The sequence below is a fragment of the Caloenas nicobarica genome, chromosome 3 (genome assembly GCF_036013445.1).
Source record: "Caloenas nicobarica isolate bCalNic1 chromosome 3, bCalNic1.hap1, whole genome shotgun sequence".
Taxonomy (NCBI): Eukaryota; Metazoa; Chordata; class Aves; order Columbiformes; family Columbidae; genus Caloenas; species Caloenas nicobarica.
This window is the reverse complement of record NC_088247.1, coordinates 35373962-35446050: the sequence shown is the minus strand read 5'-3', so window position 1 is coordinate 35446050 and position 72089 is coordinate 35373962. Positions and strand designations below refer to the sequence as shown.

The 72089-nt window shown below is 40.1% G+C and overlaps 2 protein-coding genes across 2 annotated transcripts; both read right to left on the bottom strand.

The window, feature by feature from the left end:
• Positions 1 to 7576: 7576 nt before the first annotated feature.
• On the bottom strand, positions 7577 to 12327 carry LOC135986429 (nuclear receptor subfamily 0 group B member 2-like). Its single transcript, XM_065630352.1, has 2 exons — positions 11754 to 12327; positions 7577 to 7830 (listed from the first exon to the last, which is right to left on the bottom strand). The coding sequence occupies exons 1-2, from the start codon at positions 12325 to 12327 to the stop codon at positions 7577 to 7579; spliced, it is 828 nt and encodes a 275-aa protein (XP_065486424.1).
• A 29580-nt stretch (positions 12328 to 41907) lies between these two features.
• Positions 41908 to 70498, bottom strand: TTK (TTK protein kinase). The gene is made up of 21 exons (XM_065632084.1): positions 70354 to 70498; positions 69848 to 70073; positions 64228 to 64334; positions 59589 to 59732; positions 58619 to 58727; positions 58438 to 58513; positions 58258 to 58355; positions 57143 to 57242; positions 56331 to 56454; positions 53204 to 53385; positions 52960 to 53096; positions 51360 to 51486; positions 50390 to 50482; positions 48377 to 48534; positions 48135 to 48286; positions 46798 to 46922; positions 46317 to 46397; positions 44376 to 44552; positions 43578 to 43668; positions 43226 to 43323; positions 41908 to 41997 (listed from the first exon to the last, which is right to left on the bottom strand). The coding sequence occupies exons 1-21, from the start codon at positions 70496 to 70498 to the stop codon at positions 41908 to 41910; spliced, it is 2640 nt and encodes an 879-aa protein (XP_065488156.1).
• Between the last annotated feature and the right edge of the window lie 1591 nt (positions 70499 to 72089).

Sequence of the window (72089 nt, the reverse complement as noted above, 5' to 3'; positions counted from 1 at the left end):
AAATTAAAACACATTTCAGAATGCAAAGAAGGGATGTTTCACTGTAAGATAAGAGGAAAACCCTTGGTCTGAACTAACTCAAATTAATGAACTAAAGAGTTTCTTTTGAAAGAGGGATCTCAGGGAGGACAGTGGAAGCAGGTTACCTGGAGAGGTCAAAAAAATCAGGAGAGCAGCAGGAGAAAGTCTCTCTCCTAGGCATATAATTACTCTGTGAAGACTCATGCTCTGTACCATCTTGTTCTATCTTCTCCGCTAGGCTTCTCACGTCACACAGAAATGAGATTAGTGAAAAGAAAGTCATATGCTTTCTTAGTATGCTTTTCTTAGCATGCTGAGAAAATGATAGCAAAAGGTAAGATGAGACACAAAACAGGAGTGGTTTTGTTCAGGTCTGCAAGATACAGGATGATGATTTACACTGCAGTACATTAATGCCTAGGGTTGTTTTCCTTCAGATGTGCCAGGAAGTGGTACAAGACCTACAGATGTTTTCATAGGTGCTGTCGAAGCTACTGCCTACAACTGCATACATTCAAGTTCTTGTGAAAGACTGTTACAGGCAAGACTAATGGAAAAAATACTCCTGCAAGCAATGCTCTACCTGTCCAAAACAAACAACAGCAAGGGTGGTTTGTGTAACAATTTCTGGGAGGAGGTCTGAGCATTTTCATCCTTTCTTTAAGGCTGGGATCTAGTAGAAGAACCTGAAAAGTAAGACAGGAGGAAGGATGCAGTTGCAAAACAAACAAAAAGTCTAACTGATAGAGAAAAATAAGTTGAGAAATGAATTTGCAGTAATGCAAAGGGATGTGAAAAAGCAGGCAGATCGTGGAATGGCAAAAGAGAAAATCAGGGAAGCTAGTTGCAACAGAGGAGAGGAAGATACGATTGAGATAGCTAAAAGGTGGAGCCTATGACAGAGCAATGAGGCCGTACATGAGACTATGACACAGAACAGGAAACAAAATGACCTCCAGGTGAAGAAGAGAACAGATTGGAGCAAATCTGAGATTCACCTCTGTACCAGAGAGATTTGTCCTCTGACTCAAGCAGATCAAGTGAATGTAGTGTTGGGCCATTGGGCAAAAACAAGAGAATGAGATATGAACCAGAACTTGAAAACTCTCAGAGTAGGGGTGGCAGGAGGCCCTAACAGAGGCAGATGGATAGGTGACACAACTGTTGTCTATAAATGTCTTGGATGAACACCTTGGCCTTGGAGTGAGAAAAGCTATTTGAACTGAATTGCAAAATTGGTACAGGAAAGAATGTGCATATATTAGTCATTAATCATATAGAATAATAAAGTTCCTAACCATCAGATCAGGAGAGTTTGAGTGCCCTCCCACTAGGAATGGAGCATGCAAACACATTCGAGATTATTTTCAAGTGGAACTTGGTAAGTTTGGGGATGTAATCAGGTTCAAGAATGATATCCATGATGAGACAGACCAGACTGCATGTTGTAGGACCTTCCTAGTCCTTGTCCTAATCTTACTTTCCCAATAATGCTGCTGTTGACTCATATATATTGACCAGGACAGGTGCAGACAGACACATGTTTGCCTCACTCGCTTTGCAAGCCAACTACTTGCCACCCACCTCTGGAATGTATGTAGCTGTGGTCCAGGGCTGTGCCCAAGTTGTTAAATCAGTGCGAATACATGACTTACAGATTTTAACTGGCTTGCTTTTGCCTAACTTGGAGTGTGAGTGAGGGAGTCCACACCTAGCCATACACCCTCTGCAGGGCTCACATGTTGCGTGCCTTAGAGGAGTGTGAAAACTACTTAGATTAGGGGTGCAGGGACTTTACAAGCTGATGTAGCAGGGCTGAGGGGACTCAAGATCCTGGAAGAAATGTAGTAAAAACATCTACTAATCCAGGGTACCACAGCAGCACTCTCCAGAGCCACATACAACACCTCTCTCCTCACTTCTGTATGACAGCATGATGTTTGGTGGCAGACTAGAAGTCTGATTCACCAACATTGTGTATGACATGTCACCAGTAACAATGACTTACATCTTTGATTGACTTCCCAGTTGTGCTGAGTTCCTAGACAACACTGCACAGTAGAAATGATGCTGCCGTTCCTCCTAGTTAGAGCATCCCTTCCTTGTCTGTCATCATACTTCATGTCATGCTCCCAGAAGTTGCGCTGCTCCTCAAAAAATGTACAGCACCCTGCTGTACTGGTATTGGTGTATTTGGAAGCAAATATTTGTGTATTGTAGGCATATGATAGATTATTCTTAATTGCTGATTAAGATCCCGTTGGGGGAAAATTGTTAGATCCTTCACTGCGTGGTCATCTGTATAAACGAGACCTTTATTTTGCAAATTCCTCTCCTGCCATCCTGACTGCTGTCTCAGACACACTAAATTTCCATTTTGCCCTCCTAGTAAACATCTGTACTTATGTGAGTGTGCGTGGCTTGCACTGTTTCCACTGTGACTGAAAAGGGACCATTCCCACGCTACCTGAAGCTTTGCATTCTTGCCTCCTGAGAGTACCTGCTAGGAGACAGATGTGACCATGTCTTCCTTTGATGAAGATGTTCTTATCTTAGGTGAGATGTGGAATGCTTCATCTTGCAACATTTCCGCTACCCCCCCCCCAGGCAGAGAGAGAGCGCAGAGGAAGATGACAAGTTGTACTTTCAAAATCACAGCCTCACCTAGGACAACAGTTGATAACAAGCCCAAGCAAAACTGAACTCCTCACCTTCCCCTCTCCTGGTCCCAATGGAAAAAATCGAGGATTTCTGTACAACTAGTAATGCCAGTTTCAGTGAGATTCTTTTTTTGTCATTCAAAGAATTGGAGCTGTACCTTTGTTACAGAAACTTGTCTCCAGGTTTTTTTTTCCCCTGAGTTAGGCTGCTTGTATCAGTGGACCTGTGGTGGACATAAGTGGCATATGTTTCCTTGTGCGACTATATTAATACAAAGTACAGCACTGCATTTTTCACATATCCGTACCCTACAATAGTTGGCTGAGCTGCGAATAAAATTATATCTAAGACTTAGATTGTGAATTTCTAGTGCTTTCTAGCAAAAGTGAAGTTTTAGGTTTTGAATTAAATACCTTCATTTCTAAAAAAAATAGGTAATAAAGGCATTCAACAGGAAAAAGAAATATTGATAAGGATACAGATATATGAGTGTGATGTCCTCTGTGGCTTTGAAATCTGGTATTACTTAGACAAAATAGATTCATGGAGAATAGTGTGTTTTCTTAGTCTTTTCTGGGCAGGTGAATAAAATCACTTAATTATCTTTGTTTCCAAGCCTATATCAGATATCTGTTGTCTATTAGAAATACACATTTAGCTGGAAGCATGAGTCTAGAACCTACTATTTAAAGAAGATCAGGGCTGCAAAGCCAAGCATGCTAGCATTAGAATATGTCAAAGCTAATATTGCATGCGCAGACCAGATCCAGACCACTTCTGTGTATGTTGTAGAGGTGGGATTAATCTCACATTTACCATCTGAAAAAAAACTATTCCATGCAACACTGTCAGTAGCAGCTTTATTCTTGGACACGTACCACTCTGAAGCGCCTGGAATAATGCCACTTGAGTTTATGGGGTTGCCCAAGAGTCTGTAAGGTGTCGTTCATCCGATTTAACTGTAAGAGCGTTGTTTCTGCCACTGCAAAGTTCTGCAGTGTTGGTGCTGCAGTGAAAGCAGCTGAGCCTTAGCAGGCAGCAGCCTCCTCCCTTGCACAGTGGTAACAAATTCCCGGAGCACAGGCCACACATAAGGCAAGGAGTCCTGAGGGGAAACCACAGGAGTTTGTAATCAGGTCTTTAAAAAACTTATCATAATATTCAGAATGAGGCTGGAGTAACATTTCACAAGCAAATTTAGTTTAGTTTTTCGTTCCTGATACTGCAAATATAGATTTCTTCTAATGATTTAAAAATATTATCATGCAGTGTGTTGAAAAAGTCAGCAACTGGGAAAGGAGAGTTGTCTCTGAGTGAAAGTTCTGCCTGGGTCATCAACAGCACCAGGTGCTTTGTTTGGCAGGTCTCCACCAGCTGAGCTCACGGTCTAGGTGGTGGCAATACTGTCACCTCCTGGGCACTAGAGGGGGTTGGATACACATGCCTTGCTGGTGGATGTCACAGCCGGAGAACCAGTGCTCCTGCTTCTGGTTTTAATTTCAGAAGCTCAAGGAGGTAGTGACAAACCTTTCCTCGTTGTTTGTGGGGTTTGTTTGTTTGTTTGGGTTTTTGTGGTGTTTATTTGTTTTGTGGGTGGGGGTGAGGTTTGGGGAATTTCCCCTTCTCCTCCTGTTGCCTTCTGTTCATTTCTGTATCTGCATCTCCATTCCAAAACATTATTTCCCTTGACTTCTAAAGGCTGTCTTGTCTTGTGCCTTTCCTCTTTCCAGGGACAGCTCCTGCTTTTGCTCCTAACCTCTGCTCATAGTCCATCACCTCTCCTATTCCTGCCTGCCTCTTGTACCTTCACAGCATCCACATTCATATGCAGCTTATTTACATTAGATACAGATTTTACTCTGTCCTCAGCAAGACAATAGTATCTCAGCCCTTTTGCTCAGGATATCAAGCAAATTATTATTGACATTCATGATCTCTCTGTGATCATGTCCATGAGATGGGGAATATTTGGTGGCATACCACTTTAGCTCAAGGTTATTGAATTTTTTAAATGCATACTTACTAAAGAAAATGTGTTTTGTTAAAGATCTGTTGTAGGACTGGAGCACAATGAGGTGAGGTCCATGAGTATCAGATCTTGTGGGAGTTCCCTTTGAAGCCTAGTGTTTGCCTTCATGGTAGAAGGTAACACAATCTTGAAAACCAAGATGTTGGCCATGATCTTCATTATGGAGCACTAGGCGTTCTTTTCAGACAGCTGGTGACATAGACACCCATCAGGCTAAATGAGTAGTCAGCAAATACAGCATTGTCTTCCAGGTGAGCCAAGCCATGGGAACGTCTTGGCATTGTGCCCTCTAATTCAAAGAGAGTTGAACTGAAGCCATTATATGCCTTGAAGATAAAGTCAAAGACCTTGAAGCAGATTTTGATAAGAAGTAAAGCTGTGAGAAGAGACTGATGTGCTTTCAGTGCCTGAAATTCGGGCTGCTGAATTGTGAACCCTGTCCTGGGTTTTAAGGTTGTTGGTGAGTTACTGAGCAGGCCTTTGGCTTATGAAGGTGAGCTGGGCACTACACAGGAATTAGCTCTATTAACAAGCGGCTTCTATCTCCTTTCCTGCTTTTTTTATTTCCCTTTTTGCTCCTCTCTCTAACTTTTAAGAGTGTTACTATTTCTCATTTTACGTGTTTTCTGTACTTTTTACCCCTGTCCCAAATTCCTCACTTTTCCCACTGAGCTGAGGGTGTTTCTTCCCCTCTGCTCTCTTCACACCAGCAGTGAGAGCACTGAGATCAGAGCAAGGATCTTCTTCCCATTCTCATTGCAGAAGCTGCTGCGTGAGCAAGGCCACCAGGTCCTGCTCCCACAGCCCTGGCTGCGCTGCACTGTCACCTCTGCACGTGAAGCATTTGTAGTAGCCAGAAGGTAGAAGCTCTCCGGACTTGGGAGGTGTTTGAGAGAAACTCCTATGTCTGCTACCATATGATACTGTCGATACCAAATGTACAAATACAATTTTCGGAGGTATACTGCTTAGGTGAATCTTAAAAAGAACAGACAAAAAGCAGATCTCTGGAACTAATGTTTCCATTCACTAACACAGAAGGATGGAGTGTCCTGTTACCATGCACCACCATCTGTGGCAGTACTGTTGAGCCATTTAAAAAAACAAACTACTGAAAACTGCTAGCCTGAAGGCTTCCATGGAAAACATCAGTACAAAGAGCTCAATTTCTGAAAGGTTTGGTGAACTTCTAACATAGGAAGGTCAATTGTGTTTACCGTAGAGGTTGTTACTTCCATGATCACTAGTACCCTGGGGCTTAGTTGATTTGTCTTCTTTGGGGTTCACTTTTTTCCCCCTTATTTTTACAATTTATTCCTCAGTTAAAGTGGGGGAAAATGTGTGGTATTTAGGCAAAACTGGTAGGTAGTAGACTCTTCTTGTTTAAACTTCTTTTTTCCTTGATTTGCTTTCTTTTGAAGTCATTTGAACATCCATCTCTGTATGTGAATGTGTTGATGTGTATGTGTGTATATATATATGAGTTCTTTTTCTTACAATTTTAGCTTGACTTTCTAAGGAAGCATGGATTAAGCTATCATACTCTTTGTCCTCCTGTCTATCTACCTGCCTGCCAGTCCCCATTTGGTGAATTTGAGCCCCCTTGCCAAACAAAACTAGATTGGACCCTCTGCTGAAAAAATTATGAAATTAATTCTTCCGAGTTGCATGGAAACCATTGGGAGAGGAATGGGACAGGAAAGAGACACCAATAGCTTCCCTTACCACAGCTGAAGTATAAGCTCGATGTATTTTTTATCCTGATGGATGACCAGTCAGCACACACATAGTTTGGTGCCAATAACAACACGTGCTGCCTCTTCTCCAGCCAGCCAGACAGGAGACAGTGAGATGTTGTGGGACATGCCATAGCACACTTGGAGGTAGAGACATGGAACTTTTGCAGTGAGAGACAGAGGAACAGATTGTATACTTCTGTAGGAAAACATATTTCAGCATTTCTGCTGTCCAAGGAACATCTGTCATCTGTTTGGAGGGAAGTAAGGGTAATTATAAAAGGGTGCAGGAAGGGCTAAAGGGGAAAGGTCTTAAATATGTAGGAAACTGGGCTACATTGGCTCTGTTGCTCATGGCATGACACAGTAACTTTCAGCCTTTGTTATTCCCATCCTGGAAACAGAATGTTAGGGATTAGAAGGGACCTCAAAAGATCATCTAGTCCAGACAATCCTGAACGATGGCTTTTGTCTAGTCAACAAGTGTTTAAATCATATTATTCAGTTTCTTACTCAGGGAATGACTTTGTGAATTAGGGGAAAGGGATTTAATGCCCACAGTTTGCTTCAAGACTTAGACAAAGAACCTATAAGGAAGCAGTTAGTAAAGGGGAGCTCCATCAAGCAATTACAGCCAAGGACTGGAGTTCTCAATGGAACAGAAAAGGAGTTGAGATCAGGGAATGACTTCCCAGGAAAAGGAAGGATTTATACTGTTTTTTAGCATTGATCAACCTTCTATATATCTATTCATCTTCAACTGGTGATGCACTGAATACATTTTACCACTTCCCCTTTTCCTGAAAGCAAAAACATCTGGAAAGCTGAAAGCATATAGTATAGTTTTAAACAACTGTAAAAATGCTCACTAGAAATAATGTGGTTGAACCTAGCACAAGTGGAAGGTGTGCTGTTGCTCCTAGACAGACTTTGAATACATTAGACTAAAGGTTTTTGAAAGCACAGAGAATCATTAAATGCTTAGATTTCTATGCTTTTAATTCTAAAATGATACGAAATTACTTCATCATACAATAAATATATGTGGCTTACAAAGATGTATCAATGATTTGTTTGAAATTTCATCTCTTCAAAAGCAGGTATTTGAGAGCAGAGATGTCATCTGTTTTCAAAGCCAGTCTGACTTGATAGACAGGGTTTCTAGAAGTAATGCATTCAGGGTGGCCTTTCCTAGGACGGGCCTGAAGAAGAGCTCTTCAACAGCATCTGCATCGATGTCTTGAAGAGAGGGGATTAGCTGGATAATCCAAGTAAATCTGCCTAGGTTTCTGTGGAACACTGTTGAGATAAACTCCATCAAGGCTTGCTGAGCTTCCTGCTGCAGGGTTTGTACATAGGGGAGACATTTTAGGACATGGCATCCTGTCAAAACAAAAAGTAAAATAATCTTGAGTAAACACTTTTGTTCTATGTCATTCATAATGATGGGTATCTGACTTTCTAGTTTATAGTATGATTTTCTCGAGAAAACAATAAAAACTTCCTAAACATACTTTTTGGAAAGAGAAGACATGCATAGTTTGATAATTTGAAGTAACATTGAGCTGCATCGTAAGCAGACTGGAATCTAGCCCATTACATGAAATCCAGCTTTGAAATGGTAACAGGAGGTAACTTTGACCCATTACAGGTGGAGAAGCAGCTTTATAGTGTTGTCTACCCACCAAATGTTGCTGAGACTGTAGTCTGAGTAGGTGGAAACGTTCCAGATCTAACCAGGTAGGTAACATCAGGAAGACGGAGGCCGTGGTTTGGAGCAGTCTGAAGACACAGGTTTCCAGTCTACTCAGCCCCATCTCCCTCCTGTTGTTGCCTCTGCTTGCTAGACTAAGCTGGGGCACTAGGGTTGACCATGCTATCCAGATATCTTTATTTACAGTCAAAAAGAGCACAAATGTTCTCTGTGAGATGTATCATGATGCACAGGAGTAGGACAGATAATTGTATTTCCTGGTTTTGTACTCCCTTTCCTCAGCCATTTCTGAAGAAGGGGAGGTCTCTGCCCTATGGATTCGTGGTCTTGAGCCTCAATCACATAACCTCCCGTAGCACGTGGCTTCAGACCTGCTGGCTCGCTGAGGGCCTTTGTGGGTGCCAGGGCTCAGTTCAAAGGACACCCTGTGTTTATCCTTTGCCTCTGGTGGGATTGCCTTGTCACGTAGCTCTCAGCAAGCTGTTGCCCCCTGTCCTCACCACCTGAGGACAGCACCATCTTTTCTTTCCTAGAATTGCTCCAGCTTGGACAGGAGTAGCATGAATCCCCAAGTTTTGACTTCTGTTTCTCCTGCCTCCCACATCTTATTTTAACCTGTTTCCCAGCACACACTCCAGGCGTGTTTGCCATTTTTTAGAGTGACTGACTCCATGCCTCCCTGGAATGGGATCTAAATAGCATAGAGCAGGGAGTGCTTCACACAGGATCATTCGTTCAAGTATGGGAGGTTCTGCCTTCTTGCCTAGTGCTCCGTACTAGGGCAAAACCAACCTGGTTGGGTTTTTTTCAGTCTGTGGCTGGCTGCCCTTTGTCAGTCTTCAGCAGCTCTCTTCTCCCTAGACATCACTGCCAGAGGAGAATAAGCCTCAGCAAAGCTTGCCACTAGGCTAGCCAGAAATGAAGGGTTTGGAAAAGTCATCTTCTCCCCCAGGATTACCACCAACTGCAAGCTGTGAGAATGGTTCCAAATGTTAGATTTTTTCACAGAAAAGAAGTTGTCAGGATTTTGTGTATTCAGGATGAAATTGCAATTGCTTCTATCCCTTCCAATTTGCTTAATTTCCCCATTTGGTCTTCTTTTATACGTGATCAAGCTCTGGTTTTAATTTACAAATAATGAGAAACTTCTTGTTCTGAGATCTGTTGTAATACTATTGAGTCAAACACATGTTTGCAGCTGAACTGTAAACCTCTTAAGAGCATCTTTTTTAGCAGAAGTCCTGTCACAGCCTTGATGGAATTATATACATATCTATATAACTCTATAAATATATACATATGGCACTGATACAATAACAGCACTGTTCTTCAGGATTTCAGTGCACAGTTCCCATTGCTTTTCAGACAAGTGTCAAAAGCAGCAAGAGCAGTTTCACCTCACTCTGTGCTGTTTGTGCATGGTGGGACAGTCCTACCTGCTCCTTCCTTTGACTTACTGCTTGGTCCTAGAGAAGGCCTTGCAGCTGGACCCATCACCCATGCACACTTAGACGTCTCTGGAGCCACCTAGCCAAAGCACCCTGGCAAGGAGCAGGGTGGCAATATGTTCTGGAGAGGCTGGATTCAGCTGATGCAGGGCTGCCTATTTGCCCTCAGAGGTGGAGCACACGCTTTCGTCTTCGCAGGTTCTTGCTGGCCCGGATGTGGCCAATCAGTAACCCAGCCAGAGCCTCCTGCACAGAGGTACTGCACAATTTGTGCTTTAGTGGGAGGACCTACACCCCAGCTGCATTTCTGGGCACCTCATTAAACTCCAGCTCATAACCCAGCTTTGCGTTGCTCCATGCCTTGTCCTTCCCCTTTGCCTCAGCCAGTTTTGGTGGTCCAAACAGGAATAAAAGGTACAGAATAAAAGCCCACAGAAGGTACTCCGTGATCCAGGAGAGGGTTTAGTGGTGTTGCTGTTAGTGGCTGCCTGAAACCCACTTACAGCTGAGGACTGTAAAATATTAGGATTTGGCCAAACATCAAGCCAAAACTAAGAGGGCAGCTGAAAATGTGCTGCATGTATGTAGAAAACATTTTCTGAGTTTGGTGGAAAGTGTTCAAAAGCTTTTAAAAATAATAATTGTGAAATGACAGTTGTACAGATTTGTTTGCAGCAACACAGGTAGGCTTGGGCTGTGTGTAATCCCTGAGAACCTGTTTCAGCCAAGAGTTAGACTGTGACTCTTTGTTTCACGTGGAATCAATCCAGACTTCACTGAGGTCCTCCCAGATGCCTTCTGCAGCCCATGGAGAAAGGTGTCTCCAAAGAGTAGGGTCATCCCACCTAAGGACTAGGAGTCTCCCTGGAGCTCTGGAGGCTGTCTGCAGGCAGCACGAAGGGCTGCTGGGCCTTTCGTACAGCACCTCAGGGAAGCAGCAGGAGTCAGCACAAATCCAGAACACAACACTGCTTCTGCTGCAGCTTTCTCCTTCATTAAGTGAAAGTCACATTTATCCAGAGAGTTAATAAAAATGCCTGCTAGTTAAACTGTGTAAGGCACTGGAGATGAGGGATTTCTCCTCTTATCATCACCCTGGATATAAATGGTGGTTTCTTTTAGCCTGATTTTATTGTGAAAAATTGAAAAAACAACTTGCGTTGAAACAAACTCCACCGGTTTGGTGCTGCGGCATAGACACACAAGACAATACCAAACATCTGGATGACATTACATCTCAGGAATCAAAGTCTGAATCCTATTGGAAACAAATACGAAGTCATTACAGCCTTTGAGCAGCCTATAAACCATTCACCACAAGAAATATCATGGAATAACTGAAGCTTTCAAGTACCCTTTGGTGCAGTCCCAAGTACAGCACACACTGCTGACAGTGCAGCCAACAGCAGTGATTGCTGTGGAAGGAGTCAGGGATCTGAGCCAAAGCAGGCTGGAGTCAATAAGTCTTCAATTTTCTTTAGTGGACTTAGACTAAGCTCAGCTTTTAATGACTCACACGCTCCGTGATGCTGACCTAGGCAACCTTTCTTCCTAAAGAGGCTGAGCTTGGCACGAGAAGTGAGAGGACGCAATCCCCAGCCTGAGTTTGCTTCGTGACTGCTGTCGCAGGCATTGAATGTACAGATACTAAAGGATAAATGTATAAAGAAAAGCTGTGTAACCTCAACGCAGTATACTTTTACCTCATTGATGAAAATCAGGTGATGCAGATTATTTTATCTTCTCTAGTCTTCTTGCTACAGAGGAAGTCTTGTTAAAATATTTCTAATACTCAACTTATGTACCCATGTGCTGTCTCTCCTTCGCTAGACTGTGGGTGAGGCTGCTGTGTTACCTTTGAACTGGAAATCAGTTTGAAGTGACACAGTTAATTCTTCATGACTTAAAATTTGTGTAATAGAAGTTGTTTCGGCTTACACTGGGTGACCTACTGCACACATCCAAGGAACCTAAATAAACCACTTCAGACAGAAAAATCGTTAAATTGTGGAATATAGATTTTTGAGAACATTTAGCTATATTCATAGAAAAGAGTAAAACTAAACATCTGTCTATAGGCAAATGAAAATGCCAAATGTCCTTCTAGACACATAATCATCTGTGTGATTTCCAGGAGGACTTACCAGAATCAAAAAGAATAATTCCTTTAAGGTAGGCATATTCTTTTGCACTTATATCCAGGTCCCAGAATTTCCACAATAAATTCTTCATCTTCTGAACTTCTGCTAACGATGCTCCAAGTGACGAGCTGCCCAGTTCATTGCTATCTGTCAAAGACTGATTGAGGAGGATTTTTTTTAATAAACTAGGGGCTGAAATCTCTTTCAGGTCAAAATCCACACCTTGTTGTGCCATGCCCAGGACAAAAAGAGGGGCCCAATTCTTCTGCAGGAGGACAAGCTGATCCTCCCAAGGCACGTGATAAAAAGAAGGCAAGTTTCTAATAAAAGTTAAAGTTTTCAAGAGCACTTCAGAAGCTCTTCTGCATGTGGCTTCTGGAGTTTTCAGGACAACTCTTCTCCTGTCCACACAAGAGCAAACCTTGTTTCCCGTGGAGTGGTGGGGACTGTGATGGTGCTGCTGCCTCTGGTGCTCACTCCCATGCTCTTTGTCAAGGACCTGGTACAGGATGCTCTTAGCATCGTGTGTCTCACATGGACATTTTCCAGATTTCTCGGCTGGTATCTCAGTAGCCATAGAGCCGAAGGTCCCCGTGGCAGGAAAATGTGCATGTGAAGCTATACATCAACAGCAGGCGAGAGCATTTCTGCCACACAGCGAGGCATTGTGTGCTTTTTATACAAACAGACGGCTGAAAAGCAATATGACCCTGATCTGCGAAGTTACCTTGGACTTTATTTGCACCAGTCTGGTTCCAGCGAGGCGGGGCTGCCAGCTGCCACTGCGGCACAGGGCTGCCGGAGCGCTGGGGGAGCATGGGCACCCCTCGCCGCCGTGCCCCGGTGCCGGCGGGTGAGCCCCCTGCCACCGTGCCGGTGCCGGCGGGTGAGCCCCCTGCCACCGTGCCCCGGTGCCGGCGGGTGAGCCCCCTGCCACTGTGCCCCAGTGCCGGCGGGTGAGCCCCCTGCCACTGTGCCGGTGCCGGCGGGTGAGCCCCCTGCCACTGTGCCCCGGTGCCGGCGGGTGAGCCCCCTGCCACCGTGCCGGTGCCGGCGGGTGAGCCCCCTGCCACCGTGCCGGTGCCTCTGCGCTGCTGCCGCCGGCACACGGCATTTTCGCAAAGGCCAGCTATATGACATGTACGACCTGCCCCTGAAGGGAAGCCCAGTGAAAATTATGACACCGTAAGTGAAGAAGGAACAAGTTGTCTGTATTTTTATTGATACAATGACCTTGCCCACTAGCTAATGCTCTGGAGTGTACAGAAGTACGTTTATAGTTATGAATGGTGTGGTGGCAGCAGTCCCTTGAGTAGATGCTTTTATTCCTTGTTAAAAGGAGCCACCTGAAGACGCTGTGGCTGGCTGCCATTGCTTTTCACAGAGCACTTACCAGTGTTGATACTTTACATGACACCTATGTCAAGGAGCTCACAGGTGAAAGTCCCGGGGATTGAAATTCCCATGTACAGGTATTATTTCACATGCCTGCTATAGTTCATGACAATGTTATCTCCTGCATTTTGCATATGATCATTTCAAACACACACAGAACATGTGGACTTCTCCCAGACTTGCTGTGTAATTAAGTGTTCTTCATGCAAGCTGTGGAAGTAAAACCGATGAAGAAAGAGATCACTATCGCAATTTTTACTGTTGTATACGTGAACTTCTGTAGCAGAGCAAGAGCCGAATGAGAGAATTGTTAGGACTCTTCAGTCAACGTCAGGCAACATTAAGTGACAGGAATGCAAGAACTCAGCCTTAATAAGAAGAAAGTGATACTTCAAGTTTTTGTTACTTCACACTCTCTCGCTTGCTCTTATATAGGGGAACAGGTACTAAGTTTTTTCACCAGGCATTATGTTTATGCATTTCTACCATCTGAGCTCTTAGCATGTCTTAACAAAAACTGAGCATTAAAAACAATAGCTCCAAGAGCTACCTGCTAGATCTCCAAGCTCTAGGTGTATAAAGGCCATGCCATCAGATGTGTAGCTGTAAATTTGTCCTTTGCAACAACTTTTTGGTTTTTTCCATGCCGGGCCAATTTATAATTTCCATTTGTTTACCTCTCCGTGACATTTATGTTACAAAATTTCCCCCTTTTGAGGAAATAAGAAGTGGAGGAAGAGAAGACTGCTACAAAATCGAGCAATCTAGAAGTCTAGTGCTTGCTGAGGTGTAACTACCACTAACTGCAGTGAAGGTCAAGGGGGCCCAGAGCACTGAACGCCTGGTGGGATTTGCTTGTCCATTTCTCCATCCATTCAGCAGCTCTCTACAGCTGTCCATTGCTGGGGTATCAGAGCACAGCAACAGAGGAGTCCCCAGAAAGTCTCATTCTTCTTATTCTCACTGTAAAATTCTGGCTGGGCTGAGGCTCAGTGGAATGAACTCCAGCTGCAGGGCTAGTGCCACCTGAGGTTCTGCATGAGTTACACATATTGGTTAATGACTGTACTAGAAAAAAAACTGAGCTTTCTAAAATCATTCTTACACAGAGTTTGCTTGTGAAAAGAAGTTCCATCTCCTAATTGCTGGTGAATATGGTGGTGTTTCAGTAATCTGGGTAGAAGAGTGAGCTCTGATAAATCCAACTCCTCTACGCCAAGAAAAAAAATCTTTTATTTCAGCTGAAATCAGCACCGTTTCACAGTCGGCCATCGTTTCACCCTCATAGTTCATGTCATCATTTCACAGTTCCTATGAATTGTGCTTATTAAAGTTCTACTCCAGATCAAATTGATTCCCTTTCTACTTTTCTTTTTTTCCTGAGATCTGCTTCAGTCATATCCAGAGTCCTGGTATCAGTAACATATGGTATTGGATACCATTTCTATTTATCATATTTGATTTCTTTTGACTGTATGTAGTTCTAAGAGGCAGAAGCAAATTATACTTTCCTAACTGGAATTCCTGGTATATTGTAATAGCTTTATGACTGTTTACCAAAAATACAGAGTAAAGGTTACTGCCTCAGTACAACTGCTAAGGATACATCATCAGCTTACTTCGAATTATAAGTCAATATTGAATTGAAGGTGAAACTGATTCTGGTGGTCCTGATTCAAAATTGTCTGAAATGAGCTCTCTGTATGGCGTGATTTTCCCAAATGTAGAGGACCAGCAGCTAAATTAAACTCTATGTTCATAAATAAGACAGTAGTTATTTTTTCTTTCTAAATCTTACCTATAGAATGGTTGAAGCCACAAGTGCCTAGATAGCAAGCGTCTACAGTCTTGTTGCTACAGTAGCAATGCTTCTTACTTTTTGATGTTAAGAAAGTATACTATACAAAAAATAAATTTCTGATATGAGAAATCCCCATGGACTTTTATCTATTTTAGCTGTTTGTAGTTAAATGATGGTTTGAGAACAGTTAGACACAGTCATCTCAGTGTTATTTTTTCTGTTTTGCATTTATATACTTTTCAATCAACAAAGCACACACCCACAGATACTCGCTGTCACCATATTCTCTCTGCAGCTGTCAGAATTGCTCCTTGGGCACAAACATCACTCTTTGGACACCAAAAGAATGTATCCTAAGCCTACACACAAAATTACTACAGACAACTCGTGGATACTCCCACCACTGCTGGGAATTGTCCTGCTTCGAGCAAGGCTGCCATCTCCATCTCTCCCATGAGTAATGTTGTTTTGCACGCCTCTATATTACTCTTACAGGTAATATATACTTAATATAGCTTTTCGACTTTGTTGTTTAGGTGATTTACACACAATGCAACCTTTTTCCTAAAATCCCTGGACTTCTCAGGTTTTCAAAAACTGCTTGCTAGGCATAGATGGTCCCAGGCATGTAGCATTTTTGGCTCTTAGCCTATATTGTTAATTCGCCAAATAGAATACTTGGAAGGCTGAAGAAACTTGTCAGATAATATAGGAGCTTAAGTGGCCTTACCGTGGCAGCAGCCAAACGTGAGCTCTTCAGGAAGAGTGTAAGATAGATACCACTCTTCTCATGAGTACTTTTCTTGCCTTCAATCATTTGCAGCTTAGGGAATTCCTGAACCAAAGTGATTTTATGCATTTAATAACTCTCAATTAATTTCTATCCAGTGAGCTCGTGCAGTCTGCTCTTGAAGCCACATGAACACCCACATCAGCCTATGTCAAGGAGCTCTGCAGATGCTGCACGTGAGACAAAACTTGATCGAACGTGACATTCACGGGATTTGGTACATTCTTGTTCTTGTACTGGGGAAAAAAGAATCAGTCAATCCCTGTTCACCCTCTCTATAGCTTGCTTATATTTTATAAATCTCAGTAAGATTTCCACAGTTATCTTTTGTCCAAACTAAAGAAATGTAGCTTCCAAAATTGTCGTTTCTTCAGAGTGGTGCCATACCTTTGATCATCTTGTTACACTTCTTTGAACCTTTTTTAGCCCTGTATCTTTTCTAAGATATTCTTTAAGGGGAAGTGGGGAAAGTATCAGAACAGGACACAGTATCTAGGGCTCTAGGAGAGCATGGATTTATACAGGGACAAAATGAAGTTCTCTGTTTTGTCTTTCCCAGAAGTCATTCCTGAGCACTGAGCTGCTGTTGCCAAGAAACTGTCACAGCCCCCAGGTCTGACCCTGAGTGACAGTCATCAGTTCAGAGGCTCTCACCTTAGTCAGGAGTGTTTGATCTTATGTGCATCTTTTGCCATACACTGAATTTCATCTCTCATTTGACACCTAGTTGATGATTTTCATGAAGTCCTTCTGCAATTCTTCTGACAGCCCTTGTCTTCCTCTGAATAATTTTGTATAGTCAGCAGCAACTCATATTCCGAAACTTTAAAGGCACTGCTCTTCAGAAGAGTTCGCTCAATGCTGTGAGTTGTTTAAAAGACTATCATAATTTAACTATGGGGCAGAAAATCTGACATTGTCCTTGCAGTAGACTGTCTGTATTACAAGTACATACATGTTGGACTATATGTATTGGTGCACAATGTATATAGTAACTAAGTTAATACCAAACAGTGATGGGAGCTTTCCTACTTTCCTAAAAGATGAGACTGGAGGCAGAGGCATTTCTGGAGAAGAATCTTCCATAATTCTTTCATATGGGCTTCAAGAAGGAAACACCCTCCTAGGAAGCTGCCAGCAGCCTTTTTGAGGTCATCCTGTCACACTAGTCTGATACCTGCGTGTATTCCTTGATTCAGTGATCTCTTATCTCTCTGGTCTCTTGTACAAAGATTTAATTGGCCTGTAAACACCTCTATGACTTCAGAACAGGATTTTCTCTAGGAATTTTATACATTTCACTTTCTGGGAGGAGTTGGGTGAATCTCGTGTCACTGGTACTTTTGAGGACACCTGACTTCACTAACAGCCTTAATGATGACAAAATGAGCCAGTAATAAAACAAACATCTTTCGAGAAAAGTTCCACGTCCTCCTGGTCCTGTGGTGTACACCATCTTTCTTGAGCAATAAAGGTATTCATTTCTCAACTAGAGGAACCGAGAGCTACCATTCTGACTGCCTACTTTGGTGAGGCAGATAGTGGGAAATATCATCCCCAAGTTAAAGCCTGCTCAGCTTTGAAACAAGCTCTGCTACAGTGTCTTTAGCTTATGCTCCAACACGAAATGCCATGGCAAACTAGAATTTGGCCTTTATATCTGAAGCAAGGGCATGTAAATTATAAATCCAGTTAATTTAAACACATTTTGCTTATCTTGGAGATCAGTAGGTGAACTTTGCCAGTGAGTGAAGTTAAGCATGTGCTTAAAATACTTTGCTTGATTAGGTCTGGTAAAATCTTTGATGATAGCCATTTGAATAGAAGAAGCAAATTAATTGAGAGGCAGCTGCCCCAGGAATGTCTGCAGTTAAATGTTGTCCATCACTGAAACTAGGCCTATGTAAACTTGCCTCCAGTGACTGAGTTAGGAAAAAATGCAAATGCCTCTGAACTGCTGCTCCACATCTTGATGTGAAGTAGGAGCTCTGAGAAGCCCTTTTCGTAAAAATCCAACCTGGACATCTACGTTTAACTAATGTGCTGCTGTTGTTCGTTTCCAAACACACTGGAGTAGCATTTAAGTGACTTTTTAACAGGTGCTGGTCACTGACTGAAGAAGTATTTTGTCTTCATTTTAGACCAAGGGCATTTTGTTGGAGACTTTATGGTGCCTGACCATACTTCAACAAATGTGAATGCAAACACATGCCATCTTGAGCTTTAGCCAATTCTGAGACCAAAATATTAGTACAGAAGGTTAATAATCAGCTCAGTGATGCTCCTTGGTCAGAAGATGGAATGACACCGGAACATATTTCTTAGCCCTTCAGCTTCTTATGAATCTAAAGCAGCAACGAATTTCCATGCATGCAAATGCATAAATAAACCCAAAAGGGCTTTTATGGTTGTTTAAAACAAACAAACAAAAAACCCCACAGCTAGACAAGTAAACTCCTTCCATGATTTTTGAACAGCTTTATCCTGCTCTTGGTAAGAAGAAACCAGAGTATTCTTCATCTAAAAACCCGAGCAGTCATCACTTTGCAGTTGCAGCAAAGCTGCGCACACCATAGCAGACATGCTGCTACTGAGCCATTTCTCCTTTGGTTAAAGGTAAGGGTTTAAGCAGTGGATGGAAAAGGGCATGAATCTGGAGACATGGGTAGGTTTTAAGCTGCCCAACGTCAATCGTTTGCTTTCTTCATACTAGAAAAATTGGTCAATTTTTAAAAGGGTAAATTGGCAGGTTTTTATAAGGGCACATCTTGGGGGGTGGAGTGTAGAGATTATTAAAAACAAAACAAAAACAAAACCAAAAAACCACACACACATACACAAAACAAACAAACAAACAAAAAACCAAACAAAACCAACCAAACAAAAAACCAACCAAACAAAAAACAACAACAACAAAAAACACCACAGAAATGACCTCATACCAGATTGTGCTGTTTTTCTCTGGCTCCCCCACCAAGGAGACAATGTTTGTACAGTCACCCTTATCAGCACCGGGACAGGCACCATCTGTCATTTTAAATATAGACAGATATACCACTTATTATTGCTCAGCAAGTGGAAAATGCTGGAAAGCAAGGTAGAAAATGGGCACAGTTTTGAAAAAAACAAAGTTAAAAAATGCTCCTGGCTAGCAATGCCGTCTCTAGAGTGGCACTGAAAAAGTGTCTCCTCTCTTCAGCCTTCTTCCCTGCTGAGAAGATTGGTTGAGATGTTAAACGTTTTAATGTAGTATGGAGCCTACTAGCATATTAAACTTAAGTCTGTCTTATATCATTGAAGATAAATACCTAATCTAGTGATTAGCATCCTATAAATACCACAGATTAGCAAGTGACGGTTAAATGGCATATTAGATATGTGGTGTGTCTCTTTAGACTTGTCTTTACATATTTTATTTATGATAAAATGAGCAAGGTCTTAACAAGTAATCTGTGGTCCAAAACACTAAATCCCAATATATTTTGAAGTGTATGAGGGATGAGTAACTTCTACCAGGGGTATAGGACTAATGCATTGAGTTTTCCCTGTGACAAAATTAACACACTCAAACTTCCCTCACTGTTTGCTACAGGGTAACTTTTTTACCAATGACTCCTAAATTAAATACCTATCTATTCGAATTGGGGGGAAAAAGGGAAGAAAGCGGTTCTTTCTCAAAATCTGGATTTTCTTAGAGCTCAGACTGCTTAAAAAATGATAGAAAAATCTACATCATTTGGGTTTGATTCTTTATAACCAGTTACTGATTACGACTCATGGAGCCTGTAGGTACAAAGCCCCAAGTGTTCACTCAAGCCCAGAGAGATTCTTCATCAGATATTTCCTCACCACAGTTTACCCAGAAAAGCCCTATTTCTTCTTTCTTCTACTGATGTTCTCCCCACCTTTATTCCTGTGACTTTCTCCCACCACACCCCTGCCAAGGAGATACCTGCTCCTTTCTCTCGCAGCTGGTTTCCCTCCTGATTTGAAGTAAGGCTGGGAAGGCTCCAGACACAGCTGTGGTAGGAACTTATTGCAGACCTGTTTCCTTACTATTTTCCTACTGTTTCCCAAAGGGGCAAGGACAGAGCAGTTCACAAAGCCACCACATCTGAGGACTGGGACATCAGAGGATCCCCGGAACTGAGAGGAGTAACAAAACCCTTTCCACTTTTGGAGCTTAAACATCTTTGCAGAAAATGTATGTCCAAGTCTAAGCACATCTTCGATTGCATGATCTTGAATTACTTCAGGTTTTAAGGATTCTCTGGTATTACAAACAGCTGATACTCAATGTCTTAAACATTTACCTAACTGGCACCACTGAATACTAAGAAGGACAAGAGTCTGCCAACCTTTGAGCAATCATTCCTTTAGGAATAGGTTGGTCTGACAAAACCGGGGAGGAAGAAAGTATATTGAGACTTATACATGTTGGAAATTGTAAAGGAAATGTGTCTCCATGTGTGAGGCTCTGTTGTCCAGGTACTTTGGGGAAAGAGCTTTCTAATGACCATGGAGTCCAGCAGAAGTGAAGAAGAAATGCTGTGAAAACCTTGCTGAAGAGCAGTATGGTTTTGAAAAAACAAGATTAGGAAACTAAGGCTAAGAAAAAAAAATTGAGTGGTCAAACCCAGAGTAATGTAGTCACAGTGTCTCTGTGCAGAAAGAACCAGGATGCTGAGAGAGTAGAAGACCCTGAAACTTTTAAATAATACATGTTAAAAACTGAAGGGAGGAAAAGGAGGTAAAGATAAACCTCAGCACATGTAATAAGAGCAGATTATGACAGGATAAATGTTATTTGCAAATATTCAGATGAAGACGTGAGTTGCACACAGAACCAAAGAAGCAGCACTTCCATGCCATTCACTGGCACTTTGAAAGACATTCAGAACTTTTTCTGGACCTATTTCTGTATGCAGTGAATGAGCGCGTTGCTCATTCAGTATTGAGATTTCAGCACTATGCGAACAATCACTGCTTACTCTGGCATTTATGTTATTCCTGTCATTCTGAAAAACAGCTCTGAGATTTTTAGAAGAAAGCACATTTGCAAAAATCATATTTTTGAAAGAGAAGTCTGGCTCCATTTGTCTCATAAAAGTCTGCACTTAACCACTTTTTAAAAAAATAACGTTATTTTAAGGTCAGTGGAAACTCCATTCAAGCGTTTCAGGAAATCGTCAGATCATTAGAGCAATGGAAATTGAATTGTATGCAATGTACTGATTTCAAACACCTTATAAAACAGTGGGCAAGAAATCAAGTGTTTTCTAGTCTTAGTGTCATGTTCTACTTCGGGACCCACGCAATTCAGGGCTGATTTTATCATGCTATATGCCAGTGACTGCTCCTAGCTTGCAGCAGCTACCAAAAGGTATTTTTCTTTTGGAGATGCCTGCATTGACACATCTCAAACTGGCCTGATCAAACCAAGCAGAGATATACCTTTTTCTCCTTTAGCTACCCTGGATGAGGAGCATTGTCCTCAGGAGTGTGTCTGATACCTAGAACTACCACCCTGGAGGGAACAGATGCCTGAGACTCCCGCCCTGTACTTGAAATTGTATTCAGAAAGGCAAGATTCATCTGAAAGCGACTGAGAGTGTTGGAGAATCCAGATCAGTCAGTAGAGCTGCAAGGCTTGTGTGAACACGTAGAAGGAAACAAAAGACCAAGAGAAACATGTGTCTGCAGAGTGCTTAGGTTGGCGCTCAACAATCGTTTCACCCTCCCTGATTCCTGTGACAGAACACTAAGAGCTTTGTGGCAGCTCTGCAGGAGGGTACATCCAAACTCAGAGAGACCGAAGCATTTATACCTTCAGGACCTTTACAGCTCAGATCAAACAGTGGGGGGTCATTGTGGTCCAAACCTCTCGCCCTCTTCCTCCTCCCTCCTACCCCGTATACTTCTTGGTCAGTAGGTCAAGCAGGAAAGGCTCTAGCACTTCTCTCCATTGAGACAGTACTTGATACCATCTGTTGCGGAGATGTGAATCACCTTTGGACAGGGCTGGAGGGTTTGTCCTTTTTCAGACAGGTCGCATCTATTCCCATAACTGGCCAAGACTCTTAAAAAGCTCTCAGCTCACTGTGAAGTTCCTGGATATCAATGTTCCATATTAAACTCCTATTCTGTACCCACACCATAACCCTGCAAATCATTATTTTATACAATCTCGTAAATGTGAACAAATGGCACAGCTCATTACTTGATCTCACTTGAGACTAGAGCTGATGACAACCACACACATGGAGGTCACAGTATGTTGGAGGTACCTCAACCCTGTTCCCAGCCCAGTGTTTGGACAGTCTACTGGGACAAGATATACTAAGCTGACCCAACAGGTCCCAGCCTGTGGTAGGAGGCCACCCTCTCAGAGCTCTGTGCTCCTGCTGGGTCTTGTGCACTTCTGTACCCACCAGACTCCTCAGAGTGTCTTATCTGCTTTGGAAAGCATCTGCAGAGAGAAGATAATTACCTTGAGCTGGTTCATCAGTGGAAAAGAACAGCAGAGCTGGTCTGAGGGATGTCCAGAAACCTCGTCTCTGGTTCAGCAGAAGGAGAGTCTCACCAGCTTGAGTGAGACTCTTACCAGGACCTTTTGTTTCATTAGCCTTCCTCACCTTCTGTTTGAATTTGTGTTTCAGTGTGCATGGAGGATTAGCAGATTGCTAATATAGCATCAAAAAACACGTCTAGACCCAAAATGTCGTTTCAGACAGGAAGGGAACAGAAAAAATGAGTAGAACATAGAAAATCCCACCCCACTAAATAACCACAATAACAGGAGAATAAGAGGTCTCCGGAAGATCAAACTTTCTTCTGAAAAATATTACTGAGAATATTTTGACCAAAGAGTAGGTGCAGAAGTATTGATGTCATCAAAGTGAATGATTTCCCCAGTGCAGTGACACTGAGGTGCTCCAGGTCCTTTTTTATTACACCTCTCCCGTTTGCAGTAAACCCATGAAAATGATTCAGATGCCACATGGTCACGCAACCACTTTGGTGCTGAAAAGGATAAGGGTGAGATTAAGAGCAAGGTCTCTCTGCATTCTGTTACATATTAAATCCTGACACTGAAATCTCAACAGATGGAGGTGTTTAGAAAAAGAGAAGAACTGAGGAGGCAAACAAAGCAAGCATATAAAAGAAAACTACAGGAAAAAAAATGTCATTGTTGTTCATTTTTATTGTTTATTAAGAAATTAACTCTTCACTGTATGAGCTAAGAGTTTACTGTGAAAGTTTTAAACTGAAAGAAGGTAAAAACAAGAATACGGAAAGATTTTTTTTTTCCCCTTTATTTTTCTTTTTTAACAGCAAAATAATTCTTCCCTGCAAATAAAGCATTTCTAGCACTGATGCCCACAAGAAACCACACAAGTGCTTGGGTTTGGATGTGCCTTAGCTGCTCATAGCTGATATTATTATTTTAAAATGCTAAAAGAAACAGTGGTATGTGAAGATACATCAAAATGTACATTAACTTTCTTTATAATCAAATGTTCTGTGCTACCCCTTTCTTTCCTGCCTCCTGTTTTCTGTGCTTCTTTGGGTGTTCATAAAGCAGGTAAAACAACTGGACCTTGACCTTCTTTGGAGTCATCACAAAACAAATTAATATAGGAAGCAAACATGGTCTAGCAACTTGCAGGTGCTCATTTCTCTCAAAAAACCCAGAATATTTCTAAATGCGAAAGTAAAAATGGAAGGCAGATTAACCCCGATTACCATATGTCATTATTTTTAAGATATTTGCTGGGATACACCCTCATGTACGTATATCACAGATAACAGTTCCTATTTATGGTAATACAAATAGCAGGAGCAGCAGTGACAGGAAAATACTTCCCTATTTATAAAGTATTATGAAGCTTTGCTGTGTCACTCTATTTCCAAGCCTTCTATTTTCTCACTCCGTCATTTGACAAATCCAGGAACACTTCCAAGTCCCTGAACGTGCAGATGGATTAGCTGTGGACAGAGTGTTGACCACACACCTGGTACTTACATGCGTGAACCTGGTGACTGCTGATCTGACAATGATCTCCAGGAGTCTATTATTCATTTTCACTCTGACCGTCTTAAAGGAAAACCAAACTACCCAGATGCAATTGCAAAATCCAAGGACAGAGAATTATATGCAGGTTGACTTCATAGATAGAAAACAACTGATAAGAGACCAATATGACAGCTGGCTGTAGTTAACCTTTAATGGGGATCCAGCAGCAGCATGTGCGTGCTCAATGTGCTATTTCAAATGCAAAAATACACATGATCCTGTCTTGTTTATGCAACAAATAAAATGAATGGAAAATGTGAATCTCTGGTCTGACATGCCCATGTTTACTGTATAAAGCCACTATGCAGTTAGTACCATTCAACACCCAGCCTCAAGTAGGATTGCTTTGATTTTGTCTTTCTGTCACCCTGTGAAACCAGTGCTTTAAAGTCAGCTTTGCAAATACACCAATGTTTTCTTAAAAAAAGAAAAATCATCATCTACACATACTTTTATTTAAGCATAACCAGGCTTCTTTAATCAAATTTCAGCATATGCTTTGCTGTGTTTTAGAGCAGGGCAGCTTTCCCCAGGTAACATCACCTATGACTGATCTCTTCTTGCTGCACCTCTCTCCAGTGATGCAATTCTAATAATTTCTCAGTTTATATTCACAAGAGACATAGGGCAGAAAAAAAGAAAAGGCATGCCAAGTATCCCCACCTAAGTTTATTGGCAAAGTCTTTCACACCTTCACCCCTATCTTCCACTGCATGGAGACATTTCAGTCAGTTTGAATGAACAGGATTTCCATGTGAAAATGAAAACAGGGCAGCAAAGGTTATTGTGCGTAGTGCTGCTGTAGAAGATACAACCAGAAATGCAAAACAGGTTTGCAATGACCGCTCTGCAGCGACACAAATGGAATCTCTATTTTACCGCATCAGAGATGGTGGCCAGGAGGACCACCTGCAATAAAGTAAAAACCTACGTGAAAAATTTGCAAAGGAGTAGATGGGGGTACTACAGGTTGCCAAGCGAATGGATATATGCGAAAGAAAACAAGGAACGAGGGGGATTTGCAGGTAACCCCTCCTCGTGGCATGGATGGAGCAATCGGGCAGGCAGGGAAAGGAGCCGAAGACAGAGAAGCAGAGCTGAACTACCCGGTGCCTGGAAGGCAGAGCACAGGGCTCATGGACAACTGGAGGGGAACTTACAGGCCTCTGAAGGTGGCAGAAACACCCCACAAAATCATACAGGCAAGCCTATTTCTTAATGCCTTTTTGAACTGTGTGGGTGCCTGTTAAATAGTAATCTCTTAGATGCTGGTGAACAGAAACCATTTTTTTCTGGCATCTGTACCAAACTGCATTACAAGGGCAATTCAGAAATGTTCCTGGAATCAGCATTCACAATTCGTAATTCTTACTCCTTAACAGAAAATTGTTTGATTAGCTGGCCTGACAGAGCGAGGGGATAAAGGACACCATGACTTGTAGAGTCAATCGCTGGGGTTTCATACTACGTGTTGATTTGGAGTATGTTAAGCAAGACAGTCCAGGTACCATGGGGTGACCAGGGCAGCGGGAGACCCTCATGCAGCTCTCCCACTTTGACAGTGCTCTGAAGGGGGGACATCTGGGTTGTCACCATGGAGAGCCAGGGACTTACTTCTGTCAATATTCCTTCTCCAAACAGTTCATAAAAATCACCCATTGTCCGATTTGGAGCCGCTGTGGAGAGCGTGGGCTGTGCCTCAACCCCGGCTGGCACAAGCTCATCAGAATGGCTGACAGTCCCAAATCTCAGAGTCTGATCATCAACCTCATTCAACAAAGCTGAAATCTCAGAGAGATAAATATATGGCGAGCAAGCAGCTGACCTAGTGACAAGAGGCATTTGTCTCTCCCACCCTTTCGACCAAAGCCAGCCTGCCTAAAGTCTTTTATGTGTGCGAAATTTCATCTGTTCCAGAGGAGCTCTGTAGGAAATGAGTCACTGAGAAATATAAGGTCCTCAACAAGGCCACAAACAAAAAAAGCAAACCTAGGCAGCAATGTCACCTTTACATTTTAGGCCATTGACTTAGAGCATAACTAAGTGCAGCCAGTGAAGCTGAGGCTCAGAGAGGCCACGCAGTTTGTCACACAACCCAGTAGTAGATTTGAGACTCAAAACCATTTTTTCTGATTCTTCTCCTGGTGCCCTGCCAGCCAGGGCCCTTCAGAGTCTCATGCCAAGCCTCAAATTAAATCTTCTCATGCTCTTTCTTGCTTTGTAGGACAGATCTCTCCTACTGAAACTTTATGTCCAGCTCAGCCACAATGATGCTTGTGTGCTAGAGCAAGATGCCCATAACCCTGGAAAAGATAAAACAGATCAGAAATAGGCGTTCTTAGAAGATGGTGGTGGTTGTAAATAAATTAAGCAATTGCTTTTTTCTAAAAGTTTCCTTTAAAACGCAGGGAACAGCCCTCCATGCAGTTAGCAAAAACTCCACTATCAGGCATACTATGGTGCCCTCAAGTGGATGCAAAACCCTCAGAAACGTGTGACAGCCCCCATTTTCCTCATGAGTGTGGTCCGTGCTCTCTGGTTTACAACCCCAGACTCCAAACGCAGCATGTGCCCACCTTAAGAACACTTTGCAATGCCAGAGGAATAAATGTGCTTTGACATTAAAAGAGTACCAGACCAAAAGACTCAGACAGCTAAGAGCAGTGGAGCCATGTTTGGAGGCAGTATAGCCAAAAACATCTTTTCTTTCATTTAACAGCATTTCTTGCTGTATGGATGCTCCTTCTGCTCTTTCCAGAACTTGCCTGCCCTGGAGCACTAGAGTGTGCTATGATGTGAAAGCTTTTTCAAGAAATAATTTCATGTAGGAAAAAAAAAAAAAGCAGCTTTGGTTGCAGCATTACTTTCCTGATGTTTCCAAGGGGTAAAAGGAAAACTGAAGTGCTTTTGGGCCCAAGCACAGGCCAAATGCCATTGAACTTGATTCCCTTCCCAGATGCAGCGTTGTTTGCCTTCCTCTGCAAATCAGCAATTGATTCTGAATTGCCTGACATGAGCCCTTTCTGAGGTGCCACCTAGTTAACTCGTTGTCCCAGCAATTGTAAAATATTATTTTGCCCCCTAGCAGAAGAACTCCCAGCCACAACTCCAGGGCTAGCCTGACCTTCTGCAAAATCCAGCCTTTTCCTGCCCAACAATCTTTGAAAACAACCGGGGAACTACTGAGCCACAGGGTGACAAAGGTGCCACCACTGGCAACAAACTCTCATTCCCATCCTCCAAAGACTGGGATGAGGAAGAGTGGGTTCAGGGTGGGTCCTGCAGAGATCTCCATACTGGCAGGTCAGACCAGCACCCTGGCTGGAGAGCTGGTCCACAGCCAGCCCTACTCTTTCACTGGTGGCAAACGACCTCCTGACAAAAGTTTTACCTGAGCCAACTACTCCCTTCTCAGAAAATTCAAGGGCCAGCAACAGCTCAGGAGAGGCAGGAGATGACCCTCATCTGGATCAGAAGCAAGTTCAGGAGTATGGATATGAGCCATGCAGCACCCCAGTCCTCCAGGGAAGGAGCCAGGGTCTGCTCTACCTACTAGAGCAGACACAGCCGCCGAGCAGAGGGAAAGGGAGGGCTGTGTCACATAAAAAGGGTGAAGGTGCAACCTGGGCACTGCACGAAGCAGATCTGTGAAACCAGCATGAGGTTTGAGCCAGGCATGCTCCTAGTCATCACAAAATACTGCAACACTTACCTGGAAACCGATACCAGAATTACTGCTCTTCACAGCAACAACAGTGTTGCTGCAGAAGATGGACAAAAAGCAGCAATGAAGATATTACCATAAAGATAATCGGGGAAGATCTTGAGAGGGTGAAGTAGAAGACTCTTAACATCCAGTTCACGTAATTAAAAAAAAAAAATCCTTCATCTTTAAGACTACAAAATGAGCCTGACTGAGCTTAATGCTCAGAGGTCATAGGGCAAGTCATGCTATCCAGCTGGAGGGCCGGGCCCGAAGAGTTGTGGTGAACAGAGCCAAATCCAGTTGGTGGCCGGTCACGAGTGGTGTTCCCCAGGGCTCAGTACGGGGTTCAGTTCTGTTAAATCACTTTATCAATGACCTGGACGAGGGGATTGAGTGCACCCTTAGTAAGTTTGCAGATGACACCAAATTGGGTGGGAGTGTTGGTCTGCTGGAGAGTAGGAAGGCCATACAGAGGGATCTGGACCAGCTGTATCATTGGGCTGAGGTCAGTTGTATGAGGTTCAACAGGTCCAAGTGCCAGGTCCTGCACTTGGGTCACAACAACCCCAGGCAGCACTACAGGCTTGGGGAAGAGTGGCTGGAAAGCTGCCTGGCAGAGAGGGATCTGGGGGTGTTGATTGACAGCCAGATGAACATGAGCCAGCCTGTGCCCAGGTGGCCAAAAAGGCCAACAGCATCCTGGCTTGTGTCAGGAATAGTGTGCCCAGCAGGACTAGAGAAGTGATCATCCCCCTGTACTCAGCACTGGTGAGGCTGCACCTCAAATCTTGTGTTCAGTTTTGGGCCCCTCACTACAAGAAAAACATTGAGGTACTGGAGAGAGTTCAGAGAAGGGCAATGGAGCTGGTGAGGGGTCTGGAGCACAAGTCCGATGAGGAGCGGCTGAGAGAACTGGGGCTGTTTAGCCTGGAGAAAAGGAGGCTGAGAGGAGACCTTATCACTCTCTACAACTACCTGAATGAAGGTTGTAGCATGGGGGGTGTTGGTCTCTTCTCCCAAGTAGCAAGTGGATAGGATGGGAAGAAATGGCCCCAAGTTGCACCAGGGGAGGTTTAGATTGGATATTAGGAAAAATTTATTTACAGAAAGGGTTGTGAAGCACTGGAACAGGCTGCCTGGGGAAGTGGTTGAGTCACCATCCCTGGAGATGTTTAAAAGATGTACAAATGGGGTTCTTAGGGACATAGTTTAGTACTAGAGTTAGGTTATGATCTTAAAGGTCTCTTCCAGCTGAAATGATTCTATGATTCTACTCGTAGAGAGGACTCAAATCATGGTGAGTAATGTAAAACTTAAATTAACTAAGCATAGCTGCTAAATTACCTCAGCTAAACACTCCATGGGCAGAGGTCTGTTAGAAGAGCAATGCAGGTGCTGATGCACATTCATCTACACGCTCATCTTGCTGCAGAGCTGATCCCCAGCCAGGCAGTCCCAGCCTGTCCTGGTGTCCAGGGCTCTTCCTTCCCAGGGCAGCGCTCAGCATTTGTCTTTGCTGAATTTTGTGGGGTTCCTGTTGGCCCATTTTTCCAGCCTGCCCAGGAAAGGCAGCCCTGCCCTCAAGCATTCATCGTCTGCAAATTTGATGAGGGTGCATTGTATCACCTCCTCCAGGCCATTGATGAAGGTGTTGAACAAGACACACCCCAGCAACAAGTAGAGAACTGTCTGTGAAGCACAACCCATCAGCCACTGCCCTCCGAGCCCAGTCTCCAGCCAGCGTTTCACCCACCTTCTAACTGCACATCCACCCATCCAGTCCCTAACACCCTGCCTTGGATACAAGAGTATTGTGGGAGGCAGTGTCAAAAGTCTTGCCCAAGTCAAGGTAAATGTCATCCCTTGCTCTCCCCTCATCCCCAGATCCAGTCATTTCGTCATAGAAGGCATTTAGGTTGCTCAAGCATGACTTAGTCTTCCAAGCGGCTGTGGAAAGAACTGGCAATATAAGACTAGAGCAACAGCAAACTGTTTATTAGAAGGAACATTCCTAGGTATATAGAGAAATCATGGTCAATAGGAGTCAATGGGAAACAGCTGTCTAGCAGACCAGGAAGGCATACAAACTTCCTTAAAATAGTAAATGAAGGTCAGAAATGGGGATCTAGTTTAGCTCTCCAAATCAGCTGCTTTAGAGCATTCCCATGCATAAGCATCCAACACACTGATACAAATCCTAGTAAAGACTATACTCATAAAGGAGTTAAAGAGCCTGATGACAGTAACTATGAAGCATTGAAGGAGTCCATGGTCATTGTACCCTTAAAACACCAGCAGCACATGTTTCAGCCCAAGGGGCTGGTAGTATGTGGACCAGGCACCAACAGACAGCAGTAACTAGCATGTTTGAGCAGAAACAGCAGGTTTGGTCATAGTGTATATTCATAACAGATTTTAGACCTGTCCATTGGCAGGCCAGTGTTGCCTGACTCCAAACAACAACAACACCACCAACACACACACAAACAAACAAGTATCTGGAATCAATGGCTTCAAGAAAAGGCTCTGTTTGAAGTCAACACATATAATTTACAAATTAAATGCCAACCTGGGAGAGATGTGGTGAGTGCTGAAATTTTTCTCCGAGGATTCATCATAAACGAGCTAAAATATAGTCCAGAGCCAGTGGTGTGACAGTAAAGTCTTCTTCATCTCACACAACAATTACAAGAGCTGTAACTCAAAACCACACCAATAATAAAAAAAGGGAGAGCCGTGAATACAAAAGATTATGAACAACCTCTTACTGGCATATGAGGAAACTATGAGTACAGGTAAAAACATGTTAAAGGGCACCTGGACTCTGACTAATAAAATTTTTATATATACAGATAAAAAGATCTAAGATGACATTTCCTATTAGCTTGAAATGAACAGGCGGATTGAAGACATTGTCAAGACCTGCCAGTTTTATGCCAAAAATACAGGCCTGTGGAAAGAAGAGACTGGTGACACCGGCACACAAGCTCTTATACCAATGCTAGTATCAATTTGACATTGACTGGACAATGACGTATTGCTCTAGAACATCATTGCTGATGATAACATACCCCAGGACAGTACCTGAAGACAGTATGAAGAGAAAACCACCCCACACACCGGTGCAACTTTGTGCCAAGCACAACACTTTGGGGCAGATGAATAACTAGAAAGGAAGCAAACCTGGACGCTGTCTGCCACTGGTACAGATCTGATTTTGGTAAAGTTGAACACACATTAAAAGCTGGCAGTCTTTAATGCAAGGACCACCAGGAAGCAGCAGTTACAGGAGAAAAACAACATTAAGCAATTAAAAGACACTGTTATGATCAGGGCAAGTAGTTGAGCTCAGGGCATAGAAAATGCAGCAGAACATCCTTCTGCTGAGGAATTCTCTTCTAGTCAGTTCCTCAGCACCCACCCAGCACCAGTCCTGGCCCCAGTTAAAGTGATCTTCCCAGGGCAGATTTGCGTCCACACTGTACCTGCAGCATGAGGAGGGCACTGATTTATGGTCTTGCCTCAGACAGAGCTCCTCAGGCTTCCAGCTGCTTTCTGACCAGCAGGTGACATTCACATCTGCCACCCTGGGCAGCAGCAGTGCCTAGAGGAAAGGACTGCTGTCCAGAGACAACAGGGGCTAAACCAGAGACTAAATATCACTGTATGCTATACCATTATGGAAAGCTGGCATCCTTGAAAAAAATAGGAGGGAAAAAAAAAAGTTCAGGACACAACCTGGAGAGGGACATTTCTGTACCAAATAGCCTCTAAATCTGCAAAAGCAAAAGCCACTTGATTTCATTTTGTTAAGCAAGGAGGTTAGAAGGGTTGCAAGATTTTCTTGTAGAAATAACAGGTGACCACAGATTAAATAGTGGCAGGACAAACAAAAGTAGATCTAAGAATAAGGCTTTTGATTTTTAAAATCTGAAAGAAAGTGAATTCCAGACATAGGAAAATTTCAGCATGATGTTGCACAACTTCATCATTTTGGAATTGGAAGGACAACTTCATTTGCACTCAAGGGAGGGCACTGATCATCATCTCAGAAGTATCACTGCACACTTGTCACAGGCCATTCTTTCCTTAGCATCCAGAATCAGTTAGACAAGATATCAGGCTACATGTATCTTAATTCTGACCCCACCACCTGCTCTTCTGTAATCCTGAAAGGACTGGCATATGAAAATGCAGGTGAGGTAGACTCATTTCAGGGTGAAGGTAACATTTGAATATTACCAAAATTTTCTAAGGCGGCGCAAAGGTGCTGATCTATGGAAGAGTAATTAGCTTGATCTCAAAAGTGTGTCTAGATTTAAGAAGTATGTAACAATAAAAATGTAGAAAGCAACACAAACTATATATTGGGCTTATTAATGGTAAATCAGAGCATACTAACCAGTTTCTTTCCTCCTGACAGTCAGGAGGTCAGGATGTATTGCAAATATTTTCACATACAGCTTTTAGCATAACAAGCTTCTTACGGGATAAAATGGGGAAAAAGTGAACCATTAAACCAGATGACAACATGGTACTAACACTGGTCTTGCTCATCATGTGAATTTGGATGTCATCCTGCTGGTCAGAAAGAAATCAGAAGCCTGAGGAGCTTGGTGCAAAGCAAGACCAGTTTCAGTAGGCTGAAAAGAGGTTCTTCAAGCTCCTTCACAACCTAAGGATCACAGCTAGTGCTTTAATTAATGACAAAAACAGCATTCTACTGAAATTTATCATTACCCTGTCTTTATCCTCAGTTCACGATCAGTAATTCAGGTCTAGGTAGGGTTAAAAATAAGTTGCAGTACACCCAATCGTACAAAGAGCAGATCAAGCACCTAGAACCAAAGCATTTCACCTGTGTGCTGTGAGCTTCGCAACTGGAGGTGAAAGGGGGAATGCGGGGGGAAAGAGTTCTATATCAGTAGTTTTTTCAGTTGTCAGTCACAACTGCAGCCCAGGGGTTGTACTCAGGAAAGTATTCCCTGAAAAGACAACGTAGTGTTAATATTTCCTTCTAAAAAGCAGCTGGTAAGACTTCCAAAATAGTTTCATTTTCAGTTCATCTTCTCTGACTGTGGCTAACCGGGGTGTGCAAAAGGGCAAAGCCAGGTTAGTAGGTGGGTCAGGAAAACACTCTACAGAAAAGCCTGACTCACTGGGCCAAGCAGAAGGAAGGCTGGGAGAAAGCAGGAGGGGACCAGACAGTTTCTCACCCTCCCAGTGAGGCTCTTGACAGCTCACAAGGCAGAGCAGTAGAGACACAGCACTTGTTGTTTCTGGTTGGGCTGCTTTGTTTGTTTTGTTGTGTGCTTGTTTGAGTTTTGTTGGTTCTGGAGTTTGTTGTTGGGTTTTGGTTTTGTTGTTGGGTTTTTGGGGGGGGTGGTGTTTGTTTGTTTGTTTTTTTAAGATCTCCATTCACAGCAGGAGCTACAATATATATTTGCTGCAGAGGAAATTGGATGCTTCACCTAGTCCTGAGTTAGTATCTTCATCTTTCTTTTATGCTTGGCCTGTCTTAGGGTCTTTCATTAGGCTATGATGCTCTAACAAGATGCTTAAGATGAAAATCATTTAATTTCTGTGATAGCTTGAGGTCTGTGTTGAGATACGGTATTTTAATAATAGCAAAATTAGGAGAAAAAGATACAATATTCTAGTTAGTAAGAGTGAGCAAGGCTCCACTGACAATGATTCCTGTTTACTGTAAGATGAATAAGCTGTTACAGAAAATGTGCTTGGATGCACAACTCATGTATGAGCAACATTTATGAATCAACTCATTACACAACCAGGCCTTATGCACATCCCTTCTGTGAAAGTATAGGTTTCCAAACATAGTCAAAAGCAGGATGCCCAATATCTAGGAAAGTTTATTTTTCAGTAGTCTTCCATGAACTAGAACCTACCTGAACTCAAAAATGTCCTTGAGTAGTGGCCAAAGGAGCAAGATCTAACACTCCAGTATAGTGACAGACCACAAAGGCAACAGCAAATGCTGTGGGGCTCCTTATTTTCTGGCAGACTCACGTCAAGTCCTGAAAGGACCTAAACTCCAGGACGTGGAGGCCTTGTGCCAGGAACTGTGGCAGGAGTCTACACAGATGATACCAGGCACCTGTCAAAAGTGAAACCCAGAAGAATTTGACAGGAGCACTTGTGTGTGAACTCCCTGAACTGGCGTTTCTCCATGAAATCAGCACTGGAAAGCTTCCAGCTATTGCCTTAAAACAGGGAGTAAGTTGATGCATAGAGCAAAGTGTGAGGCAAGGTGCTGTGGGAAGGCTGAGCACATGGCAAACTGTGCAGAGGAAGGACTAGTTAAACAAGTTTTGCAGGACTGGTTATAGACCTGCTCATGTAGGGAAAAAAACACCCCACCAGTGTGTCAAATTGGTTGTTAGAGCATCGCCACCTGCACCGACCTGAGCTCTCAGCAGGAATTTCTGCCAGCGTTATCAGTAGGTTCTGTGCAAAATGTGACCTGGTGCCAACTGTGTCAGCGTGTGGTTACAAGCACATATGCAAGACCTAAAGGTAAACCTTGAAGACCAAACAGACCCGAACCTGCTCCTGCCACAAAGCGCTGGAGTTGACTGCTCTGCAACTTGATTTTCTGTGGCCTTACTCCCAGCTTAAATCCAGGCAAAAGCCTCTGCCCTGATCCTGGCTTCCAGCTGCCCTTCTGAGGGATGATCTCAGCAGGGAAGTTACGGAACCTGTGTGAGCACCCAAGGCAGTGGCTTAGGTGGAAGGCAAAGGTGAGATGCCAGATAACATTGTACAGATATGGCCAAGCCATTGCAAGTACATGAAATACCTGTTAAAACATGACTGCTTTTCAGTTGACACTGATGTATCTAATCAAATGTATTTGAATGCTGCTTGCAAAAACTATTGTGTTGACAGGTGTGGAGATTGAAATCAAGTATCTATACACAAAGAAACCCAACCACAGGGCTCCAGTTAAGGAATCAAACTGTTGCCACAGTGGGTCAGAGCAAGAGGTGGTGTGATCTGATATCTTTTTCCAATACGAACCCTTTAAGCAAGGTAAGCGATTTCATCCCTGGCAAAACATCCCACACTCTTGGGATCAGAGGTTTAAAGGGAATTCCCAAGCCAGAGGTTACATCCACACCACAGTGCCAAGGATGATCCTAACCTCCTTGAACATATCTAATCTCTTTCTGAACATGCTTATGACTTTGTCTTCCACAGTATCCCCCACTAGCCTCATTTCCAACGTAATTACATTTTGCATACTAAACCCCAGTATCTTCCTTCCATTTGAAAATTCTGTCTGATCGTTTCATCAGCTCCCAGCCCTGTGCAATGCTGATTTCTCCCCTCCAGCACCCTGCCAGAGTGACAGAGTTTCCCAAGTGAGTCATTCAGCTTGCCGTCTTGTATGGAAGTTGTTCCATCTCTTTGGACACCTTCACTGGTTCTCTCCATATTCTCTAGTTTGACTAGATCCTTTTCAAGGGCTGCAGACAGCATTCCAACCAAACACACATATATAGCAGCACATCAATATTTTGTTCTCTTCCTTTCCCAATAATTAATATTCTAATTGGCTCCTTTAGTACAAGGGTAGGGCAGGCATTTTTAGAGAACTCTCCATAATGCCGAAGAACCATCGCAAAAATGCCATTCTGACCCCCTTGCATATTAGGATCCTGTCCTCCCATGTTAATCACTTTGCCTCCTGTCAATGTAGACGTTCCTCTGCCATTTCATCAATAACAAGATTCTTCCAAACATGTTCCCACAAGGAAGCTCTACTAGTTCTGTATCAACAATCTGCTGTTTAACCCCAAGATTGCTTGAAAATGCACATTACCACAGCTCCTTGACCCAACTGCTGGTAATCTTCCTTAGGTGGGAATGACTGACTACTTATTCCACAGCTTTTTCCCACTTGTTCACTCCTGAGCATTTTTTTTTTCTGTTTTGTTTTGGCATTTTAGCTTCTCCAAGATTTCTCTGCAAAAGATTCTCTCAATAGTTTCTGTTCAGTCATGTATCCCCCCATTCCACCCTAATGTAATATTTTCACTTTGGTTTATTTATTATGGAAAGCATACTTTGTCATCTAATTCACAAGCTCAACATCCCTGAAGATCAGTATCACATTTACTACCTTCCACTTCTGTGGTCTTAAGTCCAGCACACCTATTGCAAACTCTTTAGGCTCCTTCAGTCAATACCAACTGGGCCTGGAGGGCTGTTGGGGCTCATTTTATCAACTGCTCTAAAAACCTGTTACTGGCATAGCAATTTTAAATAGTTCCTTGGACTAATCTCTTACAAGGAAAGGCTCTGACATTATAACTTCTGCGTTCCTTTTTGAACACCAATGCAGGTAACTTTTGCCAGAGTCTTCTCTTCCCGGGGAAGATGAGAAACAAGAGCAACAGGAGCATTCCCTAACTCAGGGCAAACGATGTGCCGAAAAACAGGATTTCTTTGAATCTTCATCTGCTCTCCCTAAAACCAATTCTCTGTTAATATTTGCATTGCCCAGCAGGCACCACCACAGTTAGCAAATGTATTTACTGTTGCAGTTTGGGACCTCTACTACAAGTCCCAAGGTCAAACTAAAAAAGATTTATGCAGACACTCACCTTTAAGTCAGGCACCCAGGTTCTGCTCAAGACGCAAAACTTCTGCTCATCTGGTTACTGAGGTACCTTATTGTCTGTGGGCACTTGTACCTGTAAAACTCGCTGAAGCACTACAGGGCCACCACCACCCATGCCAACAGGCAGCGCTGGCTGGTTGGAAAGGAGCAGCTGGCTGCCTTGCACCCAAGCCATCGTGAGTTTGGAAACTGCCTCAGCAGCAGAGCTCCTTGAAGGATGCAGGCCACTGGAGATGTCCAAATCACACGCAGCAGAGGCGGCCATGGAAGTTCTGTCTTACATTACAGCGCAGTAGTTAGTATGTTTACCAGTGAAGTGACACACGTGGGCTGCAGACCATCCTCTGCCCGAGGGGCAGGTTTGGGTCAGTGCTTCCAGGTGTTCGGCTCTGGAGGTCTCCATGCCACAGGAGCTGCTGCAGTGCCCAGAGGTCCTCAGCCACCATGGAGGGGACATCACTGCCGTCTGCTGCACTGCCATCTGTGCACCACTAAATCAGACCTCTGTTGTATGAACATCCAAGCACCGTGTGGATGACAAATTTTACCTCGTTAAGAATATTTCAAAACATAATGCCGCTCTGCAAGAGCAGCATCAAGAGCTCTATCCTCCCCACAGCCAACAAACACAATGGGCGTTGTACAGACTCGTGGTACGGAATAGCTTTCTGCCCAGCTGTAAACAGAAAACATGAGGAGTGTAAAGAACACTCAGAAATAATTTATCCAAGACCACACAGGAAGCAAGTATCAATGCCAAGAATCTAACTCTCATTTCCTTCAATATATTTACTTAATTGTATTTTTAATTGGTAACAAGCAGCTATTCAAAGTTTACTTGCACTTATCACATAATGTGCACATTAAGTGAGATCAAGCAGAGATCTTTACAGTACTGTAAGAGTCAAGACCAATGGGCTGATGCTGCTTAAATACTGACCTCTTCCTCTGTTTATTAAGAGTTCAAAACAGTGGCATCACTATTCCTCAATTAAATTAGTCATCTTTTTCATTGCAAAAGCTGCCTGGATTTTAGCAATTCATCTGATTAGAGCTGGCATCTTAGACTTGCATCACTGTTTAGCTGTGGGTATTTTACCTTCCAAGGGGAGGAATTGAGGTGAGGAGTCCGATTTTTATCTCAGGTTTCATTTCAGCAACTCCCATGAAAGTGTATGGGCAGGCTGTACAAAGCCTCTGTTTCCATACAGGTGCACACCTCGGTATCTCACAAGCAATCACACTACACTGCCTGCTCCATTCTTTATAGCCTTTATCTTGCAAGATGATTTCTGTCTTACTTTATATGGCGCAGTGAGCAAATGAGGACATGCTCTGCAAGCTCACTGACAGACCTACCAGCTTTGTGCTCTTGGCAGGGGGGCATTGGTAACCGAGCTGGGGGGCGATATACACGTTGAGCAGGAAGAGAATACTTTTGTATTAGCCATTTATATTTGGCTGAAATAGGATGTGTATTAGCCATGAAAGTGTCTAAAATACAAACATAATAAAATATAGTACTTATTTTATCCTTGCTGCTGAGAACTCAGGCAAGCTGAGAGAGCAGCAATGCATTATGAGACAGCACAAAGGCAACAGCAAACATTTTTCAGCTCCTACTTGCCATAACTGGCACCTACAAGGATTAGCCTGTGATTCCTGCTGAGGAGCTCAGGAGAAACCTAGGCTTGAGAGAGGGACTAGAATTCAAGTTTACTTCAACTGTTTAGCTTTTAATTTGATCCTTATCACTGCTTTCAGAATTAGCCATCTATTTAGCATGAACCACTATCAGGTGCTTAAAGAACAAACAAAAACCCATAGGAGGACCAAAACTCAAGTGACAATTTAACCACTTCAGACTAACTCATACCCTGCTCTGTACTCTCTAGCGTTCGGGATTTAACCATTCCCTCCTGTTCCACAGCAGGAGCTGAGAGTACCTTCAAAGCCAGAGGAGAGAAGTGGGAGTCTGACTCCTCCAGGGCCATGGGGAGACTTGCCTTGCTCCTTGGAGAAGTGTCCTGAGAGCAGGGAGTTATGTGATCAAACAGCCTCTGTCTCATTTGTTAAGGGCTCAATTCTGTGTTGGCACACCAAGACTACAACAGCAGAGACTTCAAAACTTCATCTTTGAAGTCTAACTATACATCCAGCAGCTGGGTCTGAGCAATGCTATACCCCTCCATAAATAAGAAGGGAAGGTGCCCTTCTGCAGTTGGGCTTTTCTTAGCATTAGCTGCCAAGTAAGAGTTTTTTGGACCACAGTATTAGATTTAAAGGCTGTAATTTTCCAGACTCATTTTATGAACAAGAATTACTGAAGGGGACTTACTGAAGGTGTTCTCATTTGCATTTCTACTTTTTATGTAGTTGCACTATCTCAATATTAGCTGATAAAGCATTATACTACACATTTATCCATTAAGAGTGTTTATAAACAGACACCCTCTGGTTTAGTCAACCACCTTCTCTCCCCATTTTATATATACACAGTATCCTGAACTGTGGACCAGAGGGTGACAGTAACACAATGGGCATTTTATTAGCTTAAGAAAGCTTCAGGTGACCACCTCTGTTAACCAACATTTAAGACCAGTGTTTTCTGTCCTTTAAAGCTAATCATGCACAGCTATTCTGTACTCCAAACACATTTTTCAGATCCCAACAGAATTTGAAAAAGGAGATGACTGTAAAGCACCCCTTCCCTCCAATAACCTAACAAAAAACCCTCACATAAACAAAAAAAAAAAAACCAAAACGCAATAGGAGTGGATTGAAGTTCCAGCAGGTGGCAGCTGCGGAGGGTAGGCAGATATCTTGTAGCACACCACTGAGGCAGGGAAGGAGTACACATCAATTGTACATTTACAATGGAAAATTTTTATTTAAAAGAGATGACTGATAACAACCCACTGCCTCTCATCAGCCTCAGTCCTCTTTCATAAGCTCCCTCTCATGCCAGCTGTATTTCCTGTGGGTTCTCTGGGAGTCACGGAATGAAAGGATTGATAAACCATACACTACAACAGGAAAAATACAACATGTAGCATTGCTTCTCTGCATATTCAGTGCTAACCAGCAGAAAAACAAAACAGCAAAAGTTAATTATAACAGCAGAAAAATTACGCAGAAATATTTCAAGATCTGTAATCTAAACAAGTAGTTTGGAGACATTTCAATAGTAACTCTGAACAAATCATGTTTCTGCAAAGATTCTTAACGAGGTTCTCTCTGAAGGGGATGATACATATTTTTATCTCCAGAGAAAGTGTTTCATTTCCCATGTCATCTCCTAAACTGTCTAGAATACAAGAAGTGCAGAACATTAACATTTTTCTTCAGTAGCTTCAATATTTATAACTTTAACATTTATGTAACAGATAAGAGTACAATTAGCATGTGTACTCACTAGCTTGAAATACCACTGAGCTTCCACAGAAGTACTAAAGTCTGTGATTAAAGAAAAAAAAAATCAGAATAGGACCATTACAGGGAACAAGTCTTTAACTTTTTTCCCCTGCTAGGAGACAGCTCCCCCCAGCCCCACAGATGACTGAGACTCCATAATCTGTTTCATAGAATAAACAATTAGATTAACAGCAAAGTTAAGTTCATGATTCTAAGTTTGCCTTTAGAAGAGAGATGCGCTGCTCCTGCGTGTGCCCCATCACTGGGGTGAGGACACATTCTCTCCCCCCGCTTCAGCCCTCCTCCCTGAGCAGGCTGAGGGGAGAAGGGCTGGTATCAGTAGTTCCCACTCCTAATCACTCCCTCTGTGTATTCCAGATAATATCTGCTAACCAAAACCACAGGAGGGCAGGTGTTGAACACAGGAACACAACACCCCAGAGTAATTAATAATACTCTTTTACAAGCACTTGCTCTGACACAGCAGGATAGCCATAACTGGCACATGAAACTGGACGGGGCTTAGAGTTTAGAAAGACAGACATTAAGCAAAGGCCTGATAAAGTAACAGAAATACTACTCTTCCTTTTTTAAAAACTGAATTATTTGAGTAATTGTTTTGCTGCACCTCCACCACGGAGGTAGGAAGAATATCCAGGCACTTGATTTGCGCTCCAGTTCTTGGATGCATGGTCACACTTTTGTCATGTAGTAAAACCCAGCAGTGTAAACTAGAAGACATTCTTCACAGGCCTTATGGAGATTTCACAGCACTGCTACAGGTTTGGGTAAACAGGTAACCAGTAGCACCATGCCACTCAGATTTTTGATCCTCTAAATCTTTCAAGAGTCATGGAAATGAAAGCTAACATCCCAACATCAAAAAGAAGAAAACAAAACAAACACACATCAAAAAAAACTAAATCATGTGAATCCAGGCAAGCTGAAGGAAACCAAGGGGGGAAAAGTATTTAAATATTGGCTTACAATGAAAGACAAACCTCCCTCCTCAATGCTTTTGAAGCATTACAACATCTCAACCCAAAATCAGTTATCCAAACTTAAAACACAAAATCCAAAAGCTATCAAAGGTTTTAAAATATTTCAGTGATCAAGGTAAGAAAACATGAACTAAATAATCTAACATGCAGAAATTGTCAAGGTAAGCTTCTCTAGCGCTGACCTTGAACTTTTTCCATCAGTGATGAAGGAGTGTGGTGCACTCTTAATTCATGTAGATAAACAAGGAACAAACTATTTAATAATGAAGTTGGGATGTTTATATGCAGGGCTGTTATGAATGAAAGGCAGAAGAGACTAATTCAAAATTCTTGATCAAGATAGAGCACTAACAAGCTCCACATTTTAGAAAGCATCCAAGGACAGCATGGCAGCTCTCAGGAAACTGAAGCCAAGGTTGGTTTTTGTTTGGTTGGTTTTTGGTTTTTTTTTTCCAATTTAAAACTATTAGATGTTATTTTAACGTCTTTCAATGACTTAGTAAATTTAAAATTCATATACTTGCACCAGAAATGTAACTCAGTTAAAACAAAACCTGATCAGTCCACTAATAATCGTGTAAGAAACAGTCCCACTACATTCAGTGCATTTTAAAGAGTGTTTAGTGTTAATGCTTTTAAAAAATCCAAATTAGTGATTTCTGACCATCATGAATCTTGGTGTGTTTTCTCTTTTGAAAAAAGCATATTGGATTTATAGTAGCATTTTTAATAGAACAAACATCATTTTATTCATATAACTCTTCAGAACAGTACTGATGCTTCCACCATGTCACTTAACCACAGGAACAGCCCAAAAACCAGGTGACTTTTACATGCATCTACCAGTATCATAACTGATAACTTACAAGAATGCTTAACTCCTTAGTCATGATTAAACTGGACACAAGAGGCATTTATTGGCAAAGCACAGAACAGCATAAAACTCTGTGTTCATGTCATAGGAAATATTTCAAGAGATATTTGCATGTTTTTCATGTACACCAGTTTGCATTTTATGAACTTTTTTTGTTTTAGCTTCAAGGGATAAAACTTGAAGATTCTCATACATGTTTTTTTGTACTCCAAACACAAAAAATCACCAAATAGCAGTTCTCTTTGTTCAATCCAAGTGGCATGCAAAGAGAGAAACAGCTCCCAGTGAAAAGCATCCAATTAAATTTCTTTTTAATGATCTGCAAGCATTATCAGAAGACAAAGAAGATGTAAAAATGTGAACTTTATGCTGAGTGTCCTTTTAAAAGCTAGCAGCACAAAATATTTTTTGAACAGACCAAACATCTCTGTTGCGTCCTGAACAGCAGTACATCATTTCGTTGTCCATGATTTTTGACTCCCAGGTTTTGCAAATGCTGATACATCAAGACTTATACCACTGTTGCACTGTTCATATAAAGTCTGAAAGTTAATAAAAACACAGATATTCAGGTAAACACAGCTGTATCGCACACGGATTCAAACTCCATCTTTATAACAAACATTACCACTTGAAATAAGTCATCACATACTGAAATACTACAAACTCCATATTAAAATTTCCCTCTCAGAGATCAGAAGATATACATTTAAGACAGCATAGTTGCACCAGTTGTAATGCAATGTAGTGCCTAAAAGAAAACACATACACTGACCTAGCAGCATAAGCAAAGGTATAGAGCTTCACAAGTTGGCAGAGAACAAACTAGATTTAAACAGATTTTAAATCAAGTTTACTTCATTAATTGTCTCTGATGTGAAACACCAGCATGGAAGGAGAGAGGTATTTGCATACTCTGGGTGAGCAAGCTTTATATGAGATAGAAAAAACAGTGGCAAACAAACATAGGCACATCACAATATTGTTAAAAGGATAATTGCTCATTCACCCCCATATTAAAAAAAACAAACAAACCCACAAACAGATATGACTAGCAGTGTAAGTTTAAACAAACTTCTTTAGATTATACTTTCTGCAAATTCAATTTGCTTTCCTCCCCATGAAAGCAGCTTTGCATTCCATCTAACCTTTACATTTGACCACCATCACCTCTTCTGAAAGAAGGGTGGAAAGAACTGAGTTGGTGAAGAGTTATCACACTTTTCTTTCAAGGCAGTAAACCAAGAGGCTGAAATCATAATACCTTACCACACAGCAACTAATTTACAAATAGCAATGCATTAATAGTTCAGCAGCTTCCAGGAATTAAGAACAGTTGCAGTCCAATAGCTTGCACACTTGACAGATTGATTTACATCATTTCTCCATAATGACTGTTCTTAAATTAGAAGACCTACCACAGTTTTGGGGCATCTAAAAGCAAAGCAGCACAGTAAGGCCTGGTTTAGAGGAGATATTCTGGAAATGAGTGGAGAGTTTGGAAATAAAACAATACAGATGTACTGGGAGGTGGAAAGGAAAGAAAAAGCTAAAACCAAGATTACAATCATCCTTTCAACTGCTCCCATTCAGAAGGGTGTGCAGAGATTCTGCATGCTTGCAAACAAAAGCACTACAAGGTATAATATTTTTCCAGCTGTGGTTAAAGTTCTGATACATGTATGCTTTCAGTTTTCGCTACCAACCATTCTTATCTTTGTTTGCAGGAGCATGCACTACCATATAAAACAGAAAAGAAAATCTACTTACCCTAGCAGCTCTAGAAATAGAGTTGGGAGAATTCAAGCCAACAAGCTGGCCAAGGATACGTTTCATTTCCTCTGTTGTTCCTTTTGCATTTGGAACACCTGCAGTTAATTTAGAATTATGCTGAAGTTGTATACTACTATGTATAAATTACCGGTGCATCTTAGAGGTATACAAGAAGTCAGTGATCAGTTTAAGAATTAAAATACTAAAGTCAATTCTGAAACATACATGGGCACCAAACAAAATATATTTTTATGCCAGCAAGTGGAAAGCATAAGAGTAAAGCATTTTGTCGTCTTAAACAGAATTATAAGTACTATTAAATAAAAATGTATTTTAAAAAGAAATGTACCTGTTTGACAATGACTTTGAATTTGAACATATGGATGTATCAGCAACTCTGAAACAGATATCCTTTGTTTAGGATTTCTTACTAAACAGCGCTGCAAATGAAAACAAAAAGAAGCGGAAGAATGCTTTACCTATGAAGCAATAATTTTCTTAAGTATTAAAAGTGAGGGTGAAGACCCTATAAATGTATGTCAGGACTTCTTACTGCCAAACTCAGAGAGACTCAATACAACAACAGATTAACTTAATTGCCTTCATTAGCAATTATCTTCAGAGTAAAGTTTATATCTTGTTTTTACTCAAGCAACAATGTCAGAAGAGGTAAAGATCAGAACTTACAATATTCTTTTATTCTGAATGACACCGAGATTTGAAAGTGAAGGGGATAAGTGTTTCTGCATTTCAGCTCAATTACTGAGGAGCACAAGGGCTCGAGTAAAAAAGCACAGGCCAAGTTTCAAACCCAGGCAAATATCCTGGGTGAGGGAAGGGACAGTGAGTACAAAAGCTACTGTACCTACTTTGGGGTGTTCAGCCAGAGGAGTTAAGCCAGACTGCTTTAACTGTTTACGTGTTTATTTGCTACTGAGCTGAAAGTACTTTTACTATGGAAACTATATGCAGCAGCTCTATCTTCATTAAGTCTTGTTTTGGAATAAAGCATGTTCCTACAAGTAGTAGTGAGCATTTATTTGCAAAAAAAAAAATTTCAAGCACAACTCATCCAGTTTAAGAAAATATGCTTTAAATAAAGAAGTTGCTATTATTTAAATCAAAATTAATCTTAAGGGAGAGTTACCTTTAGCACATCTTGAAGATCCTTCTCAGCAATATCTGGAAATTCTATTTCATAACTAGGATCAACAATAGCGTGCAGTTTATTAATTGGATTTGTTATATGCTGAAATGGAGTCCTTCCATACGTCATACAGTACAAAATGCATCCCAATGACCACACATCACTTTTGGGACTTATCTAATATAAAACCAAAAAAAGATAAGATTACTCCTCACTTAAGGAACTGTCCCTTCAGTCCATTTATCATATAATTCTACAGTCATTTCACTCAATGTGTCTATTTTACACTGAGTAACAGATCTTAGTAGCTATTACACATAATCACCAAGACCGTATGCCATTATCTACTAAAACAGTGATGTGGTTTTGTTCAGTAATATTCTACAAGAAAGCTATTTTTATTGATTATCTTCGAAAATCAACTTACTTGAACAACTAAAAATAAAATTAAAGGTAGTCCTTAAGTTGAACAGGAGGATTCTAATTTCAGGTTTGAGTACATGCAAATAAAAGCATACTAAATTCATTCAATTCAGAAACCAGTGAGACATCACAGCTATGTCCCCAAAGTGGGAAGCCATAGGTCAATTCCTCTGGGTTCAAAGGATTCAGATCAAGATTTCAGCCACCACACCTGGGCTGTTCCTTACAGGAAGAGTTTAGTTTCCACTTCTCCTGTGGAAGGTGAAGCACTTTAAGAAAAGAAATCCATCTATAAAACATTCTATTCTGGTTTTAGAAAGATTGTGTTTCACTAGACAGCAATACTTCCATTCGACTGTCAAAAAGTCACAATCTTTGAACATCTATATACATGTACATATAAATATGGATCACATTTTTAAACCTTTCCATGAAACTATTCGCCCCTTAACTGAGATTTGACTGCCATGTGAAATTGCTTTCCTTCTGCATTTTCCTCATCATCCACATTCTATTGCCCCAGTGAAGTTATAGAGTTCTACAATACACAGTACTCTGTAGCATAGAAAAATTAATGGGGTGCACAGAACTCATATGTGTGTCCTGTATAATACTAGACTCCCCCTATCATATTTTAAAATAACTTATTAGGTACCACTCATTTCTTGCAAAACCTGCCACTCAAAAGAATTAAAAATATGACACTGACACAAGCATCATCATATCTTGCTGCTTAAGCAAACACACTAACAATGGTTTATATCAGAAAGCAAATTTTCTTGCTTTCAGAAAAAGATTTATTTACAAGTTATTTATGCAGAATGCTAAAATGTAGCTGTGTAGCAGCCAGCAGTACCCTAAGAGCTCTACCAGTTTTTGGGAGAAGGAACCTAAAACAAAAGCACATAAACGGCACAATAGGTAACCAAGAAGTGACTGAGGAATGATTCTCTCACTCCATGGAAGACCCTTCCAGAAAAAAAACCCTGAAGGCTCTGCCCTGGAGCTATTTCTGTGTAAAGACAGACTTGTCAGAGATGCACAACACGGTGGACCCTTAAGATGCTCAAAAGACTTTTTTAATCATTAGTCATCAGTACAGCCTCTGATACCTGAAAGGCTTCATGCATTTCACTGTACTCTACATTGCTGTTCAATGCCTTTCACACTGAATATAGTGGAAGATTTTATAATATTTTTACATTTATTATCACTTTAGATATTATTATATTATTAACAGCTCCTCCAAAGCTCAAGGCTGTGCATGTGTTTTGCTTTCAATTTTACTCATTAATTCAGCACTTACATTTTTTTTCTAAACACCATCTGCAAAATGCTTTTATGTAGTTGAGAGGAATAAACTTAACCTTCAATCACTGCCCATCATGATTGTGGCACAATGGATTTCCTTGTGTTCTAGTTTCAGTGGAAGATTTTAAGAAAACCAAGTCTTACAATATATGACTCGATTACTTTCTTCTTAACATTAAGGGAACAGGAGAAAAAAAGATTTGTTACCTTAGATCGAGGTTTCCCATTTTCTCCATAGGAAGACATATCTTTTATTGCTTCAGGTGGCATATAATTCATTGTGCCAACCTAGCCATAAAAATGTAAAAATATTCCTTTAAATGAAACATGTACTTAATTTAACTCACTTGATAAAAAGTTAGATTTGTGTCTCAAAGCACTGAAAAGCATCTTGAAAATTTGTTTCTGTTAAGGCTGAGGGCCGTTGCCCTAATAATAATAACATCATACTAATGTTATACATATATACTAATATATGTATAACATAAGTATATACATACTAATGTTATACATACATAATAATAATAAAAACATCAAAAATTCATACATATGAATATTTATATTTACATATAAAACCACTCAGCATAAAATTTCAGTATTCATTGAGGTTAATACTTTCACCAACATCAGCAGGAAGTACTATAGCACTTTACAGAAAGTGTACAACAGTTTTCCAGAAATATGTCACCTGAGAATCTTTAATGATGCTTGTCACATCTGGTTGCATTTGGTTTGCAATGCCAAAGTCAATTAGTTTTAACATTCCATCAACTATCAGAAAGTTTGCTGGTTTCAGATCACTGTGAATAATGCCTGTAAAATAGAGGTTAAAGTCAATCCAAGTTACTACTATGGGGGTTTTTTTATTGCTCAATTACCATAGTCCTTGCACAGATAGAAGGTGCAGATCAGCTTTATCCAGCCAAGACCAAATTATTCTTTGCACATTTCTTAAAAGTGTTCCCATTTATTTTTAAACAGTTAAGACTTGCATGAGTTTATCGTTTGAGTTATTACTTATTCAAATCTGCAGGGTCCCTAAAATAGCTCAGAGACACTTGAGTTGCATAGTTTCTGTCAGTCAGGGATGGGCCCTCTAAGTGCACATACTGAACTGCTGTTCTGGATCACTTCAATGGCCTGTCCGCTCCTGCAGCTTTCTCTTAAGTAATTAGCTAAGCAGGTACTTAAAATAAATTATATCGCTTAGTCTGTTTTCCAAATCTCAAGGGTACCATTCAGTGAGGATTACATATGACTGACCTCTCAAAAAACCCTGCTTACATGATTAATTATGGATTTTAGTTATCCATACAATAAATTAATCCATCTTTATATTTTGCAAAATTGTTTGTTTCAAGGACACATCACATAGTAGGTAGCTTGTGTTGTAGCAGATTTTGCTGTCTTTCTGTACTACTGAGTGTTCTATGAAGTGGTCATGCTCACCGCAATATGTACAGGGTTGGTTTTTTTTTTAATAGGAAAATGCTCCAAATCTGCTCTCTCCCTTATGTTGTAGAGCCAAACAGAATACAGATGCATGCACTTCAATTACATAGGTAAAGATGAAAGAAGGCCTGAAGAACTATGAGAAAAAGCTGAAACACTAAGTCAAAGTAAAGATGACAGAGCTGTGTAAAAGTTGTCATTAATGTCAAAGCTTCTTTGGAGGAGACAAGCAGCTGAAATTTGAGTCTAATAGAGAACAAGCAGTACTGGGAGTATACAACGTGGTCTAATACAGAAAAGATAATTTTCTGCCTGCTAAAAGAAAATAGAAAGCATCATACAACAGTAATACTTGGAGATCCCTTTGAGTTAGCAAAGTCAGCCTACCTCTGCATCAAGATTTACTCGTGTCTTTCGATTTACTGAAATAATTTTCACAATACAGCAAATATCCATCTGCAAAGATCACTAGGCTTACACCAAAAGAAAGAGCACCACCTCCAAAAATTTAAACACATTCATATTATCTCTGCCATACAACCTATACAAATACCTAGAATTATTTAAGAATACCATATTCATGGATTGTGTGAACAGCTTCCAGCATATTTTTCCAATAGCTCTTTCGTTCCAAAGGATCAATGTTTTTTTTCTTTTTGAGCCAGCTGTTGAGATCAATATTCCCACACTCCATTACCATGTAGATATGATGATCAGTAATTTCACTAAAAATAAATAAATATACTTACATTAAAATTTAAGGCAACTTCTTTATATCAAAAGATAATTGTTTAAAAGAATTAGTGTTTACTCACTAGCCATAAAGGCGGATGATCTTATCACTATGTTGCTGCAGTTTACTCAAATGAGCAATTTCGTTCTTATAGCTCTCAACAGTCTGTTGATCAGCTTCCTCTAGATTCACATATTTGACAGCATACAGCTGCTTCTTTTCATTCAGTACTTGAAACACCTGCAAAACCGTATCAGTTAATAACTTCATGTAGTTATTCAATCCTAATTCTAATTTGCTATGGTTCTTCATCTCACCACAGCTAGAATTTTAAAAGTTTACCTTTTCAAAATGAAAAAGCAACACTAAATTTAAGAAGTTTATTTAAGTCAGCATGAAGAAAAATTAAGAAAGGAGCCACAAGTTACAACCCTCTATCAGAAACCATCTTGGTACCACATTATATTTCACTAGAGGCATTTGATCACAAGTCTGAAGTGTTCCTAAGGTAGAGAATGCAAAAGAAAAAACCTCCCACAGAGAAAAGGGTTTGACCCACCACTGCACATCCATTTCATCACACTAAGATGATTTGGAGGTTAGACCACATGGCCCATGAGAAGAGGCTGACAGCACTGAGCCTCCAGCTTTAGGATAAGAAGGCTACGGGAATCTTATTGCTGTCTTCAGCTATTGAAAGGGAAGGTATGAAAAAGACCCCTCTGGAACCATCAAAGTATGAGAGGCAAGAGGCATAGCAAAAAACAAGGAGAATTCCAAGTAGGTATCCGGAAACTTTTTTCATCATTATGTAGTCAAACAGGGGAACGGGCTTTCCAGAGAGGCTGTGAAATCTCCATCCTTGGTGATATCCAAAACTCAACTGCAAGAGACTATGAGCAACCTGCTCTCTTCTGGTTTTGCTTTAAGCAGATCATTAGACCAAGTGACATGCAGAGGTCCCCTTCTATCCTGCTTCATTCTACAGCTGGACACTGCCAGTACAGAAGGCTTTTCTTTCTGGAGGTCCTCACTGATGGAAGCTGGCCAGTGAGTCTCTGTGACTAGCAATATGGTCTTCACAGACAGAAGCGTACAGGTGAAATAGAGGTGTGGGAGACAGAAGAACACAGACAAATTTAACTCACACAAAACTGCTTCTGTTGGTTTTGTTATAATTCTTTATCTTCTGAACAAGAAAATTTGCCTGAACTGTTTCTCAAGCTTCTATGACCCAAATTTCCTTTGTAAGAAGCAGTTTACTCACCATTTCAGTCATATTTACACTCCACTTCTCAGGTAAGTTAAAAAAGACTTCAGTAATAAGGGATGGCCTGTCCACTTCAGGAATTTTCAATCAACCTTACAAACCACACATTTCCCACCAATGTAATCACACTGCCCCAAAAAAATAGCCTCTCAAACTAAGAGGCTAATACTGCAGCATACCTCTTATAACAGAAGAGCTGATTTTATCACAAGTTTTAATACTCATTCCACCATAGAAATTGTTATCATCAAGAGTATACACAATCTACCTTCAGGCCTTCATGCATAAACCAAAAGGAAGTGGGCTCCCACCATTGTTTACTGATTTAAATGAGATTTAGATGCTCATGAGTTGGATGATCACTTTTTCCTGTTTTTTTAACTTCTGTTCAGTGTTCTGACTACATCTATCAGAATTTCTGTTTGCTGTTTATTCTTTACTACAAGACCTCCCTTTATCTACCCACTGTTTTCACTTTGTTTCTCCACTAAAATGAACAGTACTGTGCTTAAAATCCTGTAATAATTGAAGCATCATTTTCATAGTAAGATATTAATTCAGTTATTATTGCTGGCTATCTGAAGACTCAGATAAAACAGCATTATACCAAATAAAATCTGTGCACTATATTTATTCTGCATCCATGACAGATAAAGTCTGAACACAGCATTAAAATGACAAATTTCTAGATTTTCTAGGTCACTCAAACACTTTGTATGCGTTAGTACTAGGCAATCCTTATTACTTCAACATATTTACAATGCAACTTCCACTGTGTAAATGAGCGACATATCTTTTACACAAAGGTAAAAAAGAGCATCTTACCTTACTTGAGCCTCCACTCCCTATTTGCTTTAATATTGTATAAACTCTTCCTTTGATGGAAATACACTCATGTGAAGGTATAGAGGCTGCAACCTGTGTACATAAAGGAAAAGTTAAGTAAATAACTATTAGTATAACATGCAGTGGAAAAAGGTAGCTCTACTTCTTATTAAGTTAATATGCTTCACCTTGGTCTTTCTGAGCAAGTGTGGTAAAGCTATAGCTTAAGTATGTTTGTCTTGAAAGCTAAAGATCCCCATAGCAAAAGTATTTGTATAGTGATCATCATCTGGTATGCAACATCACTGGACTCTTATGCCACCAAGTTTTAATATTAATCTTATATTATTAAATAGGATTAATATTATTAAATTAATCTTCTGGTAGGAAGCTTAAACCTATCCCTCAATTCTACCTACAATTGGGAATATTCCTACCCTAGTGTGCAACCCATTGAAGGTAACCCATTTTTACACAATTTCGAGTCACTACAAATGCACCAAAATTTGTAAAATTTAACAAGATTGAGAAGGAATGTAATTCTTCATTCTTTTACCTCTCTCAGACTCTTATGGTTTCTAACACATTGCTTCTCTCTGGGTACTCCACTGTAGTGGGCAGTACCACAATAAAAGCACAGCAGAACAAAAATAGTGACTCTAGTCCTTGCCTTTCTCATGAAGTAGAATCTGAAAAGGCTTTGATTTCAGACAAAGGCTTCAGGATTTTGACACAACTGAACTGATTTTTCAAGAGCTGACTTATTTTACCTAAATTCAGACATACATATGAAGAAATAGTTATTCTGAGAATAAGCAATACAGACTGCTTTCCATTACTCATCCAGAAAGATGAACAGCAACTTTAGATTAAAAAACACATGTAGACATACATGCATATATCTAACCTAAAGTAGTCTCCAACAAAGATACGTACTGGAAAGTGGCAGAAGACAGCCTAAAATTGTTACCTGCAAGCCACCTTGATTTTGAAATGGAGTTGCTGGAGTATGTGGTAGGAAATACGGGACCTGGCCGTAGGGAGTAGAAATCTGACATCCTGGTAGAAAGTTGTTCTTTACAAGCGGTGTTCTGAAACTAAAGGAAGTTGTGAACAATATCAGCACTTAGTTGTTGTGTTTTGTTTGGTTTTTTTTGGTTTTGTGTTTGTGGTTTTTTGTTTGTTTGGGTTTTTTTAAGATTATTCTAGCAAAGCTGAAATCTTCAGTGCTTCTTTAAAATTAAACCCTATTGACTAGCAAAAGCCCAAACCTCTGCTATGTTCAATAGTTAGCATTAAGATCACTTCAACTTCTTGGCTTAGAAGTCCTTGAGAAGTACACTTAAATTATAACATACTTAGGACCTATTTCTTAAAACAGTATCTAATTAAATGCCCATCATCAGATACTAGCTGGCACTCCCCACAAACTGGAAAAGTGAAAGCACCATATAACAAAAGCATCTGACCATAAGACAGCAAGATAGCCTGAGCCATAGTTAGTTTTCTTCAGTTTATTGTTCTTCATTCGAAACCTTTTTAGATTAAGGGAGACATTTTTTAATCTAAGTGAACATAGTGAGACAAACAACCTCAAGGCAATGACAGGGTTTTTTTGAGAGCTTTCGCTATGCTGTATGTGAGTGGACAGACCAAGTATTTAAGAAAAAAATAAAGAATTGGAAAAGAATTTATATACCGAGGACTTTTTTTGTAGAAAATAAGTTTGAAAAAAATAGTCAAAACCAGTAAAAGGCACAGTTCTCACTGAACGCAAAAGCACTCAACAATTCTGCATATTGTGTGCTGTACAGTGTGTAATGAGAATTTTTTTAATTTCCATATTATCGAAGTTTGATAGAAGCAAGAACAGAACCTATTCAAGGACCACTTTTATCAAGCTCCATCATGAGACAATGTGCTTCATTCACTACATATATTCTAAATTCTACAGCTACAGAGCCAAAGGTCCTACCAACAGGAACAGTGATTACTCATCATACAGCCTTGAACTATACAATTCACCGTAGAGACTTAGGAAAATAGTAAGTAATCATATAATTAGAAAGATTTATCAACATACGCACAGGGGTTTATGGCTAATTTAAGACCGGATAAACAAATGCTAGCATTTCCTAACTTGAGTGCTCAATTCTGCAAGCTTCTACATTCCTTACACTTTTTTTTAAAAAAAAAGCCCCACAGACTCTTCCACCATGGGAACCAGACGGTTATACAGTTATCCATCTAAAAACCTGTCAGTCACAAAAAACAAGGCATTCAAAAGAAAGTGTCATGTAGCAGGGATGAGAGAAAGAGGTAAATGCTGTAACAGGGACTTCTTGATTTGATGGAGTACTTCCAAATGCTGAAAAGCTGACAGGAAAGGCAAAGTTCCCTAAATGCAACCTGAATCTTCAAGTCAGGCACTTGACAGCAAGTGTTGGAAGCACTCAGAAATCTTGTTTCCTCTCTGAACAGAAAAGCTTAAGAAATCCTTTTAAAAACTGCTGAAGGCTTGCAGAGACTGACTACCATTCATGAGTATGTAGCTCAAATAAGTAGCTTACCAGTCCATATAATCATTATACGTGGTGCTTGGTGTTCCACAAACTTGTGATAGATCATTTTTCTTAGAAACAGCATCTGGTGGTGATAATCCTTTTGAAACAGGATGACCAGATTGTTCAAGGCTCAATTGCTTTCCCTACAGGGGCAAAGCAAAGTATTATTCCACACAAGGAGCACAACGAAGAACACAATTTTTTCAATGTGCTGCAGCTAGAACACCAATACATATTCCTGTTACTTTACCTCTCTATAGCAGCTTCTTTGTGTCACTTCTTGAATTGGCCATTTTTTTCTTGCATTAACACAGTTTGGTTTAATCTGTTCCAACTGCTTTCTATAGCTTTCACTAGAACTACATTGTTGCTGTTCACTTTCCAGACTCCTGGGCTCTAGTATCTTCAGCTCCTGATGCTGGAGTCTATTTTCTGGAATGAAAACAAACAAAAACACAAACCCAAACACACACAGATTATTAGAAAGATATATTTAGTACTTGAAACAGTTTCTGGCAGATTTATTCCACACTTTCTAGAACAATTTTACCTCCTTTTCTATCTTAGAATAAATTAACGCAGTTGACTTACTAGAATCAGACATTAAAAGGCATGAATGTAATCTTCAGGATTCATATTCAGTTCAGTGTAGTAACACAGCAACTTTCTTCAAAGTGTTAGGATACTACTATAACAGTAACAGAGATACAACTGTTTCCTTCACCAACACACAGAACAAGATTATATTCATCGTCTGTACTACATCATCCTGGGACACTGAGCAGGTTTATAAAGCATTTAAATAAGCTTATTACAATACTTCAAGTTTGAAGTTTGTCTATGACTATAGGCAACCTTCAGTCCAGTGTAATGACTGAAGCCAAAGGCAAAAAGGGACACAGCACGCCCCACCGCATCGCTCCTTTTGCAGAGATAATAGGACATTGAATCGGTGGAAGGTTGCAGGGCAGGCTGCAAATAGCACAGTCTAAGAGTGTTCCTTCATGTGCTCATTCAGTCTTCTTTTCAAACGACCAGGAAGCGGTACCCCACGCTAAGCAGAAGTTGAGTGTAATTTAGCTACCAAAGGACTGAGTTACTACAACTAGCATCTCGTCTGGAAGGATGAATGAAGCACAAATAGGGAAAGCGTGACATGAAACCAAAACTGTTCCTAATGCAAGTCAATGGCAAGGATTTCTCTGTGGAGGACACTGAAGTTGAAAAAATAATCACTATTTCCCAAAATTAAATATTTTTCTTTCTTAAGATAGGTATGTATTTAATCCTAAATTCAACTCTTGCAATATTATTAGATATTTTCACCTGGTTTCTTGAGCAGGATCATAAAAAAGAAAGCCATCTAAGGAACTAGATTTCTGATGAAACACAAAAGTGGCAAGTAACAGTAAAATATTAGCATATGTATTCCATATTCCATCATGTTGGTGCTAAATCATTAGTAATAACCTCCTGAATTTTACCACACCTGAAATATTTGCTGTAAATCTGAGTTGTCTATAACATTTCCCAGAAAGACCACAATGTAAAGTGGCCTCAATGCCACCTCTATTTCTATGTCATGAGGTGACTGTAGGTTATTTCTGGAATACAACAAAAACGTTTCTACAATAAGTTAAAAATAATTCCCAAAAATGTATGTTAATAATGCAATAAGAATCACAGCCATTCAAATGATAGCAAAACTTTGATTTCTTTGCAAAATAAGATTTCTAAAAATTACAAGCATTGTCATGTGCTATCTTTACTGATGATCAAGGAGTATAAGGAACAATACAGTCAAGGCTGAAGCACCATGTTGTTTAAAGCAAGAGCATTTACAGTAATCAAAAGTGTAACAGTGCATTTGACTGACACTGAAATGTAATAAGCCTCTAAAGAATACACATTTATTCAGTACAAGTGTCATTGACATGAACGAAAGATCCCTGCAGTACAAGTTCATAAACTGGGTTATGCTGTGTATATGGAAAGAACAGTGAAAATAATTCAGGGTGTTTGGCAGGACATAGGCAAAAAGGAATAAACAATTTGCCTTTTGAAAGAGTGTTTTCATACTTTTAGGAAACTCGTAAAAAAGTAACTGTAACATTAAATTACCTTATTTATTTTATACTTTGCCCCAAGAATAAGATGCATGCATCTGCTATGGTAAAACTCAGGTGAGGAAAACACTACATTACAACAAGTTAAGTTTATATCACTTTAGGCATTTCATAACATTTGAAGTAAATGTGCATGGGGCAGTGAAGCTGACCAAAGGCAACAGGTACTTAAAAGAAATCAAGAAAAAGACAAAAGAAGCCTGACCAAAGCAGAAACAAATAATTCAGATATGCAGACTATCCTAATATGAGAAATAGTCTCCAATGCATAAACAGGAAGAGAAAGAGCTATGTAGATTTTTGTGTAGTAATGGGTAAACAGCATAGAAAGCAGAGTGCTGAAGGCAACAGATGATGCAAAAGCTCTGCACTGAGAGAACTGCAGGAGCTTTGCACTTTTTCAAGTGAAAGACGATGTCATGATCTCACCTTTTTAAACTTACTTCAGCCAAAACAATCTCAGATTAAACTTCAACAAAAGAAATTAGAGCTATGATATCTACAGGGTAAACTAGTAGCATATGCAAGGAAAGTCACAGAAGAAGCAGACTTCTGTAGTTTGAGCCTGTTTCAAAAAATCTAAACAGACTACTCCCTCAAGAACATTATAATCCTTAGTTTGATTTTTTTCCCCCCCCTCAGCCAACATCGACCTTTCTTTGGTATAAATTACACTTTTGTCTGATACTTGGCAACATTTTTCTACACTCAACCTGGTAAATTGTAATCTGAAACCCTGTATTGTTGCTATTTCAATGCATATTTATTTTATGTGTTTTATAAGAGCTATGAATTAGCACTACACATTTGCATTTTAGTTCAGGCCCAGCACTGTACACTTTTGGGCTGTGTTGCAAGTGAGGATTTGGGGGGGGTTTGGCTTTGTGTTTTGTTTTGGTGGGTGTTTGGTTGGTTTGGATTCTTTGGTTTGGTTGTGTTTTTTAGTGGGCTTTTTTTGGGTGGGGTTTTTTTTTGGGGGGGCGATGTTTGGGTTTTTTGGTTGGTTGGTTTTGGTTTGGGGTTTTTTTTGGTTTGATTTTTTTTGTGATGGGTTTTTTCTGTTTGAGTTTTTACACTATTTTCACACGTACCACTCAAAAGCTAAATTTTAATTAAACGCTCCTCAATTCGAAGCAGACCAGCTTTTTAACTATTTCAAGAATGTTATTTAGCAATGATTTTTTTAATACAGAAGAGCAAATTTTGAATGCTTATTCTATTTCACACTGCTAAGACATCACATATAGTTACCTTCTCTTTTAATTGCAAGACTCATATCCATTTTGGTTTGGAGAGTTATAGTTGAATTGGTAGCCATTTCTAAGCTGTTCTCATCCGACATCTGTGACTGTGAAGAATTTTTTTCTTGTAAGGACTAAAGAAAACAAATGTGTCTTAAAAAGACTTGAAGGAGATCCCGAGTATAGTGTCTGAAATACATTTCTTTATGATAATTAATGACTGACATCACAAAACAAATATGCTTCAGAATACAATGGAGGGTACACAGAAAATTGTTACTGATACTATTTTAAAAATCCATTGACACTCAATTTCCACCATACAAAGACCTAAATGCTTTCTATTTTTGAATTTTCTTTTGGGGGACAGGGACACAGGACATGAAAGGCATAGCTTGAAATTAATCTCTATCAAAAGCTATGATTTACAGCTCCATAGAGCACTTAATGAAGTGAAGTAAATTAAATGGACTTCATTGAACAGAGTACTTCCCACAATAAAACTCATGACTACAGCTGAAGGAGCTCCTGTAGTCAAGATAAAACCTGATTATCTCCTCTTTATAAATCCTGTTACAGATTTTTAACACACCTCCATTTCTCCCATCAGATGTATTGTTCAGAGAAAGCTCTTTCTTAACACCTGATTATGCGGGTGTTTAAAAGCCACAATTAATGTTTCTATTTACAACTGATTACTTAACATACAGGAATATTCTACCTTATTTCATTCTTGAACTGAAAAAAGCATTATTTTCCATTCTAATACCATAGGACAGCCAAGTAGAGTTCCTTACATCTATTTGAAAAAGTTCAAGTTACCTGTAAGTCTCCTGAGTCATATGAATCACTCCCACTAGATTTTGGTTCTGAGGGTGGACAAGGTGCAATGAAGGCTCTGCATTTGGAGCTGGATATTTGCCTATTAAAATAACGTTAATTACATCACATGCCAACACAATGTAATGATCTGCCTTTTTTTTAAATCTGGTTCACAAAAGGCATTGTGAGAAGACTTGACTACAAGTTTCAAATATACAGAATAGCAGATCCACTCTGACAGCCAAGTGAGAAACAATACCAACAAGTTTGCAACAATGCCACCATCATCCTATGAAATGACAGATGACTTAACTGGTTGTCTCCCACAGAAAACGTCAATAAGCTATGGCTAGGATCCTAAACCCTAATGGTGTGTTCCAAATGAAATTCTGAAATACTTACAGAACAATACTATCATGTGAAATAGCTATCTCACTGCTTTCACAGATTCAGAATACTGGTCTTCAGCTAAATTCTGAGAGGCTAAGTGTGCAGTTTTTACTTTCCAGTAACATATTTCTCCCCAAATTTATCATTTCTACATTAATTTATATCACACAGCAATAAGACAGGAAGAAAACAGACTTGATTTGCTATGGGAGGAAGATTTTTCTCCTCCATTTACTTTCAAGCTATGCTATGGTCAGGTAACATGTAGCAAAGTGCTATTTTAGTTGGCAGATTCTTCCATTGCTGAACAGTTATTCACAATGAGCATAACTAGTTCAATATAATCATCATCATATGGACTATGTTACAAATGAGGATTAAAAAAAGTCTTTTGGAAGTTACAAGACTCTTATGTCTAATTTTAGGAACTGGAATACACAAATGTAAAGTTATTTTGAATGAAATTTATTTTTGCCTTAGTCTCCATTTGGTTTGAGCCTACTAATTAGTCAGAACAAGAAACTGATCTTTGCATACTCTCAAAGAGTCTGAGTAGTAAGATAGGAAGTGGGCTATTGCAATACCTAGTGCAGTTATAATGATTATTTGTCAATCTTTAGATTAATCTTAACATTCTTAACAGATATTTTCACTATCCAACAAAAGCATTTGGTTGAAAAGGAGTAATAAAACCTTTTGTGCTGCAGTAAACCAAATAACCGTACCTCCTCATTACACTAGCTGTAAGTGGAACATTTGTCGTCTTCACGTCGTCATCAGCATCAGCTACTAGTTTAACAGGAACTCTCCCAAAGGGGCAGGCCTAAGAGCAAATTGAAAGTTATTGGATGTGTAAAGCAGTATGAAAAGTTTGAGTTTTTGAAGTAAAATGTTACATGTTCTACCTGGTTAGGTTTGTTTAGTGGTCTTAATGGATTGTGGCAATTAAGTACAGCATTGAACTCCTCTGATTTCTCCTCCCTGAAAGCAAGAAAAAAAAAAAACACACACAGAAAAACCCCCACACAACGTTGTAGTATAGTTTAAATGATGTTTTAAAAATTAAATAACAAATCAAGCCATTACCCAAGCAGAAGTCTGGTAACAGTAGAAGAATTTTCACCAGAATCATTCTTTTTTATGCTTCTGCGATTTCCAACTATGTTCTGAAGTCCAGACTCTTGTGTACTTGATACTGTAGGGAAATTAGAATTATTCAGATAATACTGTAGACTGCAGTCATTTATAAAGAAACAAGTGTTCTTTGATTTAACAGGACATAGTCAAGTTTTAAACAATATTCCTGAAGACATATCCCTAAGGAAATGAAATCAGATCTATTGCATTAGTTCTCTCCTTATACAAAGCAAAATATGGTAGTGTTAGACATGGCTCTTGCAATAGTTAGTTGCATGCGCTTCAATATTCAAGTCAAACCATGTTTTTCACTCCAAACAAATTTATCTCTTGTAAACTTCAAGGTAACTGTTCCCTTATTCAAGTTATACCCTGCAACCAGTATCAGTTATATTTTATGATATAGTCAAGCACTTCAATTTTATACTGATAAATATATGGGGTTTGCCCATCTGTAAATTAAAGTTGAAATGAATTATTTTCCCTAGATTTGACTTAACTGAAATATGCTGGTAAAGTTCTGGCAGCTAAGTGTCACAAGAAGATACACCTCGAAGCAAGCTATCTGTATAGCTTACTCTGTACGTTCTGGTTCTCATTCTTCTCTACCACCAGTAGCTCCCTCTTCAACTTTCAGCTAAAAGTCTCTACTACAGAGCACAAATACACAATGAGCCAGAGGAATGACCTTTGCAGAATTAGAGTCTACCATCCTATGGCTCCTGCAAATGCAAGTCACTGCATCAAAGATGGAACCGAGTATTGAAGGAATAAGATGGAGAATATAGATAAATATGACTGTTTATTAGACATTAGCAGATTGAGTTTGTATATAGAAAGGACAAACATTTCAGAATATTTTTAATTGAACATTACAACGTGCAAAAACCCAATCAACAATTTAAGAAATTGCAGTTACCTGCAAAGTTCTCCTTCTCCTCATTTGAAAGCAACTGCTTTTTTTGTGAATTAAAGTTTTGTAGAGCAGTTTCCAACATTCCTAGTGGAACAGCAGAGCACTCCACAGCTTTCTGAAGGAGCTGCTTACACTTCTTCATATTTCCTAAGTAGTACAGAACACAGAAGGAGAAATCAAGGAAATAAAAAGTTACGTTGAGGCAATATGTTGTGGGTTTTGGTTTTTTTTTTTTTAAGACATGATCACACTCATGTTGCCTTATATTCACTTTGTATTGTTCTGTGAAGCCATTGTTCATTAGGCACTTCTACCTCCCCTTACATATCCATGTTCAGGATACTGTCTGAATTAGTCACAAGTGAATCATGTCAGTCAATTTTGCACATGAAGTTGAACACCAGGTCACCAAGTATGCTTTATAAAGTCACAGAACTGCATTCTCAGCATTTGTTCAGTGCTCTGGGAACTGTAAGGAAATACAACACAAACTCTAAAAGTCTTTTTTTTTTTCTGTAGTATCAGCAAGGAAAGAAGGAAACTTTAAGGACTTTCATTTAGATCTGAACAGACACAAACTTTATTATGTATGCATTATAAAACATCTTTAAGGCACATAATAGAAATCAAAGTTAAAAAGCAGCTGTTAAACTAAAGATTACTACTCCAGAAAGCACTACACTTAAGAAAAGATGAGTGAAAAGGGAAGATATTGTTTCTTTACAGTTTTACATGTTACTAAATGCCAAAAACAGAGATTAAAGAGAAATGGGGTGGAAGAGGGCATGTTTTAACAAAAAAATATTGAAAACAATCAGTTTACACATAAGCACGTACACATACAGCTGTTAAAAACAAACACACACAAACATAAGAGTCAAATAAACAAACAAAAAAAAAAGTCTGCTGCAACCAAAGCCTTTTCCTTAGTTTATAGCATATCAGGGCAAAATGAGGCAAGTATTGTTACATTTGTTAACACCCTTCAAGTGCCAAATGCCTTTTTCCTCAGTTCCAAAACAGGAAAATGTAAACCACTTTGTTTCTATAGGTGCCACATACATACATAATAAAGTACTACTTATACTATATAATAGTGTATTTCAGAGCTCCACAATGTTTTCAGCACTCAAAACTCCACTGGTAACTGAAGTTAGATGTCAATGTCACCTGCAGTTCTGACTGGGGGGAATGGGGTGTATATATTAGGAACTTATGCTTAAGTAACATATTTTGAGAATATTATATGGGTGATGTTGGACACTGAAGCAAGGAAACACCAAAATAAGATTTGCTACAATTTAATTTAAATCTCTTTTCTGCATCTTTGTTATGCTTTGGTTTTTAACTATGTAATCAGATATTTTTCTCCCAAATTCTTACGAGTGGATAGGATTAGTCTTTCTTTTTAAGAATCTTTATCCAGCATTCTACCTTTGGCTCTATTTACTAACCACACATTGCTTCAACAAGACCGGCTACTCAAAATGAAAGCAATTCCTTCTAGTATTATGTGCCTCATTGAGTAAGAAATAACACCAAAACACCTATATGAAAAATGAACTGCTCATCTCCCTTAATAGATGAGGAACCAAGGCATAAAAGTAAAGCCAGATCTATCTGTGAGTTTCAGTCAGTCCACTTCATCACATACAAAAGCCTGAATGACAGAATCATAGAATCGTTTAGGTTGGAAAAGACCTTAAGATCAAGTCCAACCATTAACCTAACACTGCCGTGTCCACCACTAACCCATGTACCTAAGCACCACATCTACACAAACACCTCCAGGGATGGTGACTCCACCACTTCCCTGAGCAGCCTGTTCCAATGCCTGACAACCCTTTCCAAGAAGAATTTTTTCCTAATATCCAATCTAAACCTCCCCTGGCACAACTTCAGGCTATTTCCTCTCATCCTATCACTTGCTACTTGGGAGAAGAGACCAACACCCTCCATGCTACAACCTCCTCTCAGGTAGTTGTAGATAGCAATAAGGTCTCCCCTCAGCCTCCTTTCCTCCAGGCTAAACAGCCCCAGTTCGCTCAGCTGCTCCTCACAGGACTTGTTCTCTAGACCCTTCACCACTTTTGTTGCCTTTCTTTGGATCCACCTACACGTGACATTTGATATAGTCAAAAGTGGTTTTGTGGTCATGAGTTCTGAGCAATTCACAGCAAATCTTGCTTCAAGGACTCTACCCAAGGCACAACAAAAGTGAGGAAGAGACAGCTCCTCATCTGATTCATTGAAATGAAGCTGTATTCAGCATTTAAATAAAAACAAAAACAGAATGCTACCTTTATTATAAATTTTGATGACCCAAAAATGGAAAGACAATCTGAGGAAATCAATATCTATTTGCCAACCATAATTTCAGAATTTTCACCTGAGTTTTAGCTCACATTTTGCTCAAGACAGAAGTAAATGTATAATTAGCTGTCTTCTTAAGGCAAAAGACAGATTAATCCAGAAGCAACTTGCAGATGTGTCAAAGCACTGCTGAAATGACTGGGGTGAGGGGGTAACAAGTCACTACACTCCTCTTTTCCCTATGCCCTAAACCGGTCACACTCCGTGAAAAAGGAACAGCACTCAAAGAAACAATATACAACTCACATGTTACATTAATCTCCTTTAAATCACCTAGCAGAGACACCATAGAACCATATGCATTACCAAATGTCAAACAGACCAGCTCAAGGATAACTGATACATATCAGAGAGTGCACTGGAGATAAAACAAAGCAAATCATGAATGTCTGATTTCTTTGGCATTAAGAGTTCATTTCAGGTTGGCTATTTGCTGTCAAAGTAAAAGAAACGATTGCACTAACACATCCCATAGCTATGGAGTAATTAAATTCGCAAATGATTGTGACAGAAGGATGAATCTAGTCATTGGTAACGACTAGTAACATTTCTACGATTTTCTTAAATTACACACTAGGTTTTGGTTATTACACTTGTTTGACAATCTTTATTACTGCAGCATCACTGTTTTGTTATCTTTTTTAATAAGCATACAGTGCTTACTAGACAAATTATTAGCTATTTTTTACTGCTTTTTATAAGTTCAACACAAAAAGTTTCCATTAGAACGAGACCTGTCAGATAATTGAATTATCTGAAACAGGAAAAACTGTGGTATTTCAAGAAACAGATACGCACATTTTTGTCCTCCTCACCCTGTGGAGGAAGCATATTCAGTATCCTTCCTCTATTAGTTACTTTACATGGCATGTAGTATTTCTAAGGGAGACTTCCACAGCCTTTCCTGTTACAAACTCATTTTATTACAACTAAACTTATTAGTTAAGAAAAACTGGAAAATCTGAGGAAAACAAACCAAGTATTTACTTATTGATTTTAACAAAATGGCTGTACATCATGGGACATACTTTGATTATCTAAACTGTATCCTAAAACACAGTAAAAACAAAGAATTCATGCACTGAACATTTTTTTCCACAGGCAGTGGTTTTGCCTATAAACAACAAAAGTAAGCATAAAGAAGAATACCTAGTAAGATGTATTCAGAATCCAGAGTATAGAATAAACAGTTTAAACTCAATTATTGTAGTTAATTTGGGGAAGAATTTCTCATATCAGGCAGTATACAACAGCTTGCATGATACTAAACAGAAAATAATGAAGGAAAACAAACCACAAACACCTCAAAATATATCTACTGAGGCTTTTACTTTCAAAGAAAAGAGTTTTAACACTATGTCCTTGTCCTTCTGGACACCACGCAACAGGATAAATTAATTCAGAAAGTTTGCTCTCAGTGCAGCTATCCCTACCAGGGACAGACAGAGTTCAGGCTTCTCTTAAAAAAAAAAAAAAGGGACCAGATTTTTTAGAAGACATTAACACTTACCTGAATGGCTTATCTAAAACACCTCGGTTGGTACCATATGACAAAAATTACCATTCTCTCTCGAATACTGACAAAACTCCTTCCCCCTCACCCCAGCTGACTGCAACATGGCATCTGTGATACTGCCAAAGCAGTCAGTCCCTGGTCATTTTGAAGCAACAGAAAATACCATCCATCTCCACTGTCCTGACATGAATACTTCAGGGTGGAACAGGAAACAAAAGAATCAATGAAAACACAATTGCTAGCTACTTAAGAACCTGAACAGCAAGGGGGGAAATTTAATTGGACCAAATTACACTGTAAATGTGCTGTAAATGGGTATTTTTGGTTTAATGAAAAAACACACACAAAGAATCTACAGTTGCTCTTCAGAAGGAGATAGAATTTCTCCCACAAGCAAGTTGAAAGTATCTAAAGGGAAATTACCACCCAAATTCGAGTATCATTTTTCAACACAGCAAGAGCCTTATCTGACACTAAGATCTAAGCTTAAAAAACCCAAATCACTGCCAATTTTCATCTTGCTTGAAAGTTATTTTGAAAAAGAAAAAAACTATTAACTGTACACATATTTTTAAAGGAAAAAAGGTTCTTGATAAATTTCAATCAAAAAAGTAAACAGCAAACCCAGATTTTTCTTTTTCTGATTGAATACCTACCAAGTTTCCTTGCAAATTATGTAACAGAGCAGAAGTTTAAAACAACAAAATCTAGAACGACGTAGAACAGCAACACCAAACAGGTTTTTCTACACACCTTGTGATAGCTCGAACTGTGCAAAAGCCACATGCACAAAAGCAAATTTCTTGCAGTTCAGTCTGGCCAGATGAAATTGGTCCCGTGCCTCCTCTGGATCTTGAAGACTGTAAAAATAGTATAACAATAGTTATACAACGTGAAAAGCCTGACTCACAAGGATCAAGCTCCATGTGCTTCAGACAATTCTTGAAAAGCAATCCCCCTAACAGCAAAGCTTTCCCTCTGCCTTAGAACAATTAATGAAGCGCAAATAACCAGAGAATCTTAAAAAAGGTAATTATTGAAAGATATCAAGCTGACACTTTCCAAGAACCAGAATGTGTTCAAACCTGAAGAGGAAGACTGAGGACTCATTCTTTGTTCCTACTCATTCCTCAAAATACATACACATTTTCCCCTCAGAACACCCAACTAACACCTTCCAAACTACATGCTGACACCATCCAGAGAAAAACATCCATTCTTCTAGCTGTATCCACTCCTATATTAAGGAGGTTGCAAGGCAAGGGGACAGGGAGATTGCTTTAGAAATTCCAAGTGTAGAAAAATGTATCATATTAATCAAGCCAGAAGAAATATTGTATACACTATTAGTTATATCCTGTAGCAATCTAGTAACAATGTTTCCAATCCATTACATTAAAGCACTATTTAACTCCAAAATTTTGCTAGAGGTTATGAGCTCTTCTATTGAAGAGCTTCTGCAACTGCACTCAAATTGTCAAGATTCCCTTAGCAGAGATATAGGTCACTGAAGGAAGTTGTTTCTGTTGGTACATCTATAATACCATACCTATAGAAGACTAAGGCAGAACAAGAGCATTTACCCAACAGCTACCTCTATCAAAAGTATTATGGGAAAAATCAACTCCTTACAAGATGTATGGAATTCTTTCTGTTTTCCCCATACTCCTAGGCAACACAGCCGTATCATTTAAATTTTGTAGCACAAGGTGGATTTAAGTCAATTTTCTGCAGACTCACAGAAAGCAGCAATAGCAAACATGGTATACTTCAAAAATGTACAGATTATGCCACAAAGTCTAAACAAGATACTTCACATTTAATAGTTCCTTTACTTTGACTAAATTTTAATCCTAGTTTTGCATTCAGCCACAGATTGCTAAATTAGACAACCTAGAGGCTTGCACACAGTACACCAACATTTAAATATTCTGGAGAATCTAACAGCTTAAGTAAATACCTGTCAAGTTAGAAAAAAACCACAAATCTATATTACTATGAAATAATAATTTATGTTTCAATGAACTGCCTCCCCTTTGCCAGCATTAAAAAAAAAAAAAGAGTTCATAGAACAGTTTGGGTTGGAAGAGACCTTCGAAGGTCATCTAGTGCAATCCCCCAAAGTTCTTTCAATGCTTTTATTAGCACAATCCACAACCAAGAAATAAAGGAATTTCTTCCAAAATTCTATCCTTATTCAACAGGTAAACAAAAGTGGTACTTAGAAGCAGGAACGGTGAAACATTTATGACAATGGCTTAAAAAATAAGTACAGAAAAATACCACATAGAAAGCTAACGAGAACATATTTATAGTAGAATTCTGTGGAATTAAGAAAGAAAAAAGTCTCTATCATTGCTTAGGTATGTTACTGAATTCCAGTAAGTTTAATAAACTCATCTCTGGTCATCTAAAGCAATAGGACAGGCACAGAATAACCCATCTGCAGGCAGAGTCAGACTAACACAAATTAAGCAGTAACAGGCACTTTTACAAAGAGTGTTAAAATTTAGGTTACCGCAGAAAGCAGCAACAACTTGGACAGCAATATGCAGAACGCGACCCACACTGTTCGCTACAGGCATCAAATGCCGCACACTTGGTGGCACTGTGCTACAGCCAGAAGTGTTACATGACAGCAGGCCTGGCATGGTTAATGTGCCATACAAATAATCATGGTTGCAGTTGGTTGTTCACATTTTCCTGTTTCACAGCACATTCAAGGGATCTTCAGACACCCTCAGTATCATCATAAGTCAAAAGGTTTTAGCATAGTCAGACTGCAGCTAGAGAAGATGCCAGGAAAATTCAGGACCAGTGCCAAGAGTGGAATAACCCAGCTTTGATCAGAAGAAAACTGTTGGTGCCAATAGTCACTAGAATCTCAAACTGTTGTCACTGCTTCTAAAAGTTTGTGATGCTCTGGCTTACTTCTCCTGTTAGGTGGAACATTTGGGAGAACAAACAGAACTCTACTGAAGAGCACCTTTCTCCTCCCGCCAAAGGCAGTACCATCAGAGCACCTATGCATCCAAGAGTTACTTTACTTGCAATAGCTGAAAAAAAAAAATCAGAAGCACTCAAGGAAGTCATGAGATGAGAGGATTTATTTAACAGAAGCAAAAAATGAGCAGAGACAAAACAGATAGTACTAGACAAAACGACAGCCAGGAACAGAGAGGGTGAGTATGAAACACCAGGGAAACATCAAACACAAAGAAAATCCAAATAACCACTCACTGATTAAGATTAATGTCCAAAAACTACAGACAAGCAACATCGTTGTTGTCTTTTACAATTGATAAGTCAAAGCAATTTCATGTTCTGATGTGATTACATCTATAGTTCATAAACATATTATAGTTTCCTATAAATAATTGATTTTGTATTATATGCCACTCTGAGAAAGCATTAGCTTATAATAAATGCTTAAGAACTAGCTAATCTCTTGAGAGTAATTTTCAAATAAGGGACCATCATTTAGGGAGATACTCATAGCATCAATCGCAATGGAACTTTGCTATGTCAGATTTTGTATATTTCTAAAAATTAAATTTAAGAAACAGTTTTCATTAGCAAGTCAGGATACATGTGACTGATGATATTTGCCAGTTAAAAATATGAAGCAAAAAAACCCCCCAGATCTGAACTACCTGGTGAGCTAGGTATATTCTACAGTAATGCTGACTACCAGAACAGAAGATATTATCACAGAATCACAGAATGTTAGGGATTGGAAGGGACCTCGAAAGATCATCTAGTCCAATCCGCCTGCCAGGGCAGGAACACCTAGGTGAGGTTACACAGGAAGGCGTCCAGGCGGGTTTTGAATGTCTCCAGAGAAGGAGAATCCACAACCTCCCTGGGCAGCCTGTTCCAGTGTTCCGTCACCCTCACTGAGAAGAAGTTTCTTCTCACATTTAAGTGGAACCTCTTGTGTTCCAGCTTGAACCCATTACCCCTTGTCTTACTGTTGGCTGTCACTAAGAAGAGCCTGGCTCCATCCTCATGACACCCAACCTTTATATATTTATAAACATTGATGAGGTCACCTCTCAGTCTCCTCTTCTCCAAGCTAAAGAGCCCCAGCTCCCTCAGCCTTTCCTCATAAGGGAGATGCTCCACTCCCTTAATCATCTTTGTGGCCCTGCGCTGGACTCTCTCCAGCAGCTCCCTGTCCTTCTTGAACTGAGGGGCCCAGAACTGGACACAATATTCCAAATGAAGTCTCACCAGGGCAGAGTAGAGGGGAAGGAGAACCTCTCTCGACCTACTAACCACCCCCCTTCTAATACACCCCAGGATGCCATTGGCCTTCTTGGCCGCAAGGGCACAGTGCTGGCTCATGGTCATCCTGCTGTCCACCAGGACCCCCAAGTCCCTTTCCCCTACACTGCTCTCTAATAGGTCATTCCCCAACCTATACTGGAACCTGGGCTTGTTCCTGCCCAGATGCAAGACTCTACATTTTCCCTTGTTATATTTCATTAGATTTTTCCCCGCCCAACTCTCCAGCCTGTCCAGATCTCGCTGGATGGCAGCACAGCCCTCTGGTGTGTCAGCCAATCCTCCCAGCTTGGTGTCATCAGCAAACTTGCTGATAGTACACTCAATTCCCTCATCCAAGTCATTGATGAATATATTGAATAGTATTGGTCCCAGAACTGACCCTTGAGGCACTCCACTAGATACAGGCCTCCAACCAGACTCCGCCCCATTGACCACGACTCTCTGGCTTCTCTCCTTCAGCCAGTTTGCAGTCCACCTCACTACCCGATCATCCAGTCCACACTTCCTCAGTTTTGCCGTGAGGATGCTGTGGGAGACGGTGTCAAATGCTTTGCTGAAGTCAAGGTAGACCACATCCACTGCTCTGCCATCGTCAATCCACCTTGTTACGTCTTCATATTATAGGTATAGAGAGTGCATTTTAATAGTGAAACAAGATAAACTACTCTCCCAAGAAGGTCCCTAAAGGCTGTAGCAGTGAAGCAACTCAAGACATTTCAGAGGGACACCCCAACTAAAACTGCTAATAATATTCTTGCATTCTAGTATTGACAGTGCCCTAGATTTTGCTTTCTGTAATACAACACACAGAATACTGAAAACAATTCTAGTATTCACCTTTAAAACTATGTTTTAAAGATCAAGTGGAAAGAGATCCTAGAGTTTTAAAGTGATTTAGGAAGTAGGAAATAATCTTTTGGAACTTCAACTCCTACTGTACACAATGAGATTGATAATAGCATCTAATCACAATTTTGGAAAAGAAATTCCAGAAAGGATAAGCTGGAATCCTGTGTTACACAATTGCTGTTCTGAAGAAAAGCAACTAAGCTTTGAACAGAGCCAACAGATGCCATCTCTTGGTGTCTTTAAAGACAGGAGATCTTTCTGGAAGATATGCTTTACTCCACTTTCACAAAAACACCTTACCTCTTCAAGATACTAAAGATTCACAGCAGGTCATTATTCACTCCTGCATATTTCTCCACATTTAACAGATGGCTTCCATTGTATGGTTTTAGTAAACACTGATGCAGCAAAATCCATGCAAATGACAGTACAGACAAAGAAGCAGACCATATCATACTGTAAGATCAAGCCACCTGCCAAAAAGCCAAATGGGAGGACATACAAGAAACAGAAAAATACTAGCTATAGTCACTAAAGATCACCTGCTCAACTAACCATTAAGGATTGCTGCAGTGTTAAATCGCAGCTCTTTGTGAAAATATTTGCTGTCACAGTATTTCAAGTGATAAAAGAACTACTTATGAAAAAATCAAATTATAACCCTCTCCCAAATTATGTCTAGAAACATCTGGACAACCGCACTGGTCAAATTTGGATTGAGTAAACCAATAAATGACCACAAAACTAATTTCATAAGTATGAAAGTCTAGAACGATGTTCTGAGACATCCTTCCTACCATAAGGCAGCTATTTAATGTAGCTGGGATGCATCTTTCCTGCTAAGGGAGAAAGCAGACTAGACAAGGATAGACCAGCATGGTTTGATTAGATGTCTACCTCACAGCCAAATCAGTTACAGAACTCCACAGGAAATTAACCCTAATTTACAACACACAGTTTAATACACATATTATAGTTACCCAAAGTTGCATCTAAATGAAATAGCTCTGAACAATCATGTTTATTAGCATATACTAAAAATTTCAAGTACTGTGCAGACAATAGATGACTAGCCAAAGCTGCTCAGAGTTCCAAGGAACCAATATGAAAACATCCCCACTCAAAATGATAATTTGTTGCAGAAACGACTAATGAAAACAAACTATTTTTATCACCATTCAAATTCATAATTCTGAATGAGTTCTTATGCTGAAAATTGAAAATTTATACTTACGCTTTCAACTCAGCAAATCTCACAAGGATGCGAGCATAGCTCTCATTTTGACTATGCTTTTCTGCAGGCAATGCAGTCACTGCCTGACTGTAACGACCAATGAGTCTGTTCAGTAGACTAACATCCATCTGAGGAATACCCTTTTTCTCTAGCCTAAGCAAAAAACACAGCCAATCTTCTGGATTATTTGTCGTCATCATTATTTGATTAACAGTTCCAGAGTTATCTGACAGAAAAATAAGAAGGGAGATTGATTAAAACTGCAGCAAACTTGAACAGAATAAAGCACTTTTTATAAGCTTTCACGTAAAAAGACTGGTGATTTGGATTGATTTTTTTTTCCGCACAAGATTAGAGCAATGCAGTTAACTGAAGATAGAAGGAGATGTAAAATATATTTTGCGATCATTAATACTGAAGAAATCCTTCCAGTTAATGGTTCTTTCACTCTTGGTCTAGGTTAAGATCAGTTGCATAAGTGAAAACAGATTAACGAAACCACATACCTGTTGTATCAGCTGAAAATTTAGTACAGTTAAGCTCATCTGTGATATTGTCTTCATTTCTGTATTTGTTTTTCAAGTCTCTAACTTTATTCATGATTGAAGCAATTTGTGGCAACCCTCTTTCACTTAGGTCCTCTTCCTCCATCTGCAAACACAAGGTTAAAAAAACCAGTGAAGTTACTCAAGAACCCTTTTATTGCTCACCGTAATTGAGATTACCATGGGAAACACTCTCATGTATATTTTGCAGCTTGAGATTCAACGACATTATGTAACAATTATTTTATTAAGCCTTTGTCAATGTTGTTATACAAGTAAACTTCTTGGCAGAAGCCAGCTTAGATGAACAGGAATAGGTGGTCAAGATATTTCCAGCGTTTGAATAAAATGTGAGGTGGGATACATTGCCTGAACAGCTATGAGTCTGTTGTACTAAATCACATCCCAAATCCATATTCAGATGGCTCAGAGGCACTCCTCCTCCTCCTGGCCATGCACTCCTAACACTTCTCTTGAACAAACAGCAATGGAACAAGCATTTGTAAGACTTCAGGGTGACCTGCCTCAGGGACAAACCCCAGCAGAAAAATACATAAGAGGGCAAGAGCTTTTATCTTTTTTGCTTAATGCTTTTCCTGCTCTCTCAACTGCATGACCATATGGACAAGCGAAAGGAAATGCAAGAAGGAGAGACTTTCATTTGATGACACCTGTAAGGCTTGGTTAGACTATGTTAGATGTGTCACCCCACATGCACACCTCCTCTAAATGTAAACAGTTTTCAGAGGGAAAGAAAGCTTCATACTATACACTTGGAGTTTTAACAATGTAATTTTTTCCATCACTGGTGTAACTTAGATGAGAAATAGTAAGTTTCAAGACATAACATACTTACACCCCATCTTTTAGCATTATTTCCTCTCTGTAATAGGCATGGTATTTTTAATTTAACATAATATACTTACAGTTGGACAGTGAGATACGCTCTGAAAGATATCAGTTTATTATTTATACCTTAATTTTAATATTATTCTTCCCTAAAGCAGCACTTAAGTATTATGCACTTATTTATACCACTGAGATTCTAAATCAAACGTTTTGAAATAGTTCCTTGTCCTTGTTCTCATTAAGCTTTGCTGTTGCAAAATTTTACTGCCTAGATGTCTTTCCAAAAGGATTCATTAAAAGAGATTACATAAATAAAGCCAAACCACTAAATACAGGTTAACCAGTAAGTGATGTGTAACAAATTACCATATTACACTCAGCTTTCTCTAACCAGAGACCATAAACCAGAAAGATTTTTGTGCTTACAGAACCTGCTTATACAGCAGAAGTAGGCATATTTAATATTCTCCTGCTGTATTACAAATGCCCCACCAAGAATATTAAGTCTGCTCTTGTCTATACAGAAGTGTTGGTTTAGCAGGTTCAAAACACAGTGGTTTTTTGGGGTTTTGGTTGGTTGTTTTTTTGTGTGGTTTGTTGTTGTTGTTGTTGTGTTTTGTTTGGGTTTTTTTCCTCCCCCCCCCCCCCCCCAACTCCAAGATTTTGTCTGGCAAAACCACCACGTACATTACCACTATCAAAAGATCTTAGCATCACTTTAACAACTCTTGGAGTCAGGTGAGATGTTCAAAACATGAGTTCATAAGTTCTGAAAAAGGTTCCTTCTTTCATTTACAAAATGGAATATTTTCAGTGGTCTAAGAAAAGTAGAAGGAAGCATCCCCCAA

What these genes read in the sequence shown, in the direction of transcription:
- LOC135986429 (XM_065630352.1), bottom strand. Translation starts at nt 12,327, where the DNA reads ATGGCTACTGAGATACCAGCCGAGAAATCTGGAAAATGTCCATGTGAG. An exon ending in AATTATTCTTTTTGATTCTG is followed by an intron (nt 7,831 to 11,753) that starts GTAAGTCCTCCT and finishes TTGTTTTGACAG; the next exon opens with GATGCCATGTCCTAAAATGT.
- TTK (XM_065632084.1), bottom strand. Translation starts at nt 70,498, where the DNA reads ATGGAGGAAGAGGACCTAAGTGAAAGAGGGTTGCCACAAATTGCTTCA. An exon ending in AGATTTGCTGAGTTGAAAGC is followed by an intron (nt 64,335 to 69,847) that starts GTAAGTATAAAT and finishes CTATTTTTACAG; the next exon opens with TCTTCAAGATCCAGAGGAGG. An exon ending in ATCATCCGCCTTTATGGCTA is followed by an intron (nt 48,287 to 48,376) that starts GTGAGTAAACAC and finishes ATTTATTTTTAG; the next exon opens with TGAAATTACTGATCATCATA.